This window comes from Nelumbo nucifera, chromosome 2 (genome assembly GCF_055504915.1).
Source record: "Nelumbo nucifera cultivar China Antique chromosome 2, China Antique-T2T, whole genome shotgun sequence".
Taxonomy (NCBI): Eukaryota; Viridiplantae; Streptophyta; class Magnoliopsida; order Proteales; family Nelumbonaceae; genus Nelumbo; species Nelumbo nucifera.
The window spans coordinates 23,580,376-23,634,200 of record NC_142650.1 but is presented as its reverse complement, the minus strand read 5'-3'; the positions used below and the strand labels follow the sequence as shown (position 1 = coordinate 23,634,200).

At 37.7% G+C, this 53,825-nt stretch overlaps 3 protein-coding genes across 10 annotated transcripts; 1 reads left to right on the top strand and 2 right to left on the bottom strand.

The window, feature by feature from the left end:
• The first annotated feature begins 4,070 nt into the window (after positions 1-4,070).
• LOC104595249 (uncharacterized) lies at positions 4,071-19,576 on the top strand. 4 transcript variants are annotated; one of them, XM_010255897.3, is made up of 5 exons: positions 4,080-4,310; positions 4,413-7,021; positions 7,355-9,172; positions 18,198-18,447; positions 18,542-19,576. In XM_010255897.3, exons 2-5 carry the CDS (start codon positions 4,559-4,561, stop codon positions 19,114-19,116), a joined length of 5,106 nt encoding a protein of 1,701 aa, XP_010254199.1. In that variant the 5' UTR covers positions 4,080-4,310; positions 4,413-4,558; the 3' UTR covers positions 19,117-19,576. The 4 variants fall into 4 exon arrangements, with proteins under 4 accessions (XP_088753711.1, XP_010254199.1, XP_010254198.1 ...); XM_010255896.3 differs by having other exon boundaries at positions 4,081-4,310; positions 4,465-7,021; XM_010255898.3 differs by having other exon boundaries at positions 4,084-4,310; positions 4,465-7,021; positions 18,545-19,576.
• Positions 19,577-19,750: 174 nt separating this feature from the next.
• On the bottom strand, positions 19,751-31,621 carry LOC104595248 (uncharacterized). 5 transcript variants are annotated; one of them, XM_088897586.1, is made up of 6 exons: positions 31,222-31,375; positions 30,917-31,133; positions 29,525-30,680; positions 25,739-26,649; positions 21,967-22,023; positions 19,751-20,487 (listed from the first exon to the last, which is right to left on the bottom strand). In XM_088897586.1, the coding sequence occupies exons 3-6, from the start codon at positions 30,534-30,536 to the stop codon at positions 20,242-20,244; spliced, it is 2,226 nt and encodes a 741-aa protein (XP_088753712.1). In that variant the 5' UTR covers positions 30,537-30,680; positions 30,917-31,133; positions 31,222-31,375; the 3' UTR covers positions 19,751-20,241. The 5 variants fall into 5 exon arrangements, with proteins under 5 accessions (XP_088753712.1, XP_010254193.1, XP_088753713.1 ...); XM_010255891.3 differs by lacking the exon at positions 30,917-31,133 and having other exon boundaries at positions 31,222-31,621; XM_088897587.1 differs by lacking the exon at positions 30,917-31,133 and having other exon boundaries at positions 25,739-26,625; positions 31,222-31,378.
• Positions 31,622-38,605: 6,984 nt separating this feature from the next.
• LOC104595247 (strigolactone esterase D14-like) lies at positions 38,606-39,890 on the bottom strand. The gene is made up of 2 exons (XM_010255890.3): positions 39,435-39,890; positions 38,606-39,356 (listed from the first exon to the last, which is right to left on the bottom strand). Exons 1-2 carry the CDS (start codon positions 39,800-39,802, stop codon positions 38,867-38,869), a joined length of 858 nt encoding a protein of 285 aa, XP_010254192.3. The 5' UTR covers positions 39,803-39,890; the 3' UTR covers positions 38,606-38,866.
• Positions 39,891-53,825: the final 13,935 nt, after the last annotated feature.

Sequence of the window (53,825 nt, the reverse complement as noted above, 5' to 3'; positions counted from 1 at the left end):
AAGTGATGAGGAGGATAGTCTTGTGTGGAGACTCACTTCCTCGAGTAAATTTTCAGTCAAAACTGCCTACAATGAAGAATGTAAGGCTAATGATATCATGGGATCCACTAACAAAATGTTGAATAATATTTGGAGAATAAACCTCCCTCCAAAACTCAAAGTCTTCATGTATCTTGCCCTTAGTGGCAAGCTCCATACAAAGCAAAAACTTATTTGTAGAGGGTTCAATATTGATGGTGGATGTAGTTTATGTGGTGAGGATGAGGATTTGGAGCATATTTTGTGGAATTGTAGTTATGCTAAGCAAGTTTGGATGAGTGTATGCTTTAACCTTCCTGTGCCAACCAATGGGGACTCCTCTGTTTGTAACTGTGGGAGAGGATCTTTAAGCTAAATTATTAATATGTTGACCCTCAAATTAAGGAAAAACTTCTTGTCCTTTTTGTGGAAAAATAGGAATAACACTGTTTTAAAAATAAAACCACACCTCCTCCGATCCTTCTTGAAAATGCGCTCCATCTATTTTATGAATTTAACTCTAGTCTTTCTCGTGATGTTAGCACCAGAATATATCCTAGGAATGGCCTATCATGTGAAAAGCACCTAATTTTGGGGTCATCAATATCAACTTTGATGCATCATGTAATTTGGATGGGAAGTTGCAGTTCTTGAATTCAAAGTGTATTGCATTGGAATAACCAATATCAGTGTTGCATAAGCGTGGGCTGCTTGGGAAGCGTTAAACATTGTCACCAACATCAGGGATCACCCAATTTCGATTGAAGGAGACTCAAAGCTCGTCATCGACTGCCTTGCACCACCATAAAGGTTGAAGAATATAATCAAGGAGTGTCTTCATGTCAGCTCTCTCTTCTCTGCTCGAATTTGTTTCCGTCATCATTTTCGTGAGGAAAATCAAGCTGCTGATTGGTTTGCTTGTAATGCATATTTTCTAGAGAAAGTGTCAGCAGGGGATACGAAGGGATTTGAGGTTTATTTGATTCAGTGATTGTGGGGACGTAATGTACAAGCCCCGCCTTGTATAGCACCTTTCCGCTTACCCCCCTCCCAAAAAAGAAGCATTTTCATCTACCGTCCACCTAGAAACTGCATGCATCTCATTTGGTTTAATTATGAGAAGCTGGTTTTCACACACACATATATATATATACTCGTGCGAGTAGTTCCCATGTGAAAGCAATTCATTTCCTATTAATTATATAAATATTGTTATTACAATTATCTAATTATATAAATATATAATAGTTGTTATAAATATTGTTAATAACCAGATATAGAACCATTTGAACGGTTTTGATCGTTTTTTTTTTTATTTTTTTGTCAGAACGGGCCGATCGACCGTTCGAACCCGGTAACCAGACCCCTGACCAGTTCGGTCTCCGGGTCGGTTTTAAAAACCATGATGTTATGTCATTCGAGCATGTGACTCATACAACCTGAGAATTGAACCGTTCTGACCACCAGTTTTTGGGTCGACGATTCGACCGTCCGATTCAAACGGACGACCCGTTCTGACAACAAAAATTAAAAAAATAATAAAAAATAATAAAAAACCATTGAATGGGTCAATGGGTTGATGGTTCAACCACTTGAGTCAATGGGTCATTGACCGATTCAATGATTTTTGGCTAGAGACTGGGATTGGGGTAAAGCGAAACTAGTTGCTTGGATGGTACCCAATTAAAAAAAAAAAAAAAACGGATGACCCGTTTTGACAACAAAAATTGCAGGCAAAAAATTGAGTGTGTGAGGTCCATTAAGCAATACCATAAGTGTTATGTCATTCGAGCATGTGACTCACACGACTTGAAAATGGAATCGTTCTAGCCACCGGTTTTTGGGTCGACAGTTCGACTGTTTGGTTCGAACAGATGGCCCGTTCTGACAACAAAAGCTAAAAAAATTAAAAAAAAAGACCAAAAACCACTGAGCGGGTCAATGGTTCGACCGTCCGGTTAAATGGAATCTACTCGTGCGGGTAGATTCCCACGTGAGAGCAACCCATTTCCTATTAATTATATAAATATTGTTAGATAAATATATAATAGTTATGATATATAATTATATATATATATTGTTATTATAATTATCTAATTATATAAATATATAATAATTATTATAAATAGTTAATAACTAGATATCGAATTGTTCGAACGGTTTTGACCATTTTTTATTTTTTTAATTTTTTTTTAAATTTATTCTTTTTGTCATTAACGGTCGGACCGTTTGACCCGGTAACCGGACCCCTGACCTGTTCGGTTTCCGGATCGATTTTAAAAACCATAATGTTATGTCATTCGAGTGTGTGACATACAACCCGAAAATGGAGCTGTTATGGCCACTGGTTTCCGGGTCGACGGTTTGATCGTCCGGTTCGAATGGACAACCCATTCTGACAACAAACATTAAAAAATAAAAAAGCGGCCAAAAACCATTGAACGGGTTAATAGTTCAACCACTCAGGTCAATGGGTCGTTGACCAATTCAATGGTTTTTTGCCAAGGATCGGGATTGGGGTAAAACGGAGCTGGTTGTTTGGACGGTTCCCAATTAAAAAAAATAAAAAATAAAACGAATGACCCATTATGACAACAAAAATTACAAGCAAAACTTTGAGTGTGTGAGGTTCATTAAGTAGTACCATACATGTTATGTCATTCGAGCGTGTGACTCATACGACATGAAAATGGAATCGTTCTAGCCACCAGTTTTCGGGTTGACGGTTTGACTATTCGGTTCGAATGGATGGCCCATTATGGCAACAAAAAAAAAATAAAAAACGACAAAAAACCATTGAACAGGCCAATGGTTCGATTGCCCGAGTCAATGGGTCATTGACCGATTCAATGATTTTTGGCCAGGGACCGAGATTAGGATAAAACGAAACCAGTTGCCTGGATAGTTCCCAATTAAAAATAAATAAAAAACGGCCAAAAACCATTTTACAGGTCAATGGTTCAACCACTCAGGTTGTTGACTGATTCAACGATTTTTGACTAGAAACTAGATCAACGGTTCCATTCTAGCCCCTACGAAGCAGGGCCCCTCTGCTAGTGCTTAATTATTCGCATTGCAGGGTAACGAAGAACAACTCAAAAGGGTGGCTTTTACAGTTGCTGGATCAAGTATCAAACGATCTACACTCTCTACGTTTTTCACTCGCCAAGTGCTTGATAGAGCAAACACCTTCAAACCAAGTGACCAAATACCATCAAACCTCCCCTAAAGATATTTTAGACTCTTGTAAAGACTTATATTTCTTTATCTTTTTCAGGTAGGGAAAGCAATTTGCTGATCCATAACTTGGCAAAAAAAGGTCTCTCGGACTCGGGGGCATATATGCCTTTATGGCTAGCTAATTGGGTGGACTTCCACCCTAATCGCATTGCCTGAAAGTTGGAAAATATACAAGTGGCAGCAACCGTTCTAACGGCTTGACAATTCCAAAATCGGACCGAAGCATTTTATTATTCTAAAGTCTTACTTTAAGGGTGCAAAGGTCATAAGAACCACTCGACGAGGGGTTTTAATATAATATTATAAAAATAGTCAAAAAGCAAAACTTTTCAGGAGATCTCTGATGCCCCTTCTTACACGAGTCTGTGTCTGCGTGATGAAAGCGACCCCTAAATTTTTAATTCTTCTTAATTTTGGCTTTAACCCCGTCCTCCCTCATTTTCAATTTTACCTCCACTTAAAACATCGTTTTGGCACTGTAATTTTCGGAAAGAATAGAGGTATTTTTATAATTTTAATAAATGTTAGGGTCACTTTTGTAACTCAGGGAAAAAATGGAAAAAGTTGAAAAGCTCTGGCAAATTTATATTGGTCGGCCGTGTCACTTAACTAGCTCACATCTTTTCAACGTTACAACAAATATTGACCGTTGATCTGATCCATGAGAATGATCCCAGCCGTTCAAGCTCTCATCCTTTACTCCGAAATAGTCGAGGTCTATTGAATGTTGTTAGGGCTTTCATCATGGCAAGAAAACGTGGTGGGTTGATCATAGATCCGACGGATGACATTAATCGAGGTCGTCGTGTAACGCAGTTGCATTTTTATTTCTTTTAATTTTGTGTTTTTTCGTTCTAAACCCTAGGCTTGTAGACCCGATGAAACCCTAACTCATCCTCATTTTTTACGGTAAAAACTGAAATTTCTGGAAAGATCGACGAATTGGTGGGTTTGCATGCGAAAAAGGACGGATTTGAAGCGGACGATCGATGTTTCCTGCAAATAATTTTCCGATCGGAGCGCAGAAATGCTTCACTCCAGGCGATTTCCAGGTATGTTGTTTTTGCCCTTGTTTTGGTAGTCGATTCATTTTACTTGTACGAACAATTTGGATCTTGATGGAAGATCGCTTTGTTACATTTGCATGTCTTTAGGGGTCAGTTGTTGGAGTTTTATCTGATATTGGTTTCCAAATTCTGGTGTCAGATCTGAAACTAGGGCTTGGATTAGCGAAACATGTATGATAGAAGATGAAAAATTGGGGGTTTTGGTTTTTCTTATGTGGTTCGAGGTTTCGTAGATGGAAAATAGCATAGACAACTCTCATGCCTCTGAAACTTCTAAGAAATCTAGATCTTTGGATCTTCGAAGCCTCTACGTTGATAAAACTGAGGTTTCTGTTCGTAAGGAAGGACCCGCAGGTGGAGTGTTGAAGAGGAAAAGACAGGAGTTGGTAGATAACGAGTTAGATATTGGGCAGGGGAAGAAGAAAAGGAAGAGCCGGAAAGAGGTTTCACTCAGTAGTTTTGAGCCCTTTAATAAGAACAGAAAGGTTTTAGATTCAGTACAGGGCAATTGTTTGAATTATGGATCCCCAGATTCAAACAATTCCAATTCGAAGTTAAGGAAGCTACTTTTGGGCCCGAAGAATCAAGCAAAGAAGAAAAATACTCAACTTCTGGGGAACGGAGATATTCAGACTTTGAGTAGTCTAGGCAATATTTCACATAAATTGGATGATAATATCCCAAAACGACCTCGAGGTTTATTAAGGCGTAAGAAATTCCAAAACAATCATGACTTGGACCAGGTGGGTGTATCAAGTAGTACAGTCAGCTTTGATGCACAGAAATTTGAGTTAAATGGCAACTCTGTCAAGATAATTCCTTCCTGTGAGGGAAAACTGAAGAAAGCTTTAGGTGATTTAAAGGAAAATAGCTCCAGTAGGGCAAATCCAGCTCGGTTTGTGAAGCTAGATGATATCAGTGCTCTTAGATACAATGGCAATCCATCCCCCAAAAGGGTTCACAAGTATCAAGGAAAGAGGTGGGAATCAGCACCAGAGAAGCAAAACCATATAGCTGATAACTCTGACAAGATCAGTGAAGATTTGCAAGAAGATGATGAGGAGAACCTTGAGCAGAATGCTGCAAGAATGTTGTCTTCTCGGTTTGATCCTAGATGTACTGGATTTTCTGGGGATAGCAAAGCTTTGTCTGCGTTACAATCTATGGATGGGTTATCATTTGTGCCATCAGATCATCAAGATTTTGATAGTTGTGGGGCAAATCATTCCGGTGGGTCTGAATCCACCTCTGCTGATGCTGCAGGCAGGGTGTTGCGTCCTAGGAAACAACACAAAGAGAAGGGCATTACAAGGAAGAGGCGACATTTCTATGAAATATTTTTTGGGGACTTAGATGCATACTGGGTTTTAAACAGGAGGATCAAAGTTTTTTGGCCTTTGGATAAGAGTTGGTATTTTGGCATTGTTGATAAATATGATCCAGAAAGGAAGCTGCATCATGTTAAATATGATGACCGTGATGAAGAATGGATTGACCTCCAAAAAGAGAGATTCAAACTCCTGCTACTCCCCAGTGAAATTCCTGGTAAATCTGGTCCACAAAAATCAGTGCAGAGAGATAAATGTGTGCATGAGGAAGATGTGAATCCAGAGAATGACAATTGTATAGGAAGCTATATGGATTCGGAGCCCATCATCTCATGGCTGGCTCGATCAACTCGCCGTGTCAAATCTTCCCCACTTGGAGTTCTGAAGAGGCAGAGAACATCTTGTCCATCTGAAAAGCAAGTGCTACCTATTGCTGATGATTCTGCTGGTCCTCCACCATATAGAAATGAGTTGTTTAGAAATTCTGTATTGCCAGATAGATTATTTCATGGAGAATTGGCTGAAAAAACAACAGCTAGCACTACATGCTCCAATGACAGAAGGCTACCCTTAGTTTATTTCAGGAGGCGGTTTCACAAGAAAGGACAGGGATTGGGCTGTCGGTCTGAAGAGACTCCTGGATACAGAAGTGCTGGTGGGTCTGCTAGCTCTCTTGCTTCTGTTGTTGACTGGGTAGGGGCTTTGGATAAACATGATGTTGCTCTCCAAGTCACTGGTTTTAAAGATTTGAGACCTCTGGGTCATGATAGCATATTATGGTCTGATGAAAACGTTGGGTTGTTGAAATTGACTGATCCGTTGTTGAAATTAAAACAAGTGAAATTGAGGCTAAGCTTCTTCCCTCGATGGATCCACATTCTTTCATTTGAAGCAGAAAAAAATTGGCTGTTTCGCACTGTAATGCTGCTTCATTATGGTGCAATAATGACTTTATGGCCAAAGGTTAATTTGGAAATGCTTTTTGTTGATAATGTTGTTGGGTTGAGGTTTATATTATTTGAAGGCTGCTTGATGCAGGCAGTAGCTTTTATATGTTTGGTCCTGACTGTATTTCACCAATCCAATGAGTATGGGAACTGTGTAGATCTTCAGTTGCCAGCAACTTCAATCAGGTTTAAGCTTTCAGGCTTTCAGGATCTTGGAAGACACTTTGTGTTTGTTGTCTACAACTTCTTGGAGGTAGAAGTTTCGAAGTGGCTGTACCTGGACTCTAAACTGAAGAAATACTGTTTGATCAGCAAGCAGCTTCCTCTTCCTGAATGCACATATGATAATATTAAGGTCCTTCAAAATGGCAGTGCTTGGTTGCGAGTTCCTTCCATTTGTGAGGGACCCATCTCTCATGAGGTAACTGTTTTTTTTTAATTTTGTTTTCCCCAACTTAGTTGCATATGATCTGCTTGGTTTGTGCCTTGTTTCCAATCCCCCTTTCTTTGTTATAAAATCCCTTTTATTTTTTTTCCTAATCCACTTATATTTTCTGCTGAGTACAAAAATAGTTTACTAAATGTTTAAAAAATCATCATGATCTAATCCTTTCTCATCTATATGAGGTGAGCTACTGAGCTACATAAATCCTGTTTCACCATTCCAAATGTTTTAACAATGATATCTGTTTGCTTTATCTAAAGAATCATTATAGTTTGGTGTTAACTTCATATTCTTTTGGCTACCAACCAGGGTGTAAGGAAGAGATCTAGGCATGCTATTTTGCAAATGGGCATCTCCAAAGAATTAGCTCGTATTGACTTAAGCTGTTCAGATTCGAATTCCAATGGGAAGCATTGGCGACTTCCTTCTTTTGTTCTTTCTTTTGCTGCTGCACCTACTTTTTTCCTTAGCCTGCATCTCAAGCTGCTTATGGAAAATAATGTTGCATCTATGAGCTTCCAGAACCTCAATTCAATGGCCTTACTGAGGAGCGTAGACTGTGGCAATTTGGCATGTGACGATAGCTCTGGTGTTGAGGATATCCCTAACCAAGTACCCAAAATTGCTATTGAGAATAACAGTGGGAGTACCTTGAATCCAGCTGCTAGGTGTAGACAGTTGTCTTCTACTAAATTGGAGGTAGAGACTGATGCTCTCTCCATAAGAAATGATGGTGATTGGATAGAGCCTTCACAGATATGCTTAAATGGTGAGCTTAATGTTACTGGAACTTCTGTAGGTCCCAAGGGTTCAGGGAAGAATGAGATTGATGGCACTATTGGAATGCAAGGTCATCTGTGTCATCATGCAGGATCAGAACTGCTTGCTGAAAGATCATGGCCTTCAGTTATGGAAGATCATTCTTCTCCAGATAAGACTGAAAGCAGGTGCTTCTCTTCTTTGGGTGGTGTTGATATTCAAATTCCATATACTGGGCAAGTTGAAAGTCAGCCTTTTGATGGGGGAATGCAGAATAATCATCAGTCTACTTCTGGTTCAACATGGATTATGAATGACTTTGGCATTCAAAGTCCAAACCCCACTGCACCTCGAAGTGTATGGAATCGGAACAGACATAGCATTGGTTCTCCATCACTTGGCTATCATTCAAAAGTGTGGCCTGATGGAAAGGCAGACTTTGTCCTGAATGGCTTTGGGAATGGTTCTAGGAAGCCAAGAACTCAATTCTCATGTTTGTTGCCGTTCAGAGGTCATGAATTTGGCTCAAAGCCAAGAAGCCATCACCGCAAAGGGCGCCCACATAAAGGGATTAAGACTGACGATGAGAAGAGGATGTCTGGTGGGTCTAGAAGTCCAAAAAGACACCCAGAATTGTTATCTTGTGATGCGAATGTTTTGATTACTGTTGGGGACAGGGGGTGGAGAGAATGTGGGGCACAGGTTGTGTTAGAGTTTGTTGATCATAAGGACTGGAGGCTTCTGGTTAAACTTTCAGGGGCTACACGGTATTCATATAAGGCTCACCAGTTTCTGCAGCCTGGGACAACAAACCGCTATACTCATGCTATGATGTGGAAAGGAGGGAAGGATTGGATCTTGGAATTTTCTGAGAGGAGTCAGTGGGCCCTTTTCAGGGAGATGCATGAAGAGTGCTACAATCGAAATATTCGTGCTGCCTCCATTAAGAATATCCCCATTCCTGGGGTTTGCCTGATTGAAGATGGTGATGATAATGCAATAGAGGTACCATTTATTCGAAGTTCATCCAAGTATTTTCGGCAAGTTGAGACTGAAGTTGACATGGCTATGAATCCATCACATGTTTTGTATGATATGGAAAGTGATGATGAGGACTGGATTTCAAAACAACGAAGTTCTTTGGATGTTGATGGGAGTAACCTGCCAGAGATTTCTGATGAGACATTTGAAAAAATAATGGACATGTTTGAGAAAATTGCATATGCTCGGAAGTGTGATAACTTTTCATCTGAGGAAATAGAGGAGCTCATGGTTGGAGTGGGGCCTGTTGATGTTATTAAAGCCATTTATAAGCATTGGCAGCAGAAGAGGCAGAGGAAAGGAATGCCTCTGATCCGGCAATTCCAGGTAAAAGCACTCGAGTCACCCATAATAAATAATCATGCTTTTCATGTTTTGGATTGCATATTTCCTCATGGAATCTTGTTAGTGATAAAAAACCTTTCATGGAATTTAACCTCATTCTTTTGAGAGAAAAATTAACTTGATATAGAAAGAAAAGAGAGTACATGAGATGATGTACAAGTCAGGCTACACATAGGTTACAAAGGCATATTTCTATCATTGTACAAGTTATCCCTGTGTATACCAGATTTAGCCAAGCTATCAGCTACAGAGTTTAATTCCCTAGGAATCCAGCAAATGTTTACAGATAAGGATTTTAACAAATCTCTAGCCTCGTTCAAATAGTGAGCCAATCTCCAAGGTCTTCCTTCCTTCTCCCCAAGCCACTTTATCGTGTTGCTGGAGTCTCCAAATTTAACCTCATTCTTGTTGCATGCTTCCACCTTATTTCCTCTTCTCTCTTTCTCTCTCTCCCTTTAATAGTAGAAAGAAACCCCTGCTATTAGAGGATCAAAAAGCATGGAATGTTATAGATACAGAAAGCATGAAGAAAAACAAAAACAAAAACAGTACAGAGCATAGTAGGGTTAAGGAACTGGACAATGATATTTCTCTTTCATGATGTGTTTGCATTTGGGCCTTTGGGGGTAGATACGTTTGATATATTTTCTTTTTCTTACCCATCTTTTTGACCCTTTGTGGGGCTTGGAGATGTTTAATGAAGGGGTTGTGCTGCTGGGGAGTTTTTTCATCTTGTGACTACTTGTCATTAGGGAGGGGGCGGGGAGCAACATGGTCCAGGTTAACCCGAACCAACCCAAAAAGTAGGGTAGTTTATGGTTGATGCTTTGGGCAATGTGACCCAACCTGAGCTCTGACATGTCTTTATGTTTGCATTGTATAAATATGTGCATGTGCATGTATTCATACATCCATGCATGTATACATGTATTTGTATCAATAATTTTAAATTTGAAGGCAAAGATTTTTTAGTATAGCATAAGAATGGTACTCCTGAAGTACCATAACTTTGTACCTACATATATGTCGTTAACCTAATTGGACAATCCTAAGTTTAAGAAAGCTTAAGAAGTGAGAACACTTTTTTAAAGCAAATAGAAGTGAAGGAATTGGGCTAATTCGAGCCTAATCTGAGCCCAATTGATCCCAACCTAATTCAAAGTCATCTCTTGTCTAGAAGTAAAAGGGGATTCAGTACTCTTGGCTGGGGGAAGGGGAAATAAAACCCCGATACTAATACAATTGATTTCTCCCTACTCATCGTCTTGTTAAATTATCATCTCTGCTATTGGCTGATCTTGGTACCTTATAAAACTTGCTCCTTGCTCCCTTGCCATTTTCAAAACCTATGTTTTTCTTCAAAAATTGCACAAGGGCGATCCTCCATATGCTTGAGCCTTTCTTTCTCAAAACATATATGCTGATATCGTTGAGAAGCTTCCAATCAACTTTGAAGGTGAGAAGAAAGAAATCCCAAAGCATCCCTTAAAACTAGCAATAAAAAGAAATCCCTTGAAACCTGTCAATCAATGATCAAGTGAGTCCATGTCTCTGTAGTGCAAGGTGTGAAAGTTGGTTTCTCTCTTGGTCTTGGCAGATTGTTTGTCAAAGGAGACTCACAGGTTGTTGTTGGTTGGATGCTTTTGTTCACAAGTGGACTGTGTCACCTGATTAGAGAAGACCCCTGCTATCAAGTCTGTGTAGCTTGTTCAGACTTCAGATGGATCCCAAGATCAGCAAACTCTGTGGAACATGTCTTGTCTAGAGAAAATGGGTGGGAGAGCACAACTGTATTGGGGGCTTTAAACTTTATGTTAGAGCCGACACAGCCCAGGTCCATCATGCCCGAGACCCAGTCCAGGGTATTCCTCAAATCAACTGTTCGATACCACCTCTGAAATTTGTTTACACATACTGTCCACGTCAGGAGAGCTAAACATGATTCTGTTAGCAGTCACTATCCTTAGCTACGTGAAGTATAAACATCTTGTAATAAGCTTGGAAAAGATATGAATGAGAAATCTTATTTCCTCCTCTTCTCTCTTTCTCTCACACTCTTCTTCCTCTTCTTCTCTTTTCCGTTCCGATCCATTCAGGAGGTTGAGCTCCCTCGAACCAGCTCATTGCAGTATTCCTCAACTTGCCGGATAAGTTACCTATTACTTTAAGCCCTGGATGGATGGATTGCATTGCTATGTAGTCAGTGCTATATCTTCCCTTATTTGAGGCCCACTTATGGTGTATCTTTTCCTTGTTTGATTTTCTTTTTATTAACCATTAGTAAATATTATTGATAAAATTCATTAAAAAGTCTGTTTGATCATTTTATGGATCCCTCCACCCCCAAGAAAAAGTAAATCCAGTCTTCCTCCTGTGTCCCACTTTGTTTATCTAAACCTTTGTTGCCTTTTTTTTTATTTATTTTTTATTTATTTTTGAATTTAAGCTTGTTTCCTATAGCCACTATTGACATTAAACTTCCACTCTTGGGGGAATAAGAAATTCCCAAATAAATCCCTGAATTTTTTCTTCCTTTCTTGAGACATGGATTGCCATCTAATGGGATTATTGTTTGTCTGACCGTGAATACCAGGTTGTGTTCTTTCTTCAATGTGTGCTTGCCCCTTGTTACATTCATAAGTGCCTGTTTGGGAGGGCTTTCGGGACAGCTTCTGTCATTCCAAGCTGGGCTCCTCACAGGAACACCAGAAGCTGTGTTTGGTGAAAATCCGGAAAGCTGATCACTTTGTTCTAGACGCCAGAAACACAGCTGAATTAGGAAGCTACTCCTGAACATGGGTGCTCAACCACCAAGGCTGAATCACCACACTTCGCCTCCAATACAGAAGCCCTCCCAAACGGGCTCTAAATCTTCCAAGTATCCATGTGCATCATACTTCATGAGAAGACACAATGGAGCTACTTATTTTGTGGTCAAAGCCCATAGCCATAGGTTAAGGTTGAGTGTTCCAATTTTCCGTCTTTTTATCCGAAAATTCCCTCATTTTAACTGAGATATGCATATAGAACCACACTTCCAAAATATTACAGAATTAAGTGAATATTTATAGTTTTATACAATTTGGACATGTATTTTATTACAGAACCATGCTTACAAAACCCATCAATTAAGTTTGCTATAATAAAAATATTTGATCTTCTCATTTTTTATGTGTCGTTTCTAGACAATTTGGCCATTTTTTTCCTTGGTTTGATTGGTCATGCACAATATTTTAAGAGGTGTAGGAGGCCTACACCTGGAGGCATGCTTCCAGGCGGGGCCGCAGGGCACCTCAAAATACCCTGAGGCGCATGCTGGAAGCGTTGATGCCTCCGAGGCTTACATCTCAAGTGCATGAGGATTGAGGCATATGCCTCAAATGCCTCTGAGGTGTTCATGTTTTGTGTTCTTCTTGATACAAAACATCTTTCATAAAAAAAAAAAGAATTCCCCCTCCGTGTGTCCGTCCGTCTGTCCTCCTCTTGAAGAGGCTTATGCCTCCTTATGCTCAGGAGGTTTATGCCTCTTGAATTTTGAACTATGCCTTTGAATAGAACCCAGCCCACTCCACCTGCTGGGTGTGCTCCAGATCCGAGTCCAGACAAACCTAGGAACAGCCTTGGTACCCCACCACCACGCTTGACCTCGCCAACTAAGCCTATCATTTGGTATGTTTACCTTAGAAAGCCACATTGTTTTTGATAGATACCTTAGAAAGCCACATTAGGCTACTGGGAATAACTAACTGCTCATGGCTTCACATGTAAAGCTTTAAGTGTTAGCAGGGCAATGGAATTGGCATGAGAAATTTCCCACTATTCTTCTGTCTTCTACTTCTTAAGAGGTTGAGTCACCCTCAAAGGCGACTCTTGTGTGAACAGTAACTCAACAATTGGTATTAGAGCACCGATCCATGCCCAACACCAGACCGGTCTCATTGGAAGACAATGTAGATAGGATTGAGGTTAGCTTACACAAATTTGAAGGCGATCTGGGAGATATCAAGAGGCCCTATTGGTGATAATGTCTCAGCAAAACAGGACCAGCACTGATGGGGGAAGAGATCCAGATAACAAAGCGTCCACCGGCGGCAACAATCGAAAGATGGTGGGTGCTCAAAGAAAGCTATGTGGCTGCATTTCTCAACTTTTTTCTGGCGAGGATCCGATGGCTTGGATCTTCAAGGTTAGTTTTAGTTCATGAGATGCTGGCGTACCACAGGGTCATCATTGCCTCCATCTACCTGGAAGGTGCAGCTGGTTCTTCAATGGACCCCAATATCAACCAATGGTTTAGCAGATCAGTTAGCAAAGCAAGGGGTAAACAGGGAACAGTGCTTTTGGGCTAATTTGTAAAGTGAAAAGTAACTGATGTCCTTTGATTGAGTTTGTGTGGGGGTAGCCGAGGCTACCTAGAAGCTGTAATTCTCTCTGTTTTATTAATAAATTTTCTGTTACTGATAAAAGAAGAGGTGAGGCAATATCATGGTTTCAATGGTACAAAATTCTCACCCCCATGTTACCTGGTCTGATTTCACGGAGTTGTGCATGCGATTTGGGTTGTCAACCTACATTGATTATGATGAAGCTCTGTCGAAACTGAAGCAGACCACCCATTGTTCATGAGTATCTGTGGAGTTTGAGAAATTATCAATCCGTGTCACTGGCTAGATGGAGGCCTTGGTTGGAAGCTTTGTGGGAGGCCTCTGGGAAGACATCTGCTTGGAGGTCAGAGCTTGGCGTCCCATGACTGTCTGCGGCAGCTGCTCTAGCTCGTATTCAAGAGGAGAAGCTGGACTGACTTAAGAAGGTGAATCAGAGTTCTGGCCTGCTCTTGAAGACCCCGCCGGTTTGGGTGGAACCCACAATGGTGAAGAATAGTGGGACTGTAGGCCCAAGTAGCATGCCCTTCAAACGGTTAACATGGGCCAAGATGTAGGCTTAATGTGAGAAGGGATTATGCTACAACTGCAAGGAGAAATTTGCACCAGGCCACTGCTGTAAGGTCCAACAAGTTTATTTTCTGCAAACCAACGAGCTTCCTGAGGAAACGGACCACATTGAGGAAGGTATGTCCACTAAACTGGATGAGATGGGCCCTTAATGGGTTGGAGACCCCAGGAATTTCTCTTCAGGCTCTCATGGGCCGAAATTCAACCTGGATCATGAAGGTAGAAAGGCATGGGCTGGGCTGCTGAGGAAATGGACCACATTGAGGAAGGTATGTCCACTAAACTTGATGAGATGGGCCTTAGTGGGTTGGAGACCCCAGAAATCTCTCTTCAGGCTCTCATGGGCTGAAATTCAACCTGGACCATGAAGGTAGAAAGGCATGGGCCGGGCTGTTATAATCTTGATTGATAGTGGGACTTTAAATTTCATTAACATTGGGCCGGCAAAACAAATGGGCCTTGTTATACACTCCACCGTGCAATTCTCAGTCCAGGTGGCTAATGACCATTAGCTGACTTGTGATGGCCTGTGTAAGGGGGTGAAGTTGAAAATCCAAGGGAAATGGTTGACAACCGACCTGTATACCCTGGATTTCAGCGGGACAGACATAGTGTTAGGGGTGCAATGGTTGCGACTACCGGGTCACGTGGTGTGTGACTGGAACCACCTCACCATGGAGCTTTAGTTGAATGGGGTGGATCATCTGTTTTAGGGGATTAAACCGGGAATGGTGCCGTTAGGAAACCAAGAAGCTGACTTGAAATGCTGCCAGGGTCCAGTAGCTTGTTCTTGTGCAATTGGGCCTCATCATGACAGACCCAATCTTTCCTGCAACTGATGGAAACAAAAAAGTAGATCTGGACCAATTGTTACAACAGTTTAAGGATGTTTTTGAGCAACCCAAGGAGCTTCCCTCGACCTGAGCCCAAGACCATTTCGTTCCCGTACAATCCAGGTCCCCACCAGCTAATGTGAGGCACTACCGGTATCCCCACTTTTAGAAGACTGAAATAAAGAAGATTGTTTAGGAGATGTTGGACAACAAAATAATTCAACCCAGCACCAGTCCATTCATCACTAGCCCTACTAGTCAAGAAGAAGAAGGATGGGACTTGGCGGTTTTGTTTGGATTACCGGGCCCTCAACCACATAACCATCAAGGACCGGTTTCTCATTTCGGTTATAGATGAGCTTCTAGATGAGTTAAGGATTGCACATGGCTTCACATGTAAAGCCTGTAAGTATCACCAAACCAATGGAATTGGCATGGGAAATTCCCCACTATTCTCCTATCTTCTTCTACTTCTTATGAGGTTGAGTTGTCCTCGAAGCCGACTCCTGTGTGAGCAGTAATTCAACAGCCTCACACCTCCAGGTAGTGGAACACCTTGCGTCACACCTTCATTTTTTAAAACATTGGCCATGCTCATGCATTTGCAAGTTTGTTGCCTAAATGTGAAGATTCACATTGCTTCTATCTTTTGTTCCATTTTGGTGGGTGGAACATTATGAGTACTTTTTGCGTGAGCATTGTTTGGTTCAAGTGGCTTCTCCCATTTTTTATGTCATGCAAAATATTCCAAGAGGGTCCAATAAAAAAGATCGTAGAGGGCAGAGATGCAGTGCATTGATCATGTTTAAGTCTTTAAGACAGCCATCTGACCATCTAGATCGTTGGAAAGGTGAACTGTAACCAAACACCAACATCATTTTGTTTTATTCTTATTCTTTGCTATATTACTCATATATTCAGTTTTATCAAAACGTCCACTTTTAGTTGCTTTAATCTTGTTAAAATGGGTTTGAATGAGTAGTTTTTGTTTTAGTGATGAAAAATACTAGTTTTTTCTTTCCTTTTTTTTTCTTTTTTTTAATTCCTTTTGGAGGGCTACACAACGGGGGGTAGTCCATAACCCCCTGACCCAGGTGCAGGCGGGAATCGTGGGATTCAATCCCTAGTCTCTGCTACAACCAGCAGGAGACCTTACCAACCAGCTGGTTGGCACCTTGCAATATCTTTTATTCCCTATTATCTTCTCTTTGTATTTGGTGAAACATCTTTTTTGTGTATTTGTGTGTAAAACCAACAGCAAACCTCTCTGGCTATTGATTCTTGCAAAATGTCCTGTAGCATCATAGCAAGCATGGCTTCATCATCCTCTTCTTTGCTTACAAAACTTTCAAATGCTGTTATCTTCAATCATTCATCTGGGATAGCTAGCTACTTAAGATTGGTCCTAATGTTCCCTTTCTCTTGGTGCTCCCTTTCTTCAAGTGTTGAGAGATATTCTTGAACTCTAGCACCAACACCAAGTAAAAAGTCTTTCGGTTTCTTAATTGGCACCACTCCTGTACAGAGTTTCTTAGTTCACATTCTGGGCTTCGATCCTTCTCACATTGTCAATCTGTTTCTTCAGATTCTATCCCCTCTGTTTCCTGTACTTGGCTTGAGTTGGTGAAACTTCCTACCTGACTGATGAAAAAAAAAGAGGGTGGGGGGGGGGTTCATAACAAAAGAGCTTGGCATCCATCACCCTCACCTAATCAGGAACTGGAATGACTAATGAAGAACAGTGAATAGATCCTCCAGGTATTTAAGCAAATCTCTCTCAGAATAGAGCCAGGGGATTTTCGATGACCTGTCTCTAATATCTTCTGGTATAGGGTTTGCAAAAAGGTAAAACCAACAGTGATTCTCCAGGCTCCATTTTTCAATTCCCCATCTTTTCTATCCTTGTATAGATGGCACTGGTTCAAAGGTTGATCTGTACTACCACTACTGAATTACTGATTTCAGGGCACAATAGTGCTCCACAGTATTGATTTGAAGGATTTACTTTCCTTTAGGCTGCATTTATTTCTCTGTGTAACAAACAAATTTTTTCAAAGTAAAAAAATACTTCAGCTATTATTTTCACCCTTTTAGAAAAGAACGACAAGAAAATAAAGTTTTTGCTATAAAAGAGTGAAAATATGGCCAAATATTTCAGCCTGAAGAAATTTCCATACATTTCACATTGACAAATGGAGCTTTGAGAACTTAATTTATCGAGTAAAATCTTATTTTTTTATCACTTGTTCTGAAAGGCTGAACCCCAGGTTGGTTTGATTCAATTTAAATGGTTAGATCCATTTTACTGTAAGAACTTTTTTGTAGCCAAGGTTCAAAATATCGATACACCCCTATACGGTGGAAGGGGTGTATCAGTGGTACTTTGGACATAACGCTCACTACTTTTTTTCGTGAGTCTTTTTTTTCCCCAAAATTTGGGATAGGGGTGGGAATAGCTTCTAAAAACAACCTTAAAAGCAATGTATCGGTGGCGATATGGGCTGATAATACATTGCAAAAATATTATTCTTGTTTGTAGCTGCTTATTAAATTCCCTGTTCTCTATTTCATTTATCTGTTTGTTTTCTCTTCTGGTTTTTGTGAATGATCAATATATTTTTTGGGAAAATTCCTGATTAGTACCCTGTACTTTGGGCCTAGTGCCACTTTGGTCCCTGAATTTTGAAACACGACAGTTTAGTTCCCAAAATTTCAAAACATGCCAATTTAGTACCTACCGCTAACCAACCGTTAAGTGGCATTTGAAAAGACACAAATGCCCTTCCAGTGTCATCTAATTTTCTTTATCAACCATCCAAGTGCTCATAAAAAATGAACAGTCCCAAATCCTTGCCTCTTCTATTCAAGAAAGTTGGGTTCACCAGAATGCCCACTGAGATGTGACCCCAACTTTCTTGAGTAGAAGAGGCAAGGATTTAGGACTGTTCATTTTTTTGTCAAGGTTTGGATGGTTGGTAAAGAGAATTAGATGACATTCAAAGGGTATTTGTCTTTTCAAATGCCACTTAACGGCTGGTTAACAGCAAGTACTGGATTGACACGTTTTGAAAGTTCGGGTACTGAATTGTCACATTTTAAAGTTCGGGGACCAAAGTGGCACTAGGCCCAAAGTACAGGGTACTAATTGGGAATTTTCTCATACTTTGAGGTATTGCTTTGTGAATTACAGCTTCTAAGTTTCTTCCCTTTTGTTTGATCCAGCCTCCTCTATGGGAAAAGTACCAAAAGGAAGTTAAAGAGTGGGAATTGGCAATAAATAAAATACACCTCCCCAATGGAGGGAAAGAGAAGGCTGCAATAATTGAGAAGCCACCTATGTTTGCTTTCTGTATGAGACCACGAGGTTTGGAAGTGCCAAATAAAGGTTCAAAACAAAGGTCTCAAAGGAAGGTCCCAGTTGGTGGGCACAACAATGCTTTCTCCAAAGATCATGATGGCCTCCAAGTTTTAGGTAATTTATTCCCTATCCACCATCAACTTCATGTCGGTTAACATTATTGTCCTGGAATTATGACAGTTGCTTTGTAAATTTTCTTGTGTTGTAGCAGGTAGAAAATTAAATGGGTTTTCCTTTGGAGAGGAGAGGGTTGTTGTTATTGGCCAGAACCATGAATCTTCAGATTCTTCCCCATGGATCCAGACAAGAGTGTTATCACCCCGAGATGCAGTTAGCATTAGTTATTCGTCAATGAGCAGTGATATTTCTGAGAGGAATCATCACCCTAAACTTCACAGAAACAAGTCGAAGAGGGCAGGGACGTTTCTAGTTCCCGGTGATTCACAAATGAAGTCATATGATCAGAGAATTACTGATAAAAGAAATGGGGTAAACCGATGGAGCATGGGTTTCCCTGAGTGGCCTAGCCAGAAGCAATACCAACCAGAAGCATCCCAGAGACGTAGAGTTGAACAGCTGTCTGCCTCTGATCTTGATGAATTCAGGTTGCGGGATGCATCAGGTGCAGCTCAGCATGCATTCAACATGGCCAAGCTCAAGCGAGAAAAAGCTCAGCGGTTACTTTACAGGGCAGATCTTGCAATCCACAAGGCTGTGCTTGCACTTATGACAGCTGAGGCAATAAAAGCATCATCTGAGAAGGAATCCACTGATGATGGGTAGGTCCATATGAATCTAACACGACCTGGACATAATTCCAGTAAGTCATCCCAGGCAATAGCAACCACTTTGGTTGCCAGATAGGAATCTGGTGCTTTTGCTTGAGTGAGGCAGCCTTACGTTTGCTGCTGGACGCGGAGTTTAACATGGGGGACCATTCCAAGTGAACTCTTGACAAGGTGCATGCGAGCAATGAGAGTCAGGAAGTGAGGCAGTTTTGTTGCACAGTTTCCAAGCCTCCCCCCAGAAACATTTCCAATGTCGTTTAGTATTTCTTATTAGATGGGGAGAGTACTAATGATCCTGGAGGCGGAAGGAAAAGGGTGTGTAGAATTTTTGTTGCTTATCCTTGTACATAATTTTTTTTCTTTGTTCTGGTCAAATATTTGGCAATGATAGTGCAATTGACCAAAATAATACAGTATACCCTCTGGAATTAAACAAAAATATCCATTTGCCTTGATATTTTGGACTCTGATTGTGAGTGGATGTTGGTCTTTGGGGATTTACTTCTATAAGTTGCAATGGGGGTATGATATCGGTTACCCAAGAGAAAAAGAAAATTCAGAAAGGAAAACTAAATTTCTGTGAGTATTATCTATCTGTACAACAATTTTGGAAGGTCTGTCCGCATGAATGCATGATACAAAGTGGGGAGAGGAGAAAGCGATATTAAATTACTAATCACGTAACTACAATCCATAAAGTTACATTATGCTGTTCTAATTTCTACCAAGGAATTTGCCCTGTAACGGGAAGCGAGTCAAAGGTTCTTTTCAACTCGTATTATTATAGCTAGAACCTCACAAAGTGGCACGCTGAGTAGACAAACTTCTTAAGTTTGAGAACGAGGTAATCTTTTTGAAAATCCCAATCAAAATCAATACCTTTACAGCAATAAAAAATTTATTTCTATCTCAATCTGGATCGGATTAGGCAAGTATCTTCTCAGTTCTCACCAATCGAACAACCTTTCATTTCCCGGGAATGCAATGACCAGTAATCAATGAGAACAGTTGAGACTCGGAGTATTCAAATTTGTAACTGGCAACAACCTCAAGAGTCCTGGCGTTTATGCGAAGTTGCATCAGATTTCCCAAGAATGATGAAGGAAACCCACTGTAGCTCTTACTTGATTCTCATGCACTTGAAGAGGACCTCTGCAAATCTCTTGTACATGTGACGCTTTAAGTACATCTTCTCTACTTTTTTCCTTCCTCTGATTCCCATCTGTACTCTCTCCGATGGATTCTTAAGCATATAATGGAGATTTTGGGCAAGAGCTTGAGTTCCTGAACGCCCAAGAGGATGAAGACGACCTGTTACATTGTGATTAACAATTTCCCGTGTGCCTCCAGCATCTGTTCCAAGCACCTGCACCACAGAAAAATTTGTTGTCAAAGCCTACTTGTTTATATTTGGTGACTTCACTGCATATTATTATAGAATGTCCTTTTAGATTAGAGGACATGGCTGTTGGATTCATACAAGGATTAAATCATGGGCATGCCCTAGCAGAGTCACCAAAAAGCAAGATTCACCAATAGTGTATGTTTTCAGAACAATTCTCTAGTGAATCTGTCTCTAGTGAAAATTTTCTCACACTTATGTTAGAGAATACCTCAGAGTGGAATGGCATTTGTATATGTGATCTGAGGAAAAAAATTATATTATTGTTTATCTAACAGACCAATACTTCATCTCTTGCTATTAAGAGATAAGTTTTCTGTTGTTTTCTCACAATTCTTCTCGGTACCAATTACGTTGTGAACCCAAAGAAGTACCTGTGCTAATAGACGGAGTAAAGATGAAATAGAAGTAATATGAACAGTTAAGCAGGTTGACTATGACAGAACTTTTACCTCACTAGCAAAATGCAAAATAAATAAAACTGTAATGAATCCGGTATAATTGATTCCAAATACAAAAAAGACGTATGCTTGGGTTACATGGTTCTTCAAAAAATTCTTGTTGACTTAAGAAGTAGTGTTTTTTCTAGTATATGTATATGCTGATGATATTTGCATTGCCATATTCCAAGGTATCTATTTCTTGGTATTAACTTCTCTAAATTTGTTTCTATTTTTCATAGACTAGTATGAACTTTTTTTGCTCTACAATAAGTCCTCCAAAAAGTCTCAAGCAACATTGACCTTCTTGGAGAACAAGACAAGCGAAATGTTATATCATACTCAAGACTCCAACTATGATACCAAAAAGGCATGATACTGGAAAACTGATCACTAAAAAACCGGTATCATAAGTATTTGTCAAAACTCGTGGGGGGTTCTCAGTCGAAGCTATTCCAGTATCCTACTCTTCTGGCATCATAGAAATTGCCAATATTTAGATGTAATGCACTTGTCAAGCAAATAAAGATATCATGGAAGAGATGCATATTTATGCCCGTAAGGCGATTTAAGATGAGGTGCATTGTGCAGAATCATCAATAATTGGGGCGCTAACTCATTACCCTAATTGATATTGTATTTTCATTTTTAATGAAAAGTTTTTGATTCACTTGAAAAAGAATCACCAATAAACTATTAATTAAATCATGTGAAGTTCAAGCATATTTGTGATACATTGGCTTCCAAAGCAACAAAATATGCACTACAAATGATTGCAATTAATAATTACCCAATGGTTGTTTACTGGGATAGGCCATTTTCGAGAAGAAAATTCATGCCAATGAATACCATGGTGGTTGGTGGAAAACAAAAAATTTCCATCATACTTATGCTTGAATTTGTAACTTTAGTGAGACTACTGAACCACTAAAGCATGTCAGTTCAGAACAAAGCTACTTCTTCATGATAACAAAAAAGAGAGAGGTTTAGATGATTGTAATACCGGAAGTCCAAAAGCCATAGCTTCAATTGTCACTCTCCCAAATGTTTCTCCAAGTCCCTGTGCACCAATCATTGTTAGATGTTTTCAACACATATAAATTAATCTAAATCGGGAGAAATTGATGGATAATTAACAATAGGTAAGAAAAAATGCTTGGAAGCTAATATTTCTGCTGACATAAACAACCTGATTCTCCTTATTAACATACAGGCACGCACAAACATATGGAACTACTAAGAGAAATAGATGTCAAAATAGGATCAGATAGGAGTTATGCGCAATTCATCTTGCCTTGAGAAAACAAAAGTGCATACATTTACCAAGGGGGCTTCATAAGCCATGTCAATTAACATAATTTCTTTCTTCAGCAATAAAATGCATAAATTAGCTGTAAAAATTAAACTGGAACATGTTAATTGATGGAACCAAAATTTATTGAAATCCTAAAATGCTACTTCTATTTTGCAATAGCATTGCTGGATGACTCTGTCAGTTAAGATTATATGCTTGTATCCCTAGAAAACCAAAATGAAATAATTCTATTCTGTGGTTCAGAATGTGACATGAAATTTTAACTAATAAAAGAGAGCTCCACATGTGTTTATGAAGGGTGTGCATCCCTAACAATTACTTTTTCCATAATCTATCTCTCTAGAAATTGGAAAAGAAAAGAAGAGAAAAGAAGAAAATATAGAAAAGTAAAAGGTGGTCTTCCATTATGTACTAAGAGAAGGAATAAGGAAAGAAAGAAAAGGAAGAACACTGACAATATAAACAAAAGAGTAATAGGTTATGAATCCATTAATTTTAGATTATGGGTTATGTTACTACACAATGATGTATGCAACTGAAGAAAATTTTCCACTTTCTTTAGATTTAGGAGCCTGACGACACACTCTGACAGAGGGCACTGTGAAAGATGAGAAAAATATTAAAGAAAGAAAAGAGGAACATCTTTTTTCATATATTGATAAAAAAAACATCTTTTTTCATAATTTCTCTCTATAATCTTACAGTTTCATGACCTAACTCCCCCAAGCATCTTCTGGAACTAGTTTCCTTCTCTCTTATCAATATTATCACATGCATAAAATGCATATTTGAGATAGTGTCAGTACATGTACTTTTTTTTTTAATAAATGAGTAAAATTTTATTAAACCAGCAAATAAGAGACATGCAACCCATGGAAAGGCACGGGATGCGACCTTTTCTTTAAAGCTAGTTACAGAATTATAAGTACAAAAGAAATTACACAGAAGCCCAAAATAAAGTATCCCAGAGAACCCCTTGTTTTGCAAGTGAATCAGCCATTGAGTTTGCTGATCTGCCTACCCACTGAACTTTGTCATATTCCTTGTTAACCATTTAACCTTTCTGAGAAGATCTCTAAAACCCCAAATCACAGTGACCGAATCCTTCAGCCAACCCACTATTACCTGGGAATCCCCTTCAATAATCAGACGCTCTATGCCTAGCTGATTTGCAAGCTGGATTCCTTGTACAGGAGCAAGTAATTCGACCCTTAAAGAGTCTCCCACATCCACAGGACCTGAGTACAAAGATATAATGCTACTATCTTTGTTTGTCAGCACTCCTCCTATGCCTGAAGGTCCTGGATTTCCTCGGCTACTTCCATCAAAGTTCAGCTTGATAAACTCCTCCCCTTGTGGGTGATGCATGTACTGTTTTAGGCTAAAATAACCCTAAGGATCAAGCCTATAGCTTACATAGAATATGTAATAGAAACTTTTAGGTTGTGAAGGATAAGTTTACATGACCTAATTGCTTGTGTAATTGGTTTCAATGACTACTCTCCTTTTGGTAGTAATATGTGCATCACATATAATGCCAGTACATGAGATAAACATGTGGTGTCAGGCAACAATGTTGACAACCTGAGGAGCCAGGAATGTAGATTAGACAGAGAACATAGTGTATGCCCCAGATTTTTGACTTAGGAACCTCACTTGGACTTGGCCAATCAGAAGTTTTGAGTGAAGTATGACATGTTTTAGTAATAACTATGCTGAAATTTTTATGCCTTCCAGAGAAGTAAATTGAAAAAAAAAAAAAAACTCTGGACCTCTTGGAAAGAAGAAACAAAAGTTGATAGAGGGTCTGCAAGGATTTGTAGAACGGTCAAATCTAAAAGAAATTCCCCTGATGGTTTATGGAATTTGAATTGTATGTAAGGGTGAAAGAAAATAGTACCATTAGATCATGTTTCTCTTGTCCTCTGAAGTCAAATCTTTTTGGTGATATGGCATCAGAATGAATGGATGATTTCCAATGTTGTTATGGTGGCCAGGCAATGGCCAAGGTTTTTCTGCTTAGGCAACAAAAAATAAATAAACAATCCCTACAAGTAAAGCACATATGCCTCCCCCCACCACACACACACACACACACAAACAGGTTTTAAGAGTGTGAACTTTTAGCTTAGCGTGCCCTCATATTGACTTGAAATGGGTTACAAATAAACCATCAATGTATTAGGGGGGCATAATTACCTGCCTTATTAAAATGTTTATATCTATGCTGCCTGCCTACTTGTCTCCTTAAGCAGTAGGCCTCCAAAATGCCTAATTGATTTACGATTGCCCAGTTGATGTTTTAATTACACTGTCAAATAACTCTAATCATTATCCTATCAAATGGGGGATCATAGTCTACTTCCTATGAAGTATAGTCACATTTTTAACATCCACTTCCATTTAGGTTCCCATGATTACAGGAAGATGAACACCTAGACAATTTTCTCCTTGATTAATTTTGTGTCCTTAATAAAGCCAAGATGACCAAAATAGACAAATTTCTCCCTGTATAAGGATTTATTTGATGCCACTCTGGTGTCCATGCTAACCTTTGACAATAGATGGAGATAACTTAGATGTCAATAATGACACCGAAGGTCTCCCACCATAATGACATACCAAATGGTATGTCCATGTAAGCCTTCAACAACATTTATACAATTATACACGGAGACTATCCCATCTTGCTATCAGAAGTTAACCAGCTACAAGTTCCTTGAATTTCTATAACCCACATTGGACTGACATCAGAGATTATCTAAGCAACCCCTTACAATCAAACACCATTCAACAGAAAATTCTAAAGCCAGGCCACTGAGTGAATCAGAAGTATAACAAGGTCCTGGTTTTCTACATAAAGAAAACATGGAATTGGCCAATTGGCACCTATGATACCTGAGTTTCTAAGAATGCCCTAAATACAACATGCATTTTGGCTTGTTTTTGAGTGAATATCTTCCTCCTTTGTTAGTAATAAAATTGTAATTTATTAAAAAAAACCATGATACCCATATACCTGCATATACTTGACACAACAGAAGATACTGCATGGACACTTCTACATATACTTTATAGCATTAACACTTCTAAAATATGAACGATGATATCCTTAACAATCAACTAAATTCTGTACATGTTAGTGCTTCAATTAAATTTGGCAAGGCATAAGTTTTGAGGAATGACACTTAGCTTCAAAAACTAGATATAAAAGCATGATATAAGCATAGTATACGGGATGCCCGTATCCTTATGTCCTGGACTTCAGGAAATGGAGAGTCATATTATTGTCTCCTGTATCCATATTTTTGTTGGTATTCTTATATTTTTTTGATAAATAACATGGAATTTCATTATGATTTAAAAGGAAATATATATACAAGCAGAGGAAGGTATTCTTATCTTAATGTCATAGATGGTGAATTTACATTGAGTGAAAAGGAGATTAAAAGACAATCACCTGGGAATTTATAACATAAACATCTGCTGCTGCATAGAGTGAGGCAACATGTGTAGTTGCTGGAGTCCATAACACAGACTTTAAAAGGTGAGGATGTTGAGACAAAAATTTGAGCATTCTTTTAACATAAGGCACTTTATTGCTCTTGGATCCAACAGAACCAATTAAAACTTTAAGAGTCTGTTCCTGTGCTTCTTCTTTGTCAGACAATACTTTCCTTATTTTGTGATCACTGCCAAGGATCCATGCATTTGTGTCATTACTGGAGTCAGGGACATTGAGAGTCCTTGAATGTTTCTTCTTATTTTCATTTGAAGAATTAGATTCATCAGAGGGGTATAATAATCCATTTGAAAATCCATTAATGTGGTTCGGATTCTGAAATAAAGTTCTGAAATGCTTCTTCCCAGTTAAGGTGGAATTATCATGGCCTACTTGAATCATATTTTTAATTCCAGAATCTTCGAGAGAAAAGTTTCCTTCAACCATCAAGTGTGCTGACTCAAGAAGCAAGATGTGACCCTTTCCAGGATTTATACTACTAAGAGACATCACAAGCATATCATACTCTGTTAGTCCCATTTCTTTTCTAACTGCATCTCGCAACAAACGTCTTCTCTCAAGCATTGTCTCAACACTAAATGATGGAGTATTTAGGGAACAAGGAAAACCTGCTACAAACGCCAGTTCATCATTAACAGAAAGTGGAACCAGAGCAGGCTGAGAATTAAGCTTAATGCCTTCTTCTTCACACCAGGCTAGCCATTGTTTAGATTGTAATTCTGAAAGAAAAACAAGCATTTTTACTCTGTTAAGCATCAGCTTTGATCGATCAAAATACTCCCGTCTGTTCTCCATGATCCACCAAACAATTTGACTTGATCCAGCTGCAAAATGTGCAAGATATTGTTCTGAAACAAAAAAAAAAAAAAGTATGGTTTTATCAAATGTTAAGTTATAAACCGCAAGCCAATACTTCATGCAAGGGTAGTTCATTGGATGAAAACATTGGACTTATTTATTGGCTTCTCAGTTGATGATTTGTCTAGGAATTGGAAGGAAATTGCAGATTCAGCCCCAGACAAGAGGGTCTCAAATTCTGTTTGGACCTCTCCTCCTATTGCCTTTACCAAACTGAACTTTGATGGCAGCAGCATGGGCAATCCTGGGCCCTCCAGAATAGGGGGAGTCTTGAGGACGAAAGACTGATTGTTATGGCTATGTTTTTCAGTCCAATTGGAATAGGGGACTCATTGAGGGCTGAGATTTTAGCAGGGCTGATCGGAGGTGGTAATTAGGTGGTTGAAGGAAGACAGCAATGGTTTGTGGAGCTACAGAAATGAAAAGAAAAAATTTAAATGGCCGAGTAGGGATATTGAGGTGAAGTACAGTTGGGTGAAGAGAAGTGCTAATTCCATGGCTGATGGGTTAGCCAAGCAAGGGGTGCTTAAGGATTTTTTGTTTTGGGCCACTTTTTAGCTTTCCTTCTTGTTCTCTGTTGTGGGGGAGTTAAGATATTTTACCTCCCCTCTCTTGTACTCAAAGTTTCACAATTTTTATATTCTAATAAAACATTCTGTTATTGATAAAAAAAAAAAATTTAACAGCTCTGGAAGGGATTCAAAGGGCTAAGGATTTGAACATAAACAAGCTGATCTTAGAAGGAGACTCTGAAACTGTAGTGAATTGGTTAAAAGCAGAAAATTCAAGACCATGGAGCTACAGCAATGAAAAGAGGAAATACAACTGGCTGACAAAAGATATGGAAGTTTGATGCACTTGGATAAAGAGAAGTACAAACTCCTTTGCAGATGGGTTAGCTAGACAAGGGGTGAATAGGAGTTCTGTTTTTTGGGCTCAACTGTAATTTTTTTCTGTATTTTTGGCTTTAGTGGCATTTGTAAGGAGTTAAGTTACTTTAGCTCCAGTTGAATGTTTTTTATCACTTAATCAATTAATGAAATCTCTGCTATTGATTAAAAAAAAAAAAAAAAACCGCAAGGAAATATTTCAAGAAGAAAAACCATTTTCATATTAGTAATGACTAATGAAAATTTTCTCCTTCCAGGTAGATCAAAGAGAAAAAACTTTGGCTGTTGGGGGCCAACAGCCTCTGCTGTTGAGAACATTATTTGAAATTAGAGTGGGGTAAAGTAGTAATTGCTCCTTATTTCTTTTTAACTATAAACATAGACATGGGTGTGAATTGGTGAATGTGTCCAGCCTAAAAACGCTCTCAACAGCATAGGCTGTTAGCCCCCAACAGCCAAAGTTAACTCGATCAAAGAATATAAAACCTTAGACATCCACTCTTACAATATCTAAGTAACTTTTAAATCATTGATAATTTTTTGGTAAGATAGAATATAAAGATCTAACCATGGTTTAAAATGTCAACATATTTCCTGACATTTCCACAAAATGTTGCCATTTCCATGGGTACCAGCACGAAACTTATTAGAATATGTCTTGACATGTTCTCTAATGCTTCAATATTTTTTATATTATTTCAACAAGCTTCATTTTGTTAATTATGTTGATGTAAGGTTTTCAATTTACATCAAAATAGCTATCATCCAAATATTTTTTTTTTAATAATGACCATTTTCTTTTTAAACCCATTCTGAATTAAATATTAAAATATATTTTAATAAATTAATATTTAAAATGTTGTAAAACTTTTACAATAAATATACACAAAAATTTCAATATTTCTGACATATTTTTTGTTTTTAAGTGATCAACAATTTCATCAAAATCAACATTTTTTTTATCAGTAACTCATAAAAGGATTTTATTAATTTTAAAAGAAAGCATAAAAACAAAGCATTGTGGAAAATACATAAGACACCAAATGTCTAAACCCCCGAACATATTACAGCTGAGCCCAAAACATACTGTCTCTGAACCCCTTGCTTAACTAGACCATCTGCCAGACTATTGGCAGATCTTCTAATCCAATTAACCTGAATAAACATGCCCCTAGAAAGCCATTTGAAACGCCTAAGGGCATTCCTTAGATGCCAAGATACCCCCTCTCCCTTCTTTAGCCATTCTACTACTGTTTTGGAGTCTCCTTCAATAATTAATCTTTCATCAAAACCAACATTTTAAACTTGATACCGTCAAGTAATATGCAAGTTACTTTTTGCGAAAGATAGTAGACTGAAAATCTGTATTGAAACGGAGTAGAACCAAATTAGGACATGGGTTAGCAATTCATCTACAATAGATACACAGGCATAAATCATTGATGAGTAATTTGGCATAAGACCAGAAGGAATATTTTCATTGATAATGATTATGTTAAGATACAAGGTTCCATGTTGTGCAGAAGAACCCCCCAAAAGCTTACATCCTTCCATGAAAACTAGCTGTTGGATGAATGAAAATGCAAGATGGGCTTTGGAAAAATAACACGACAGACTTATCATCCCAGGAATAGGCATATCTTGAATAAGATGCTTTTGTCATGAAGATACCATAGACCAACTGAAGGGATAATACAGATAAACTTTTGTTTATTTTTTGGTATCTTACTGACATGCATATAGTTAGTTATATAGTTTATAAAGAAAAGTTTTTTATACCATATGTGGATAATCCAGACCATAAATTGGTAGGACCATCTGGATTGGCAATGCCTGCACTAATCCTAATGCAATTTGGTTATCCTGAAGATGTGGTTGGAGGTAAAAAGAATCTGCTATTGGAATGACAAGTAAAGACTTTGTTCCTCTGCTGTTGTTTATATGAATGAAATGTTATGGAGGGATTCTCACTCACCAATCCATGATGCACAAACGGCAGATCCTGCAATGACAAGATCCGCTTTCATGGCCGTTTTGTAGCTGAGCTCCATCTTGTCTTCAAGCACTTTGATTCTTCTTCTAGCAAGCTCTGCCATTAACCCACCTTTCCTGCTAAGAACCACCGCAGAAACTGTGGCTCCGCAGCTCAAGAGTTCAGTTGCCAACTCCATCATTGAAACGGGGGCTCCCGTCATTGAAAGCTCGTGGAATATCAGCACAAAATTTCTAGACCAAACAAGACGCGCGAATTCTCCCTTCCTATCACACGTACCTGATCGCTTCTCGGGGCTCCATCCCAGAATTCTCTCCTCTGTTGAACCAAAAGGACCAACAAGCAATCCATATGAGGTGTTCCTTTTAGGAATCTCCTCTTCTTGCTCTTCCAATCCACTACTTTGATCTTCTACCACAGCCTTCTGTTTCTCACGTGTATTACCATGCAAGCTGCGTGCTGTACCTGTTCTCTTACTCTTCCTTTTCGAGGACGCTCCCCGAGAAGATGAAATTCGCTTCCCCTTTTTCGCCAAGGTCACACTTGTTCTCTTCAATATGGACAGCTTTTTACCTTCCGCCTGATTCTCACTTGAACCAGTATTAACCATAAAAGAATCCTGACTTGTTGATCGCTGATTCACTTCTGGCTCCGAAATTCCAAAACCAGGTTTACTTCTATAACCAATGAGCTCGTCCTTATTATCACCATGACCATGAGCCCATTTGGACTGAACATAAAACCCTAGATAGGCCCAGAGGGTAATCAGAATCAGCCAGAAGACCAAGCGGTTGCTCTTGATCCACAGAAAACGCCCTCCACTGATTCGAGCTTCTCTCCGTGAAGTCCGACTAGAATGCAATCTTCGGAATGAAGGAGAACCCCTTGGAGTAGATCTCCCTGACAATGTGGATTTCAAGCTTCCACTTGGACGTAAGGATGACTGCCTAAGTACATTTCTATGTAAATCTTCTCTGTGGTTGTTCTCCTCCATTAATTCCTCGCACCTTACTTCACTATAAATCGCTTAACCAGCATTCTTTGAAGCAGTTTTCTTCTCCAAACCAGCCGATTACTAATTTTTCCTATATGAACTCAACCACTGTATAACTTCTTTACAGCTCCTCGAATGTAAAACCTACACGAAACAAGAAATCACGCAATATTCTACTTTCTTTAATACAGAGAACTAAAGAAAAAAACAAATAAAAAAACTAAGTTCACCAAAAAATACAAGGATCAATCCGAAGTACTACTTCTGACTGGGTCATTAGCAGATTTTTGAAGAGGAAGCTGCATTAAACAGAAACCGAACAATGTTTCATATTCTCGACTGCAAAACAGCTGAATATGAAGATCCCCCACGAGAATTACCAATTTTCTTAAAGGGTCGATCTCAGAAACAGTTCCCAGTTATCACACGTGAAGCTTAAATCTACTCCAGAAAACAAACAGAAAAAGAAAAGAAGAACAAGAGCATCTGATCCACGAAGCTTAAACCGAAAAAATCTACTTCGATCTTCAACGAAATTGTAACTTAAAAGATGAGAACTCGAGATCTGAAGGGAGTTGCAGAGCAAAGTCCCGAAATCTGAGTAGAAAGAAGAAAAAAGAAAAACGATAAAGTTGGCTGACAGCTGAGAGAGCAGAGAGTTTTCAGTAGTTACTTTGGTACTTACAACTTTATAGGCAGAGAGAAAAAGCTGGGTGTGAAGGGCAGGAGAAAGAGGTCCTTAACGTGCGCACTTGGAGATGCAGAGTGATTGATACAAACAACTCCATAGAGCACTAGCCTGAAGGCCGGAGGAGAAAGACAATAAATTTTCTTGTCTGAATTAATGAAAAAAAAACCATAATAACTAAATTTTCTCGCACGTGCAACTATCACGTATTATAAGGTTTTAGCTTTTTAGGCTTCCGGATCTGCTGCCCACGGGGTAGTGTATTGTGGGTAGGCGTAGGCAGAATTCTCGTGGGCAGGAGATCCGGAATCTTTAGCCTTCGGTTAGAAGTTTCGATCACATGGCAAATGGTTTGCTGCAAGATCAGATTGGCGCCCCACTGGCGTCTCACATCCACATCTCAGCATGTATTGGGATTTGGGAGCCTTCTTGTATTGGGATGGGTTGTGGGGCGCTGATGCGAAAGCGTTTGGAGCCCTAGTGCCTGCTGAAAGGCTCGAAAATTGAATTTACATCTGCGCCCCACAATGTCGCACACGATACTATCAGGTCATCATCGGGAGGTGTTCCCAATACAAGGCAACGATGCGCTGTGGGACGTTGTGGGGCGCAGACCTGAACTCTCGAAACTTGAGTTAAAGTGTAAGATGGATTGAAAGGCCAAGGCCCAAGGGAGAAACTCAAAAACTAAAGAGACAAAACACTATGCCTTTAATTGACCAGGTTTATTGAGGCTTCTCTAGGTTCCAAGCCAAGCCATCCTAGGCTTGGAGGAGTTTGTTAGATGGCAGAGATTTATTAAGGGCTTAATCTGGCGGATTCGCAATGGAAAAAATATTGGTATTTGGAATGATGCGTGGATCCCAAATTTGTTGGAAGGTAGAGTGATCTCTGAGAGGCCTGCTGATTGCATTGTTAATAGAGCATCTGACTTGATTCTCCTAAACCCGCAAAGGTGGAATATCACAATCTTTCACTGTCTCTTCTCTCCGGAGGAAGTTGTTGCTATAAAGAAGATTCCTATTGACTTACATGAATCGGAGGACAGATTGATATGGAAATTTTCTAAGGATGGGGAATATTCTGTCAAAAGTGGTTATTATGTTGCAAAGTTATCCTCTCAAAGGCCATTTCAAGCTGAATCCTCTAATAGGAATAATAAGTATCCTCAGATGCCGCCTGCAGCCTGGAAGAAGGTTTGGAATTCTAAATCCCCCCCAAAAATTAAATATATATATATATATATATATTTTTTTTTTTGTGGCGAGCTATCTCCAATGCTGTTGCAGTTCACCAGCTATTGGCCAAGAAAGGGATGAGGATTTCTGCTCTGTGCCCCCGTTGTGGAGAGGAGGAAGAATCGGTTGCCCATGTACTACTTAAATGTCATTTTGCGAAGGCTGTTTGGTTTGCTAGCAACCTTGCAGTGCGTACAGAGGGGATAGATCACGACTCTTTCTCAGACTGGTTTGCTGAATTGCTGGCCCAGCAGCATGAAATGCCAAATAACCAAGATTGGTTACAGGCCTATTCAGTTTTCTGCTGGGAGATTTGGAAGGCTCGTAATGGGCTGATATTCAATGGTACAATCACCACCCCGAGTCAGGTAGCTGTAAAGAGTTGGAGTTTCATTTCAGAAGCTCAGATCGATCTCTGTTAGTCGACCAGTTCCTTCAGACCCAACTCCAAATATTGAACAGCAAAGAGGATGGTCCCCTTCCCCCCCCCCCGGGGGGGGTGGATAAAGGTTAACGCTCTGGTATTGCTTGTATAGTTAGGGATTCAGAGGGCTGCGTTTTGACAGGTAGATTACCCAAGTGCCTCTGTGCCTAGGTGAAGATGGTAGAAGCCATGGCCTTACGTTTGGGCTGCATGGAGGCCTCGGTGTTTGGATCAATAAAGGTGATTTTTGAAGCAGATTCGCTGGAGGTGATAAATGACATCCGATTGTTTATTAACTCAGCTGCTTCAACCTGTTTATCTTCACTAAATGCAATCTGGAGTGACATTAAAATCTTTGTAACATCTTTTGAATCTGTTAGTTTTCATCATATTCCAAGATTTTGTAATTCCTTGGCGCACACTCTAGCCAAGCGTGCTTTGTGGGAGCTGAGTTTAGACTCTTCCTCCCCTGTTTTCCTATTTAATGGTTTGAATAGAAGCTCTCTTTGATTACCAAAAAGAAATTGACCAAAATATCCCTGTTATAGTGTTATGTTGTCCCGCACGTGCATTGACGAAAAAGCCCACAGAAGGGTTCCCTACCGTATCTACGGATCTACCAACTACGCAAGTAAGTATGAATAAAATATAAATATATGACAAATGTATGCTAAGAAAATATTACAATATATTGACCTATGGCTTTTGATTGTTTGGGTTATGCTTGAGCTGGCCTCGGGTGTCACGTGTCATCTCTGTGGCCGTTTTATCACTTTGGCCACATCGGTATCACGTCAAATGGATAAGCATGACTAAGATAGGAGAGCGTTGTATGGATTAGGAAGATAGCTCCACCAGGGATTAGGCCTTATCCCGAAGATCTCGACGAATGACCTCATCCCGACAATCCCGGAAGCCTCATCTAAATTGGACACGGATTTTCGGCGAATTCACACATTCGCCCCACAATTCCCCACAACACATCCCCTCCGTGTATTGGGAACATCTCTCAATGATGACATCATTGGGACTGGTACTATCATCGGGAGATGTTCCCAATACACGATAGGGATGTGTTGTGGGGCATTGTGGGGCAGAGATGTGATCTCATCTTCGGCTATAAGTAGGTAACATCTGCCCAAGGTAAGGGACTTTGGACTCTCTAGCATCCATATTGCTATTCTGCTCGAACTAGCATTGCTCTCAATTGCTCGTCCGACCACCCACCATTCTGGACTAATTTGAGCGTTGGAGTACCTACCTAGGGAATAACTCCTTGGGCCTCTGACTACTTTCTTGGTTTCAGATCTTGGAGTACAACTTCGTCCAAGGTTTAAAATTTCGATACGATATGCTCGATATGGGGCGTATCGTATTGTATCTTTTAAAAACTGATATAGGATACACATGGAAATCAGATGTTTCATCTTTTTTCATGCGTACCGGGGGTGTATTGTGGCGTATTGGTAGCGTATCAACGAAAATGATATGGCCAAAAACTAAAATAAAAATTAAAGGGGGAAAGCAAACTTCTTTTCCCTGAAATAAGTCTTCTTTCACCCCAAATGACTCTAAAACTCCAAACTTCATTCCTAGAGTGCTAGATTTGCAAGAAACAAGTGTGAATTGTTAATTTTTTTAAAGATTTTTCAAATTTTGAAAATATATGGAAAAATAGGTAAAGTTTTTCAATCTTTTATAATATCTTGTGATTTCTTTTTTTTTTCTTGAATGTTTAAATTTATGTTGATCTACATTTCTTACATTCAAAATCACAATTTTTTTTTTGTGCTATCAGTAGATTTATAGAAATTTCATGAAGATATTTGGGGAAAATATAAATTAACAAAAAATTTAAAAATGTAAGTTTTTTATCTACCTATAAAGAATAAATATGTTTTAGATCTATGGATTTATCTATCATATCCATAGAGCAATTGAAATTTCTTCTTTAATATATATATATATATATATATATATTTTTTACTTTTTTTATATTTTTAGAATTAAAAAATAAAAAATAAATAATTATATTTGATCATAACAATTTAATATATTATAATTCTATGGATGATCTATCATATCCATAGAGCAATTGAAATTTCTTCTTTAATAATTACTTTTTTAATTTTTAGAATTTAAAAATAAATAAATAATTAATTATATGAATATATTATAATTCTATGGATGATCTATCATATCCACAATTATAATTTCTTCTTTAATAACTATTTTTCGGATATATTATATAATTTTTATTTATTTTTTATAATTTTTGAAAATGGATAATAAATAATAATTATTTAAATAATAAATAATTATTAATTATATTTTCACATAGAAGTTGTGCCAATGCATGTTTATGGTTGGATAGGAGAGTTGGGTTTTTTTCATCCCATAAAACATTAAAACTTAAGAATTATAATTTATAAATTATATTTAAGCATAGGATTTTTAATGAAATTATAATTAGATATAATATATTTCTTCATAAAACCATTAAAATATATTAATTTAATTTAATGTATATACACCTCATTGAGGTCTTATATTTAGTGTTATTGATGTATTTTTATGATTTATTAAAGTATTTAAAGTGTTTCCAAGCGTATCTATGTGTATCTTAGTTTTTCTCTGATATGCATGCGTATCCAAGGCATATCCCGATACGTATCTTAAAATTGCCTTTATGATACACTTGGTGTTTTCAATACTTTGAACCTTGGCTTCGTCCTTCCATCTCGGCATCATCCAGTTGACAGGATTATCTGATTACAACCTCAATTTGAAACACCTCATATAGTTAGTAATTAAGCAACACTACTTCTATAATGAAATTTGATTGAATGACTACTGAACAATTAAATATGATAGAGTGGATGGTGAATAATAATTTAATCCAAAAATGAGGTTGTACTATAAATCAGATAGCCAAAAACAATGCAAGGATACTGACATTTTGAACAACTAATCTCTTGGTGTTTGGGAGGGCTGAGCTGAAGATAAGGTTAAACTGGTTTCAGCTGCTTTGAAGCACTCGGATAACCTATTATGTTCAAGTGGACGGTCCTTCAAATTAATGACTGACAGCCGATTTGAGCTCTCCAGAATTTTCATCAAACATAGTTTTTAGGTTTTATGTGTGAGACCCACCTTAAAAGGCCAGAAGTCGTTGTATTTCAACCCTCCCAAACAGGCACCTAGGCACGAATACGGATATGGTCTTAGATCACTCCAGATCTCCTACCCACACACTCTTCCCACATCCCTACCTATAAGATATCACTACCGTGTATATTGAAAACATCTTCCCATGAATGATAAGGGAGATATTTTCAATGCACGTCTATAGTATCGTATGGGTATGAATGTAAAAAGAATTTGTGGGTAGGAGATCCAAACTTGTCTTAGATGGAAAGGGACAGGATATAGTAGAAACAAGATGTTTATAATGGGCTATATAACCTAATAAAGAAGGAATACCTCAGTATTTTATTCATCAAAGTCAATTATTGTAAGAGCCTTAGCCCCACAAGCAATAATGAGACAAGATTGCTAGAGATTGGCTAATAATATTGCTTTTTTTTTGATAAACTTGTCTTATTGATTGAGGCTTTATGTAAAGTAACATTACTTAGGGTTTAACAACTAAGTTTGGAGGCACATTTGGGTGGAGTTTGTTTGGTGGTTGAGGAATTGGAATCTGTTCCTCGTAGAGCCTCTTCACACCAACCTTACAACCACATCCCACTGTGTATTGTTTACATTTCTTCACGAATAATAAATACAAATACGAAAAATGTTCTCAATGTACGGTCAAAACATGCTGTGAGGAGCATATCTGGACTTGTGGTTGAGAAAATTAGGGCCCACCATTGTCAGAGTTAAAATTAGTGATTTCAATCAACCCACACAAGAGAGTGTGTTCTCTTATCATACACGGTTAGTGTGAGTATAAGTTAATAACCATGTCGGCAGCTTATATATGATGTCATGTTGGTCTTAATGAACACTCTTCCTTGCTTGAGAACAACTAGACATATATATTATGGGTGCAATTTGGGCGGCCCCAGAAGCCTGGACCAATTCAGTCCACAATTTTATATGGTTGGACTTTGATTTTCGATGCTTGGACTGGGCCTAAGTCAAAAATTTTGGGTTTCCTACTTTTAGATTAGACTTGGTCCTAGCCCTTAGGAGTTAGGACCAAGCCATCATCCCCTTAACCTCCCAACCCTAGTGACAGTGAGACTTAATCCCAGGTTTCTACTACTATGAGATAGATATCCCACCAACTGAACCACTATTAGTTAGCTTATATCAAGTTGATTGATCAACCTATGTGCATCAAATTTTTATGCAAGTTAGACCTAGATTGGACAGTTTTGATTTGACATCGCTGAGCCCTGGTTTCGGCCTCAGGCCCAATTCTTAGGCTTGGGCATGGTTGATCTTAAATCCGGCCCAGTCCGCCTGACCTTCACCTCTAAAAACATTGAAATGTTTAAAATCTATAAAGTTTAGAAAAAAAAATTGGCCATCTGCGTTCAACAGCCTGAGCTATCGACAGGGCTCCTCGCATGAATAAGTCTAAATGAACTCTTTACAACAATAACAGTAATAACAGTGCTGGATACCTGGTTGTATGGACTAGCGTGATATGTGTAAAGACTAGAGAGCCTGTGGGCAGCACACTGTTGAACGTGGACAGAAAAAAAAAAAAAAAAACTAGGGGACTAGGGGGCACTGGTCGAAATAAATGGTTTTGACCATTATAAGATAGATGGGAATAGCCAATAAGAAGAAAACCAAATCCATCAAAACCCATCGGAGTTCGGCCCAGCATATTCTTTCAACAAATTAGTTGGGCCAAAAGAACTGGACCTGATCTACTGTCTTTCTGAAAGCCTACAGAGTATCGATGTGGCTAGACCATGCAAGATTTTGTCTAAAATGCAAATATGCAATAAGTAAAATCCGGTAAGCTATGGTAATTTAATATATATTTTTTATAACTGTCTTAGGATGTCGACAAATTCAGCTTTACTGAGTTATTAGACACGAGTTTTACTTAGGATGATGCTTTTGGAAATGCAAATGGAGTGTGTTTGGCAACATTACATTTATGCATTGATAATATTACATTTGCATTCTGGTTTATTTTTGTCTATATTTGGCATCATTATATTTATGCATCGACAAATGACAGAAAATATATATTTCAATGCATATTTACATTGACAATAAGATGTAAATGTACATCAATAAAAAAGAAATAAATTTGCATTCAAGTGGATTTTTGATAAAAAAAAGGCATATGTTTCATTGGAATTTGTATCTGTATCCATTACAACCAAAAGTCTATTTGGTAAGAAAGTAAATTTGTCAGTGCAAAACCAATCCAACTTTATAATTTATATGGACCATTTACACTCTACGTATTTGCATTCACACTTATTTTCATCGTTTCCAAACGCAGCCTTATGAATCAGATTTAGATGGAATTTATTATCATTGTTATTTCCTAACAAAATGATCATGAATGTTGTTTAGTTGTGTTGCTACCACCATCTAAGCAGCGAAGCAGGTGCAGCAATACAACACAAATTTCTGTTTAGTAAGAACTAAGAAGCTTCATACCCACTGTGCTCTTAGCAAATGGTATAGAGTTGCTACCATGTTAATGTCAAGTCATTCAACCATTGCAAGTAATGGAGAATCATACAAAAAAATCATCTTTCTCAAGTTTTTTAAAGAACTAAGAAGCTTCATTTAGACAAACAATTCATTCACACTATCTGCAAAAAACGAGCCATAGCAACCAATTAACCAAAACAAACACTAAAATTAATTAAGTAGAGTTTTATGTATTTTAATCCCCTCTGAGTACACAATCATGCTAATCGGTGTGCCATCAGCTGCCGGAAATGGTAGCTCAATCTTGTCACCAAAACCAACGCCGATGACTCTACCAACAACATCAAGCAGCAACTGAGGGGCCGTCGGCTGACGGAAATGGTAGCTCGGTATTGTCATCAAAACCAACGCCGATGACTCTACCAACAACATTAAGCAGCAACTGAGGGGCCGTCAGCTGCGGGTAGTGGTTATCGTTTTCAATGATTTCCAGTGTTGATTCGCCCTTGATCTTGCTCTGCATGTAGCGAGCGACGGATATTGGAATTACAGCGTCGTGGGAAGTCTGAACGATGGTGCATGGGACCTGAACCCTCTCCAGCACATCTCGTACATCGCTCAAGAAGATGGTTTTAGCCAATGAAAGCGCAATTTCTGGTCTCATTCTTCCCAAACATTTCTCATACATCTCCAAGGCCAGAGGGTGTTCTTCACCTATGAGAAGACAGGCGAATTTTGGAACCCATGAGCTGAAGTTGGACTCTATGGTCATGAACATTTGCTCAACAGCTGATCTCTCGAATCCTCCTTCATAGTCTTGTGCATTCAAGTACCTAAGATCAACACAAATAGAAGAAACTTACGTCTGAGAGAGAGAGAGAGAGAGAGAGAGAGAGAGAGGGGATCTGTACCTGGGAGAAGCTCCAAGCAGTATTAACCTCTTGAATAGATCGGGTCTTTTAGTGGACGCAACGCATCCTATCATACCTGACACAGAGTGCCCAATAAATACAGAGGGGCTCAAGTTCAGCTCCTGTACCAGAGCAATGAGATCGTCGGCAAAAGCATCAAATGAAGAATATCTATCAGGGTCGAAGAGATTGAGATGGGCCACGGCGCCTGAAAAGCACCAGTCGAAGACTAAGACACGGCAACATTGAGCCAGGTATGGAAGGATTTTGTCCCATACAGACTGATCTCCTCCATACCCATGTGCAAGAATGACAGTTTCTTTGCCAGAACCCATGATTCTTGCGTTCATGGCGGCAGAGACGGTCATCTTCTCAAGAAGAAGAAGAAGAGATAAAAAGACTGAGACGACTTCTCTGATCGTTTGGTCTCCATATATATGGAAAAGAAGTGCTGTTCAGTAGACAGTAAAATTAATAAACATGTTTTTTAAGACAATTTCGTGTTGGGAAAGAACATTACTGGAACATTGATATATCAATAATTCAAGCCCAGGGTTGGAATTTTATTTTTGATCAAAGGCATGGGTCCTGTACAAAAGTAGCATCAACTGTTGATCTTTTCCAAAATGGTTAAAAAATTCAAGTTCCCAATATCTCTGAACTCGTATAATTAACAAATGAAGAATACCATGACTCATCAAACTTACTAAACTCGATCAATTCGAGTTGGACCGAGTCCTCGCTGATTTTCATCCCTCTTATTTAACCATGACTCTTTTGACAAGGTTGGATGGTCCGAAAATTCAACTCGACAAGCGAAACAAATTTGGGTAAATTACAGATTAGTACCTATAATTTGAGATTTGACTCAATTTATTTTAAAAACATATAATTGATGGCATGTAAAAGGATACAAATACCGTTATGGTCAAAATTGTTTAAATCCCTTTTCGCTATGATTGGTCAGGGGTCCGGTTCCTGAGTTGAACGGTCCAATCTTTCGAACTGAATGGATAGTCCGTTCTGACAAAAAATAAAAAAATAAAAAACGGTCAAAACCAATAAATGGTTCGAATGCCCAAATCAACATTTTTTGGCAAAATTCTGGTTATAGGGAAAAACGGAACCGGTCACCTGATGGTTTCCAGTTTTTCTGATCCGACCGTCCTGTCTGGTCCGGTTTTAAAAACCATACTCCATACTATTCATCACTTTATGCGCTTACTTTTTTTATGGAAGAACTCCTAGAAGTTACATCGCCAGAGAAGACAACGTCCTTATTAGAGAAGAGGGATTTAAATCATTGCCGCTGTAATCCTTTTTTCAGTTATTCAGTCCATAACAAAGGAGAGTTTAGACCGTTTGTTGCTGAAGAAGACAAGTAATTTTTGTTGTTGCTGGGAAGGCAATCAAAGAAAATAGGTCTCAAAAATATTTAAAAGGATAATTTTGATACTTTTAAAAAATTTAAATCATACATATCATCATGTTATACAAATAACTAATAGATTGCTAACTGCTAATACTAAATTCACAATATTTTGAGAGTTTAAATACTACTATAGCAAATTTTGAAGTTTGGGTATTAAAGTGATATTTACTCTCTAATGGAAAAGTGAGTTTAATGGAGAATGCTTGCCGGAAATGAGTGAAAATAAACTTATCACCACCTTCATCGGAATCTGCAGGCCCTTAGTTGATAGGATCTCCCGCTCTTTATAGCAAAGGCCTGGGATCAACTCCCGTTGCCATAGGGTTGGGGGTTAAAGGGATGGGAGATGAATTACTCCGTTGTCTAGTCCGATGAAGCCAATAAATAAATAAACATTGAACCCATCTATTTAGTTTTGGTTAATTTAGAAAAAAGTATAATTAATTGAACCAATCGACTTATATATCTATATATATATATATATATAATATTTATCGTAGATATAAAAAATCAAAAAATTAAAAAGATTAAAAAATCAAACTGATCAACCGATTAATCAATTGATTGGGTTAAATTTTGGTTCAAAATATATGAACCGTCAGCACCCATCCTAAGTTCCTAACATATGCTTAATTACTTGTGTTTTCGAGCTCGATAGAATTCGATCGAATTGATTGGACAGAAAAGGTCAATTGAGGAGCAGTCGTTCCACTTAAGTGTGGCGGCTCCCAGAAAAAAATTAGTCTCACGAATGAACCAAGATAACTCCAACAGACCTACCTTTCCAGTAGGCGTGGCCCCCACGGCCCCACCCTCGTTCGGTCAACGATATAAGAGCACAAAACTGTAAACCAATAAAATACTCAACTGCATCACCACGGCGTTGCTCTCGCCCCACTTAGATAAATCATGATTTTTAAAATCGATTCGGCGATCAAATCGGTCAGAGGTTTGATTACCGAGTCATTCGACCCGAATGGTGGGGGCCCGTTATAACAAAAAAATTAAAAAATAGTCAAAACCGTTTGAACGGTTTAAACGGTTAACCGTCCGGTTCAATGGTTTGTTGACCAAAATCAACAGTTTTGGAGAAAAATGGAACCGATCAGATGACCTATTCTTGGTTTTCTGGTTTGACCATCCGGTCTGGTCCAGTTTTGAAAACCATGCCATGGTTTTTAAAACCGATCCAGTGACCAAACCAGTCAGGCGTCCGATTACTAGGTCGAACGATCGGCCCATTTTGACAAAAAAATTAAAAAAATTGAAGAACAGTCAAAACCGTTTTAACGATTAACCGGTTGGTTCAGCGATTTGCTGACCAAAATCAACGGTTTTGGGGAAAAACGGTGACCGATTCCTGATTTTTCCGATCCAACTATTTGACCCGGTCCGGTTTTAAAAACCATAAATGATCGAACATTTGGTGGTAGATCCTGAAGCCACATGCCCACATCCACATTGATAACGTTTATCATTGTTTTCGTTAAACATATCATTTTTCTTTTTAAATTAATTTATCTTATGACTCTTTTACCCTTCACATTTTTTTTTTAATTTTTAAAATATACCGTAATTTTCTATTCAGGTACTGGAGTTTCAAATTTTAAAATATACTGGCCAGTTTTTGCTTTGAGAAGATCCCATCTCCAAATATAGACAGTGTAAAACAGCTGTATAACTAATCACAATTGAATTTTTTTTTGTGGGCATTGAAATTGAACGAATAAAAAATCCTTTCTTTCTTTAATGAACACCTTATGCACACATATGGTTTTATTCTGCTATTAGATGGATGTAGGTTTGAGAAATTCAATAGCCCTTATGTAAATCGTGAATGACTCACATATGACTTTGTTCTCCTGCTCACATTTCAAATCACTGTTTGTATCCATATAAAATTAATATAATATATATTAACAAATTCATTCTTGGATCTTATTTATTCTCTCTCTCAACCAAACCAGTTCCTGTTTTCTCCTCCCACATTTCTTCTTTTTTTTTTCTTTCATCTTCTTCCATTTTTTGCCCTAAAAGGTAAAATAGGATTTTAAAATCTTAAATGAATTCACATGTGCATTTTTATTGATGGAGAATATGTTTAAATCAAGTAGGGTCAATTGATAAGGGATATTTAAGTATTTTTGAAAAACTTAGGATACGTTTAAATTAATTTAGGGTAAATTATAAAGACCCCCGTATATTATAGGGTCTCTAATAATGACTCTTCTGTACTTTGTTTTGCGACAAACACCTCTTATACTATGACCATGACTTGAGACAAAGACCCCCTTCCGTGAATCTTTCCTCCAAATAGGCCATTACAGTATTTTTTAATCTCCAAATTATCCTTCTAACGAGAAAAACACTGTTAAGCTTCTCAACTTCACGATACACTAACAGCAGCGGCGGATGGGCGGTAATCCCCTCTACCTCGCCCTTCTGCTGGTTCAATTCAACTATCGCCGTTGACGTACCATGTAAGTTAGCTCGCTTCATATAGAAAAGGGAAAAAGCCCTAGTTTCCACTTCTTCAGAGCTGAAAGTCTGCTAGGCTAGGTCGGGAATGGCTTCTTCGGAACTCGGGAGCCGATTCACGTTTGAGTCTGGTAATTACTCCAGCTGATGTTACTGGAGGAAACACTCCAAGCTAGTTCATGAATGCAAATTTTTAATCTAGAAATTTTCTTCTCCCGAAAAGTTTTCTTCTACTCCCGACGATGCTGAACCGACAGTTCAGTCCCCGGTCCGTTGCACGACGGTGGCCCACTTGAATTCTCTCTCGCTGTGGCCAAAACGATTCTCAGTCCCCTGATCGCTGCTTGTGAATCGGGAGTTCTTAAGATTGCCTATCCGGCTATTGATTGCATCCAGAAGCTGATCGCCCATGGCTACATTCGTGGTGAAGTGGATCCTTCTGGAGGGCCTGAATCCAAACTTCTCTCTCGGATGATGGACTCCGTCTGTAAGTGTCATGACTTGGGCGATGGTGCGGTTGAACTGATGGTACTTAAGACACTGCTCTCAGTTGTTACTTGGATCTCATTGCGGATCCACGGGGATTGCTTATTGCAGATCGTTAGAACTTGTTATGATATCTACTTGGGGAGCAAGAATTTGTTAATCAAACAACTACCAAGGCTTCTCTGATACAAATGCTAGTCATTGTGTTCCGGAGAATGGAGGCCGATTCATCCACTGTTTCTGTTCAGCCTATTGTGGTGGCAGAGCTGCTGGAGCCTGTAGGGAAGTCCAACACGGATGGAAGCATGACACAGTTTGTCCAGGGGTTCATTACCAAGATCATGCAAGACATCGATGTGGTTTTCAATCCTTCCACCCCAGGGAAACCACCGCTGGGTGCCCATGATGGTGCATTTGAGACTACGACCGTCGAAACCACCAACCCGACAGATTTGTTGGATTCAACGGATAAGGACATGTTAGATGCCAAGTATTGGGAAATCAGTATGTATAAGACTGCTTTGGAAGGGAGAAAGGGGACCTGAGCCGGATCTGAAGAAACAATAACGAAGAGAGAGAGAGATCGGGATTGAATTAAATGGGTTCAATCCCAACGCTGTTAAGGGGAAGGGGAAGAAGAGAGATCCGGGGAGAGGGAGAGGGAGAGAGATAGAAATGTGAAGGAATTTGAGGTAAAGGAGATTACCGCCCATCAGAAGGATAGTATGGGGATTAAAAAATACTGTAACGGTCTTTTTGGATGGAAGGCTAATGGAAGGGGGTTTTTGTCTCACGGTCATAATATAGAGGGGGTTTTTGTCGCAAAACAAAGTACAGGGGTCTTTGTCACAGACCCCATAGTACAGTGGTCTTTGTCACAGACGCCATAGTACAGGGGGTCTTTGTAATTTATTCATCAATTTATGTAAATTCAAGGTATGTTTAAATCTTTTACCCTTTTCTTAATGTCAATGAAAACATTAGCACCTGAATTTGTGTAAGAGATAAGCTTAGTTGAATGCAATAGCTGTGGAACTAATAATAATGCTCCAGGCCTTCACACCAACCATAAAATAGCCTACAACCGATATAAGATTAACTCAAGGCAATAGTTATTCAGTAGGTTGTAGAACCAATAATAACACTCCATACCAGTCATAAAATACATGGGCCATACAACCATTCAACCTCTTAGTATGGGCCATGTCTTTATTTTCATTGGCATGGGGCATTATTATTGGTTTTACAGCCTGCTAGGTTGCTACACAGCTAAAGCGTTAAGCTAATTCAAAATTTTTTACAACCATTCAATCTCTCACTATGGGATTTATGTAATTTAGCTAATCCAAATTATTTTTGTAAAGTATAAACAAATTTGAGTCTTCACCGACATGCATGGTTTTATTTTTCAAAACAAAACAAATATCATGTCAAGTGGGTATTCACCAGACCCAGGTAAGGGTGTCAATTGGATTGGATTTGGTCTTAATCCGATCCAGTCCAATGTGAATCCATTTAAATGGACCAGATCCAATCCAATCCAATGAATATTTTAGACCATTTTGGACTGGTCCAATTCAATGTCTGGACTGTCCAACATGTTCAAATTCGTTTTGATTTAGATTGGGTTCAACCCAAACCTGGTTCATTGACACCTATATTCTTATCTTATATCAATGGACCAGATATTGGCTTAATCCAAACCAATCCAATATAAATTTATTACAGATGGACCAGGTCCAATCTAATCTAATAAATATTTTGAACTGGATTGGTCCAATCCAATATGTCTTGTTCATCCGCCCAATCTATCTAAATTGATTTTGGATTGGATGGGGTCCAATCCAAAACCAGTCCATTGGCACCTTTAGACCCAGGTGCTGAATTTTAGAACTGGCTTAAACATTTTTCCTGCTTCCTTTCAGCATAAAACACACCAAACCCTGTCAGTCTGAAATATTTCAGTTATATTTTTACCCTTTTTTAGGTGAATAAATAAGCTTTTGATGAATTCGGCTTCAATCAGGACAAAGCTCATTCGAATAGCCTTTACTGCTTTGCATTGAGAATATCTTTGTACTTATGTGTTTTATTTCATAGGAAAATATTTCTAATGCAAAGTTGTGAAAGGCTATTAGAATGATGTGGATATAGATTTGTCCTGATGGAAGCCGATCTTGCTTTTGATACCTTTTACATAAAAACAGATTCGATCAAACCATGCATTCTTTTAAGCTCGAGCCTTGAGCTTGATTTTGGTTCGATCTCAATTGAATTGATACTCGAACTCGTCGAGTCGAGTTCGAGTTGGAAAACAAAACTCGATTTGAGTTTTGAGCGAAAATTTTTTGAGTCGAGTTGAGCCCAAATAGTGCAATGTATTAACTGACTCAGTTTGATTATAGAGGGGTGGCAACTGTTGTTCCTATTGGTGGGGAAGAAAGCTTTACCCCTGTAGAAAATCTATACAAAAAGATGGTTTCATATTGGTCACAACCCTGAATTCAGATTTGCTCCCCCACACTAATTCAAGGTGTAATGGCCCATGCTGCCTACACTGTAAAGGCCGTACCTGCCTAGCACTAATTCCCCAAGAGTGAGGCCCGGCCTGGCCCAAGGCCTAGGCTGTGGGGCCAACACAATATTTCTTTAAGAAAAACTGAAAGAAAATAATGAAAAAGTAAAATAAATTAATAAAATAGACAATAAATTGAAAAAAAATATAAAAACTTATTTCATATGAATTTTGATGAATAATAAAATAAAATTAAAATATATAACTGATGGACTATGCTAGGCCCAGTCTGAACCACAGCCCGTTTTACACCTTTACTTGCAGCACATTGCAGTACATACTTAACATATGCATAACATGTGTTTTTACAGTTGTTGTAGCTTTGTAGGGACGATTATGGGCAGACCCAAAAGTAAAAGTTTCCCGTATGACACGAGATCACATCTGGCTCCACATGCACATCTCAACGTGCATTGAAAACATTTTCCGAAATTGTCAGCGAAAGATGTTTTCAATACACGGTTGAGATATATTGTGAGGCATTTATAGGGCGCAGATGTGAATTCGTATAACATACATAATTAGGAGCTATCAATCAGAGGTTTGGTCATGCATTTGTGAACAGCAGCCATCAACAAGTTTCAACTTTCAACTTTGAAATATTAGAATAAAAAAGGTTAGAAAAGTGTAGTATTGTATTCTTGTTGCCAAGCGATTATCTGTACAAATCGATGAAAAAGATGGCCCATCTTCTGTACAAAATCAAGCGCAAAAGGTTTTGTACAAATCGGCAAAAATGAGTAAAGCGAAAAACTCGATTCAGCTCGAATTCACCCCTATCTATGTGAGATCTTCTTTGTTGATTAGATCCTCAAACCTCCCTAATCCAACAAATATTTCTTTTATTAGGGGATATTTGATATATCGTTGTATTTTGGATTGATCAATATAAATTTGTGAGAAATATGTTTTGATACATCAATCAAAACCCACCTATGAATTTTGATAAATATCATCTGATTGATTAACATATTTACTATACTGGTTGATTGGCATCATAACTAAACCCTTCAAGTAAAAATAATAATTTATTGATCAATTCAGAACATTTCAAATAAAAAAAAAAATCTCTGACACAAATTTATATTAATCAACCTAAAACGCAATTATAATGCAACACCACTGTAACAAACACCTCTTAGGTGAATGATGATTTTTTTTTTCATAAATCTTAAACGTTCAAAATTTGAATATGCTCAGTCCATTCTGAACCCAATACATAATATATTTGATTAATGGATCAAATTTAGATTTAAGTTATCCGATTCAAATACAATAGCTTACATAATAAATAATATGAAGCAAAGCCACGAAGGGACGATGAACTTTCATCCTGCATTAAAAGTTAAAACAGTACATGGGAGATGGGACGATCCCTCTCATTAGTCATCTACTCTTTTAAAAACAATATCTTGATCAACTTTTCCTCATTAAAAAATCTGGTACCAACCTGCTATGTGAGGTAAGCAGAGTCACAAAAGTAGAATTTTAGCATTTTGTGTCTCCAAATACATTTTTATTCAATCATTCTTTTGTTTGGTTAAACTTTTTATAATTGTGTGGTTATAAAACTGAGAAAAGTAATTAATGAAAGCGTTTATCATATATAGGTGCCGTTAAGCACTACATCAATAAAATGCCAATAAATGCCTACCCATTTCAGAAACCTCCAAAATGAAATTTCTTAAACGGGAAAGACACATAGAAATTGGTGTTTGCTTTTACAAACATTGATATCTACGGATGTAATTAATGAGGCCTTTACTGACGGGATGCTTATATAGCAACATTTATTCAATAAATATAAACAGAACCAAACACATATTAAATCATCATTGTCCTTAACTAAACCAAATCATAAAAATGTAAGTTTCACATTTCAGTTAATGCAATTATTCTAGCCTTCTCTGAAACCTTTGACAAAGGAATTGAGGAATAGATCAAGTATGTACTTATCATCTTCTTACTTTGGCTTCATAGTTTTGAATGGCTTACAGTACGTAGTCTGTTTTGAAGGTACACCGCTCATCGATAAGTTCATCAATTCCTTGTTTCATATTTTCAACTTCCTTTTCACCATTATTTTTGAGTTTTCACATAATCCAATCCACCATCCCATTAATATATAATGCTGCAATAATGTTTTTCTTTCCTTTTGTTTGACCAAAATAAACCATGTCTTGTTTTGGTACAGACAAGTTATTAGGCATTAATAGAATCCGGAGAGCAATTATGACTTACATTTTCCAAAAAATTTACCTCTCTGTGGACATGAATGAACCTAATAAGCCATGTCTTTTTCGTTTCTAGTCAACAAACAATTCATAGTAAGACCTGCATTAGTGGATTTGAATATCACACAAGCCAGTGAGAGAAGAAAGTATTATGTTTTAGTTTTGAGTTTTGACTTATGGGATTTGGAGGTAGCATTTTAATTGGGGTGATGCATCCTTACAATAGTACTTCTGGTGAGTCATACAGGTTAAGACGTTAAAGCCAAAAGGCAAGGAAGGTAATATGGAGAGAGAGGGAGAGACGTAAATAGCTTTCGTCAAGTTTGGCGTTCAAATTGTATTTACTTCAACCTAACTAGAGGATTGGACCCGAGTCACATCGTCTTTCTGCATCCACCAATTATATAATTCCACGTCTTCAGTTCATTAAATGTGTTAGAGTTAACGGGAGTCCAGACTTAACTGACGTCTGGACTATATATATTTTTATTATAACTCGCTCTGCTCTCTGATCTGTTGTCATCTTATATTCTTTTTTCAATTTCACCCACATCCACCGTCACCGGACGACCAGCCAAGTGCAAGTTCTCTCTCTTATTTTTATCCTCTCTCTCTCTCTCTCATCTTTATTTCTTCCTCTCTCTCCCTCCGAATTTGCAATCCAATCTCTCCTTCCGAATCTGCAATCCAACCCTCCCACCGGCACCACTGCAACCTCTCCGAACGCCGCTGCAAGAAGATCTTATGATGATGGAGCTTGCTAAAATAAAGAAATGGAAGAGATGTTCCCAGTGCAAGTTTTTTGTGGAAAGAGAGATATTAGTGTACATATTATGTGCAGATTCGTTTCGTCTTTGAACTACTAATTATCTAGCAGGGACGCGTGCGATGTATGGTAAAATCTGAAAGATATAATAATTTTATTTTTTATTTAATGTTGATTTATAAAAATAATAATTGTTAATCGAATATGAATAAATATTTTTTAATAAATTTAGTTTTATTAATAATTTGTAGTAATGTTTATTATTTTTAAATAAAATTTTGATTACTTTTAAAATAAATAAAAATAATTATAAAAAATAACATTTTTATTAATTCTACTAATAATTAACAATTATATAGGAATGACAACGGGGTTAGGGATGCCATTTTTTCCCATTTCTCCGATCCCCGTGGGGATTCGCCCCGAATGGGGCAAGGATGAGGATGATTTTCCCCCCACGGGGATGGGGATGGGGAAATTTTCATCCCCGTTAGCAGAGACAGAACGGGGACGGGGAGAGCACTTCCCGCCCCGCAGGGACCCCGATCCCCGCTTCGTGGGATCCCCACTAATATATATGTATATATATGTATGCATACGTTATATATGTAAATATGTAAACATACATCTATATATTAATATTTTTAAAAATATGTTTGAATATTTTCTAATACAATTGTAAATGTTAATTATTTTATTTTTATTTTTTTAAAATAAAATAAAATAAACAAAAACAAAATGGTTAGCATTATAAAGAATCACAGGGAATGGGGATCCTCGCGGGGATAGGGATCCCCGTGGGGATGGAGATGGGGATAACGTTGTCCCCATTAGTAGGGATGGGGATTTTCGCAGGGACGGGGATGTGAAGAGGCCCCCCGTTCCCGTCCCGCCCCGTTGCCATTCCTAAACGAGGTGGATTCAAGATAGGGCACCCCATCCCCACCCCGTCCCCAATGTCACGCAGGTTTAGGGCAAGGTAACCACTCTTCAATGCCGAGCGAGTTTAGGGGCAAAGCACCTCACTCCTCATCAAGGATGGAGAATCCTCGAATTTTCCTGCCCCGTCCCCAGTATTGGACGGGTTCAAGTAGAGATGCAAAGTGGGTCGTATTAGGTCGGCACGACACAACCCGCGCAAAGTGTGAGTCATGCCGTGCTGGCCCACGAGGCGTCCCGGGCCGTGCTCCCTCCTCTAGGATAATTTGGGGGATCGATTCGGCACGACCCACGGCTCGAGCCCACACGGGCCCATGCCATGCCGTAGGTCGGGCTGGTCCATGGGTCGGGCCTTGGGCCAGGCCATGCCATGCCACACACCAAGCCAATCTCAAGGTAAGGCACCACTCCCCGTCCAAGGTTTTTAAAATTGAACCAGATAGGGAACCATTTTGGGGTCGAACGGTCTGTTTGTCAAATGGATGACCCGCTCTAACAAAAAAAAATTAAAAAAAAAAAACAAAAAAAGGCCAAAGACTGTTGTCCAGGTTGACGGTTCGACCGCCCAAGTCAGCGATTCACTAACCAAATAAACGATTTTTGGACAAAAAAAAGGTTTTGAAGAGAAACGGTGTACGGTTCCCAATTTTTCAATCTAACCATCTGGTTTGATCCAGTTTTGAAAACATTGTCCCCGTCAACCCAATATTCAATTTGATGATAGAAATTATCAAAAGGATATATTGAGTATCAACCACATGGTAAATTTCTAAAAGTACACTAAATTATCTTTAATATTCAAAAATATAATTTTATGAAAATTTTGGGAAATTTATTGTACTTATATAATTTTGAAAATTCATTCAAATTTATTTAAATTTTTATTAAATAATTTATTTTCTTTTAAAATGGTTTACTTACAAAATTATACTAATTTATCTTATAATTTATAATATAAACTAACCAATAATTTCCTTTTTCCAATATTATACTAATTTATCTTAATAATTTGTTTAATTATTTGTTCAAATTATAGTTTTTCATTTTCCATAGTCATTTATCTTTAATAATTTACAATAATTTGCAATGAAAATTACATAATTTTTATGATTTTCCAAAATCTATTAAATGTAATAAATTTTCCCAAATTTTCCAAAATTTTTTAATATTTTTCAATAATTATTTAATGCATTTTAAATAAACATTCAAATACTTTATTTCTTTTAATTTCAAAAATGTTATTTTATGAAAATGTAGTTTTATGAAAATTTTTGAAACAATTATTACATTTGTGTAACTATGGGGATTTATTGAATTTTTTTTTAAATTGTTATTAAATATATATTTTTATTTGGTAGTTTACTAACAAAATTACACTAATTTATCTTTTCTAACATTATAATATTTTGTTCCCCCATTTGTATTTGGTTATTAATTATAATAATAACAACATTTAAAATTTTATACTTTTTAATAATTGTTAAATATAATTCTCAATTTTATAGAAATTAGTTAAAGAGTCTTCAATTTCTATAAAATGTTGTTAATAAGTTAGTTAATGACAATATTTATTAATTTTTCGTAATTTACTAATCGTATTTATTAACTTTTGGTAATAACACTATTTAATACTCATTGAATATGGGTGGGATTAAATATTAACCGCATTTAACTATTTATTAATTAATATGAATATTTTAAATGAGGGAGAGTGGATATAGATTGGGGGATGCATTTTAGAAATTCAATAGGGAGTGGGGCAACATGATACTTTCCTATTGGTTTAAATGAGATATCTCAGGAGAGACATTATAGGAACATTTTTAGGTAATTGGGTGGCATGGCTTAATGGGAGTGGTGGGAAGTGGAGGGGAAAGAAAGTCAAAGAGAATGCAGGGGAAAAAACTTTAGCTATTGGGATCCAACAGCCTATGCTGTTAGGAGAATTTCTAGGAATGCCACACTATCATGAGAATGAGTAAACTAGTAATTACATATTAATTTATTTTTATTAAAAACCAAAGCATGGGTGTGAATAGATGAACTGCCCAAAACATGCCTAGCCCGGAAACTGTCTCAATAGCCTATGCTGTTGGGCCCTAATAGCCAAAGTTAACCCAATGCAGGGTGGGGATAATGGAGCAAGGAGAGGCATGGTGACGAGGACCCGTGCTTTGTTAAGCGAAAATTAAACAATAGAAATACATAAGAGTATATAATTATTTTATATTTGAACTTTTTAATAAGCAATCCAATCAAACTCAACCCGAGTTAGTCGGTTTTCTAGTATTTCATATTGGTTTTGGTTTAATAAATATATATTAATATTTTATATTTTAAGTTTAATTTTTTAATACGGGAAAGTAGGAAAATTCCCATATTTGTTAGTCTAAAATATTTTATATCATAGATTTAATATTTGTAATTTATTTTTTAATAATATCATTGTAATTTATGAAATTTAAAGTTAATTTTTTTAAGTTTAAATCTTTTGAACAAACAATTTAAACCGAAAATAGACCCAAATCGATACAACCTGAGTTGGTGGGTTTTCGCTAATGGTCAATCGGTTTTGAGTGACAATGTGCGAACTTGACCAGGTTAATTTGGTTGGCAAAACAACTTGCAATTGAACTGAACCAACCATTGAACACTCTTAATTTTAATTAAATTTATAGTCTAATATCTAATAAATAACAATAGTTTAATCTCCAATAATTATTGAAAATTTATAGCAACCGTACACAATCATTGAAAATAAGTTTATAATGAAAATATAATAGATATAAAATAAAAATACAATAATTACAGAAATATAATAAATACTGAAAATATACTAAATTAGTCAATAAATAGTGTAATCTTAAATAATAGTTTAATCTCTAATAAGTATTAATATATAAATTATAAAAATATATAATTACTAAAAATAAATTTATAACAAAAATACGATAAATTAAATTTCAAAAGTTAAATAGTAGTTTTTTAATCTCCAATAATTATTGATAATTTTCTATTAAATAACAAAATAAAGATACATTTAAAAATAATTATTGAAAGCATATTTATTAAAAACAATAAATAATTACTGAAAATAAAATAATATTCATTATAGTAAATATAAATATATAATGAATATACACTATTATTGTAAAATTATTACTAATAAATATAATTTTGTTGATAGTTATTTTCTATAATTATTTATTGATATAAGTGAAATTAGTTATTTACAATATTATTTACTTATTTAAACAATAGTTATTTAAGTTCTTAAAATATTAATTATTTATTGAATTCAATAATCCATAAAATATAATTGTACTATTATTACATAATTTGATATTAATTTTGTAAAATATTAAATTTTTATTAATTTGAATATTATGAATTCTATTAAATGATTTTTCTTCTTTTATTTTTTTTTAATTTATTACATAATTTCGTTATTTTAACTATTTAAAATTTTGTCATGTTAAAT

What these genes read in the sequence shown, in the direction of transcription:
- LOC104595247 (XM_010255890.3), bottom strand. Translation starts at nt 39,802, where the DNA reads ATGACCGTCTCTGCCGCCATGAACGCAAGAATCATGGGTTCTGGCAAA. An exon ending in CTGCTTGGAGCTTCTCCCAG is followed by an intron (nt 39,357 to 39,434) that starts GTACAGATCCCC and finishes TGTTGATCTTAG; the next exon opens with GTACTTGAATGCACAAGACT.
- LOC104595248 (XM_010255891.3), bottom strand. Translation starts at nt 30,536, where the DNA reads ATGGAGGAGAACAACCACAGAGAAGATTTACATAGAAATGTACTTAGG. An exon ending in TTTATGTTATAAATTCCCAG is followed by an intron (nt 22,024 to 25,738) that starts GTGATTGTCTTT and finishes ATTGGTGCACAG; the next exon opens with GGACTTGGAGAAACATTTGG. An exon ending in CTATGGCTTTTGGACTTCCG is followed by an intron (nt 20,488 to 21,966) that starts GTATTACAATCA and finishes TCTGTGGTGCAG; the next exon opens with GTGCTTGGAACAGATGCTGG.
- LOC104595249 (XM_010255897.3), top strand. Translation starts at nt 4,559, where the DNA reads ATGGAAAATAGCATAGACAACTCTCATGCCTCTGAAACTTCTAAGAAA. An exon ending in AGGGACCCATCTCTCATGAG is followed by an intron (nt 7,022 to 7,354) that starts GTAACTGTTTTT and finishes GCTACCAACCAG; the next exon opens with GGTGTAAGGAAGAGATCTAG. An exon ending in TGATGGCCTCCAAGTTTTAG is followed by an intron (nt 18,448 to 18,541) that starts GTAATTTATTCC and finishes CTTGTGTTGTAG; the next exon opens with CAGGTAGAAAATTAAATGGG.